Source organism: Biomphalaria glabrata, chromosome 14 (assembly GCF_947242115.1).
Source record: "Biomphalaria glabrata chromosome 14, xgBioGlab47.1, whole genome shotgun sequence".
Taxonomy (NCBI): Eukaryota; Metazoa; Mollusca; class Gastropoda; family Planorbidae; genus Biomphalaria; species Biomphalaria glabrata.
In genome coordinates this window covers 35,148,200-35,216,033 of record NC_074724.1, presented here as the reverse complement: position 1 = coordinate 35,216,033, position 67,834 = coordinate 35,148,200, and the positions used below count along the sequence as shown (strand labels likewise).

Below are 67,834 nucleotides of genomic sequence, written 5' to 3'. Positions count from 1 at the left end.
AGAAAAGCAAGGCAAACGACACAAGCTCCAGCTGAAATAACCTGCCCAGTGTACAGCCGAACATTCCGAGCTCACATAGGTCTCACCAGCCACATGAGGAGGCACAAAACCCCAGCCCCCCTGGATGACAAAGTGGTCATCATCGAATCGCGATGGACGAACTATATATATCTATGTACGTATGTATGTTCCACATAGAAATCAAAACAATTGACCAATCTTTTAAAAACTTGGCCTAAATGTTCCTTAATTCATGTTGGAAGCCTTAGTTTATGTTTAATCTTCCTCCCAAAACCGGAGATCCCTAAAAATAAAACAAATTCTAAATTTATCTCTATAAAAAAAGGAAACAATAACAAATCGGGTAAACTCATTTTAACACTACTTTTATTTTCGTGACAAAACAAGAAGGGTAATAAAAACAGTCTCCATGTTTAACGTAAATCTAAATTCAATCCAGTAGATCAGCCCGAAGGCTGCGGGTCATATCCGGTTAGTTTAATAATATATTTGATATTAATAAGTGGTCAGTATTGATCCACTGTGGTCTTATGTAAATATCCTTAGTCAGCCAAGTAAAGATACTGACAGTTGCATCAACGCTACCTTGAAGTTTTCTTCGCTACATATTGTGGAATAATTCCTGAACAGTAATAGTTCAAACCTGTCGAGAGGATTGTAGTCCGTTGTCTCCACACCCTCCCCCCCCCCATCCTCCACCACCATACACTCTATATAGTATTTGATGGTTTTCGTTATATAGGTGGAAGGGTGTTGTGGAGTCTGTGTGTGTGTGTTTTTCCATGGTGATGTGAGAAGAGGTTAGCGATTGGTTAGTGGCTATGCCATGTGACTAATGCAAGATGAGCGGGACTGTCGTAAGCTGTCTTGAGTAGGTCAGACGACTCCACGATGACAGAATGTAAAGACATGTTAAAATATAAAATTATTCAAATTCATTTTAGGTTAAATTATTCTGTAATAGAAGTTATATTTAAGATGTTAACTAAGAAGCTATTCAAGCTACTACAAGTTTTAGCAGTTAAATTATAATACTCGTACAGCGGTTTAACTTTATCTTATCTTATAAAATACAGACGTTACTTACACAAAAAAAAAGATGATTACGTCCTACGCGTGTTCCTAGGTCAATCTAGTTATGCATGAAGCAATCATTTCAATTTTACCAAGTCATTGGCTGTCGTGGTTCACTCAGGCAACCCATTCCATGCTCCAACAGCACTAGGGAAGAAGGAGCATTTGTACACATTTGTCCTAGCTATTAGAAAAAGGAATGTGTCTTTATAGGAATGTGTCTTTATAGGAATGGGTCTTTATAGGAGTGTGTCTTTATAGGAATAGGAATGTGTCTTTATAGGAATGTGTCTTTATAGGAATGTGTCTTTACAGGAATGTGTCTTTATAGGAATATGTCTTTATAGGAATGTGTCTTTATAGGAATGTGTCTTTATAGGAATATGTCTTTATAGGAATGTGTCTTTATAGGAATGTGTCTTTATAAGAATATGTCTTTATAGGAATATGTCTTTATAGGAATGTGTCTTTATAGGAATATGCCTTTATAGGAATATGTCTTTATAGGAATGTGTCTTTATAGGAATGTGTCTTTATAGTTGTCTACCAGCAGTTTGGTGCTACAAGTCAACGACCATCGACAACAAGGGGCCCACCTGTACTAAGCTGTCTTGCGCTTGACCATCGACAACAAGGGGCCCACCTGTACTAAGCTGTCTTGCGCTTGACCATCGACAACAAGGGGCCCACCTGTACTCGTTTTTTAGCACTTGGCGGGCGTGTTGAATGACCTAGTTGGCCTAAGTCATTAAAACACATATGATAGCACAAATCCGGGGTTTACCATTAGTTAGATGTAAGCATTATGTCCGGAGTACTTGACATTTACATGACACGTGCGCAATGTTGGTGTCTCGTTAAAAAGTAATAAGTATTTTGCCTATGTATAGTCTGGCCCAATTAAAATTGTACGTGTGTTTGTGTGTGTGCGTATGTGTGTTTTTTTGGTTAATGCTCATTCAAGTAACAACCAGTTTAAAACAGCGTGCCAACCACTTTCAACCATCTAAGTGACCAGCTATTTTAAAACGGACTTCGCAAGTGCATCCTTAAAAATGATTCATCGCAATGACTAATTTAAACAAAATACACTATAGATATTATTAGGCCTTCGTCCAGTGGCATGGCTAGAAATTTTGTCATCATTTGGGGGGCCGGTGAGGGCTTGACCTCTTTGGGGGCTCTGCATTTAAACATTTAACATCAAGACATGATATAATGACTGCCTGGTCGTGGGGTTTGCAAGCTGGACTGTCGTTCGGATTTATTGACGGTCGAGGGTTCAAACCCTGCCCGCTCCCATCCCCCGTCGTCCTGCGGGAGGTTTGGACTAGGAAGTAAACTATCTTCAACTCTGAAGGAACATCCGAAACATGTAAAACATTTTTAATTGCTCAATATTTAATGTAAAAAAAATTGGAACACTCATTTGGGGGCCCGGGGGGGATATTTAACTTCTCCCTCCTCTCTCTCCCCCACCCTAGCTACGCCACTGCCTTCATCTTTGGTCATCTCTCGTATAGCGATACAGGCTTGACCTTTACATAAACAGGATTTTAAAGTTTGCATTGAACGCACTGACTAGCTCAGGTTACGGAACGACATTAATCACGTCTTGACAACAAAGGGTTAATGACTTTGCATAGTTGTAGCGTAGGTGTCGACCCATATACTCGACCCAAAACATCCTGTCCACGAAATGTACTTAAAGTGATGGACACTTTCACTATGACCAGTAAGCATCGAAACATTAACCTTTTAGAATATTCAGAGCCACACTTACAGACACATTTCTTTGTCAAATTTAGACTTCATTACACTGACCACAATGAGTCAAAGGTTGTATTTCCTAGCGATCTTAATGACCGTGGCCAGCGCCGCCTATGTGAACGACTGGGACCAGCCGTTCAACTTCAGATGTCCGGACGGTCAAGTGGTCAGCTACGTGTCCAGTGTCCACGACAACAGAAGGGAGGACAGGCGATGGGAGTTTCTGTGTCGTACAGTTAGACAGACACACTCGTGTACAGACAGTGGTAAGACTACGATTGTGTCCACTCTTAAGTATCTTGGTAGCATCGGTCTCTATGTAAAACGAATTTAAATAGTTAAAACTTATTGATTAACTGATTCGTTACCTTTATCATCGTATTATCATTGTATTGTCGCCTGCGATGAAAAAGTGTGCAAACTTTTGATTTGATCCGAGAATGGAAAAAGGGAGTCAAAACATGTACACAATATGTAGCAGACGACGAGTGATTAATATAAGCTTTTTTAAAAGATATGTAATGTAATTTAGGGCGGGATGAAAAAGCTCTGCAACCTGAATCCAGGAGGCGCAAGTTTAAATCCAAGAGAACACTACTAATGTTTGTTTTTTTTTTAATTAAACTTGCTGTTTATGGAAACATACAAATTACGGGCCCAATTTAATGAATGCTTTCGAGGACCCTTTTCTAATTTGTATACAACTATTACTCAAAAAATAAAGTTCCCCTTTCAGACCTTGTGGTCTATGGGGCAGATGATGTAGAGGTTATCTGTTTCTGTGGCCTACGGTTAACGAGGGTGTCATGTGGCCAGCACAACGACCAACCGCCTTTACTTTTCCCTAACTGTCATGTACCCATTAGAGCTGGGTGGAATCAGAGGCGCCCGAAGATCCGGAAATTAAAAATCCCAGTCTTCACCAGGATTCGAACCCCGTTCCCCGGTTTGGAAGCCAAGCGCTTTACTGCTCAGCCACCGCGCTTCACAACTATTACTACTACTTTGATAATTGTATCTACATTTATTATACAACATTTTTATGAAGCTCAAACGCCATAAGCGCCAGAGGGAGGGGGGATTAAAGTTACAATAAACTAAATATGTTGACCCCTAAGTCCTACATCTTTAAAATCCTGCAACAAGAGCCGTGACTGATAGTGATATGCTAATTTAAATTGCGGGGCCCTTGTCAGAAATGGGACCCAAATTAGAGCAATCGGTCAAATCGGCCGTGTAGGGAAAGATAACTTGAAAAACTTCTTACAGATACCCCACCCCCACCTCCAAGTCCCGAAATATATATATAAAATTTGTATTTGTTTATAATACGGCATGAAATCATGTGATACCAAAAATATAACTGGTTTAAATAAAAATAAAACGAATGACATTTGGTAGCTAGATTGATATAAGGAGTTCCACATCTACATATACGATATCCAAGTAACTCCTGACTGACTATTTGATCCGTCACTGATTCTTCCACTTAGACTCTATAAACAGACTTTGGCGCTGTTATTCTAATGTTTTCTCTTTCCTGTTGTTGCAGGCTACGTCAATGATTTTGATGGCCCCTTAGTCTACACTTGCCCCGGAAACAAAGTCATGATTGGCGTCCATAGTTACCATAACAACCGTCGGGAAGATCGCAGGTTCGGCTTCTACTGCTGCGACGTCCAGGGCAGTACACCACGTGACTGCTACACCACCGACTACGTCAACGACTGGGATGGAAAGCTGACCTTGGCTGTACCGGAAGGAAGAGCTGTCAAGGCTGCATTCAGTCACCATAACAACCGACGCGAAGATCGAAGATGGCAGTTTCAGATTTGTGCTTTGTAATCAAAGATGGAAACATTATCGAAAAGCAATCCATGCATTATTATTACGAGTAAATGTACTTTAAATATATTTCTACCTCTTTGTTTTATTAATAATGAGTGTTAGTAAATATTTTATCAATCTCAGGTGTTATTTAGAAGCTCTGTTATAGTATTTGTTGACATTTATATTAATAAGCATATCATTCTTTTTAGGTGAAATATAACATGTATTATAGAGTTTACTATATATAGTGAATAAAACATGATGATTTTGGAATAGTGTACATTTTTAACAACACTATGTTTTTATCGAATTTTCCAATAAATATTTTATATTGATCTACTTCTTTGTCGAACTTCTCTTTATATTTTTTTAAAAATTTCAATTGATATGTTAAATTTTAAATAGAAGGCTGCCTTGTCGTGCGGTATGCACGCTAAAGTTTCAATCGTATTGTAGTTACCTGGATTATACCCAACCCTCTGCCATCCCCTGTCGCCCTGCGGGAGGTTCTTATATTATCTTATAAAATACAGATGTTGCTTCAAAAAAAAAAAGAAGATAATTACGCCCTACGCATGTCCTTAAGCCAATCTACTCATGCATGTTAACCAATGATTCAAATTCTGCCAAGTCCATTGATTTTCCTGGTTCACTCAGGCAACCCATTCCATGCTCTCACTAGGGAAGAAGGAGCAGTTATACAAATTTGTCTTAACATATGGAACGAGATATGCGCCTTTATAGGAATTTGCCTTTATAGGAATGTGCCTTTAAAGGAATGTGCCTTTATAGTTGTCTACCAGCAGTTTGGTGCTACAAGTCAACGACCGTCGACAACAACGGACCCACCTGTACTAAGTTGTCTTGCGCTTTGCCTGTTGAATGACCTTGTTGACCTAAGTCATTAGAACACATGTAGTCAAATCCGGGTTTGCCATTATTTGTATGTAAGCTTTATGTCCGGAGTACTTTACATTTACATGACACGTACGTAATGTTGGTATCTCGTTATAAAGAATATTGCCTATATATAATCTGACCTACATTAAAAGTGTATGTGTGTTTGCGTGCGCGTTTATATGTGTGTCTGTGTTTCATGCTCATTCAAGTCACTGGTTTTCCTGGCTAGCTCAGGCAACCCATTCCATGCTCTAATAGCACTAGGTAAGAAGGAGCACTTGTACAAATTTATCCTACCACCATAGTTACGCCACTGTATGTTTCCATATTCAATTACATTTCAACCTACCCCAAATTTCATAATCACCCATACCTAGTATTTAGTGAGGCCACTTATGTCGGGACATGAAAATCTTATTAGTCTATTCATTTATTATACAAGTACAAATTGTGACGAATCTAATGTTAGCTTCCACATGTTTGAGTGACACAAACTGAGTCTCCGGACATTGAAACAGCAAATGATGACTCAGTAAGGAGTGCGCCTGTAAGAGACATCTTGACTTTATGAGTGTGTTATAAGCTGTTTCAATTGCAGAGACCAGCATTCTCTCTGTGTCCTATCACAGAAGCACATGTATAAATAAGGGCAGTGTTTTGAAACAGGGTTCCGAGTAGATGGGGGTCAAAGAAGATTGGGGGTCAAAGAAGATTGGGGGTCGGAGAAGATTGGGGATCGAAGAAGATTGGGGGTCAAAGAAGATTGGGGGTCGGAGAAGATTGGGGGTCGGAGAAGATTGGGGGTCAAAGAAGATTTTGGGTCGGAGAAGATTGGGGGTCAAAGAAGATTGGGGGTCAAAGAAGATTGGGGGTCGGAGAAGATTGGGGGTCAAAGAAGATTGGGGGTTGGAGAAGATTGGGGGTCGGAGAAGATTGGGGGTCGGAGAAGATTGGGGGTCAGAGAAGATTGGGGTCGGAGAAGATTGGGGGTCGGAGAAGATTGGGGGTCAGAGAAGATTTTGGGTCGGAGAAGATTGGGGGTCGGAGAAGATTGGGGGTCGGAGAAGATTGGGGGTCAGAGAAGATTTTGGGTCGGAGAAGATTGGGGGTCGGAGAAGATTGGGGGTCGGAGAAGATTGGGGGGTCAGAGAAGATTGGGGGTTGGAGAAGATTGAGGGTCGGAGAAGACTGGGGGTAGAAGAAGATTGGGGGTCGGAGAAGATTGGGGGTCAAAGAAGATTGGGGGTCAAAGAAGATTGGGGGGTCAAAGAAGATTGGGGGTCAAAGAAGATTGGGGGTCAAAGAAGATTGGGGGTCAAAGAAGATTGGGGGTCGGAGAAGATTGGGGGTCGGAGAAGATTGGGGGTCGGAGAAGATTGGGGGTCGGAGAAGATTGGGGGGTCAGAGAAGATTGGGGGTTGGAGAAGATTGAGGGTCGGAGAAGACTGGGGGTAGAAGAAGATTGGGGGTCGGAGAAGATTAGGGGTCAAAGAAGATTGGGGGTCAAAGAAGATTGGGGGGTCAAAGAAGATTGGGGGTCAAAGAAGATTGGGGGTCAAAGAAGATTGGGGGTCGGAGAAGATTGGGGGTCGGAGAAGATTGGGGGTCAAAGAAGATTGGGGGTCGGAGAAGATTGGGGGTCCAAGAAGATTGGGGGTCGGAGAAGATTGTGGGTCAAAGAAGATTGGGGGTCGGAGTAGATTGGGCGTCAAAGAAGATTGGGGGTCAAAGAAGATTGGGGGTCAAAGAAGATTGGGGGTCAAAGAAGATTGGGCGTCAAAGAAGATTGGGGGTCAAAGAAGATTGGGGGTCAAAGAAGATTGGGGGTCAAAGAAGATTGGGGGTCAAAGAAGATTGGGGGTCGAAGAAGATTGGGGGGGGTCGAAGAAGATTGGGGGTCGGAAAAGATTGGGGGGTCGCAGAAGATTTGCGATCGAAGAAGATTGGGGGTCGGAGAAGATTGCTTCAAGAGCAGATAGAGCGTGAAAGAATGCAAAGCTAAATCTAAGACAAAGAACTGGGAAAAAAAAAACAAAGGAGACATCCAAAGCTTTGTTTTGTTTTTTTTCTAAGTATTGCAAACTTGAGTCTAACTTGTATCATGAGTGAAAGTGTGGGCTGTCGTTCGGAGGCCCAATGACCATGGGTTCAAACTCTTCCCCCGTAGTGTTTGGGTGGGTGTGGATTTGGGAAGTAGATTATCTTCATACCTCCTTAAAGGGAAACTCCGATGGTTTTTCAAATTTGAGTTATTGACATATTGGAATTCTGCATAAAAAGTTGTAATAGTAAACATTTTATTATTTTTTTATTTAAATGTTTAGAAACATTTATATTTAATAAATTTGACAGTAAATTCTTGACATCTCAAAAAAAAAAAAAACGGGGTGCTTTGAGATTTTGTTTATAGGTTAGGCATACGTCACTTCCATCAACAATACTGAAAAGGAAACTAGATTTAACCAATCGTATCGTTTCATTCTTACAGGCTCTTGAGCTTAGTGAGGGTCTAGTCCAGAGCTATGGTACAGTTATAAATACATGTATAGGTAGATCTAAAAGCATTAGGATAACCAACTCGAGAAAAAAAAGTAACATTTTCATCTAAGCCTCTCCTTTTCCCAAGAAGTAAATAGATCGTGTGTCTGACTGATTCGAACAAACTGGTCAGTGTAAGGCAGTGGCGGTTACAGAATAGGAATATGAGACAAGCTCCCCCCAGTTATCTCTGTTCTCGGCCACTTATAGCGAGTGGGGCCCAGGAACGGGGACGGAGCGCTGTGTACACGGCACGGCCCGGTCCGGCCCAGTCAACCGATATGACCGTCTACCGTTGGGAGCCCTCAGACAGGACAGGGGTGAAGAGCCCCATGTCCAGGCCTGGTAGTTGGATAAATGCCTTTCTAACCACCAAGGGGATAATGGCGCCTACTGGACTTCACTGAAGGTCAGTGTAAGGCTAGTCGAGACTACCTGTAGTCGGTCATGACAAGACAACCAAGCGATAGTGTTTGTTGTGTGTTGAGTGGTCAGGCGAGAAAATACACACTGCCGTGGTTAGTTAAGCATGTAAATCTACTTTTAATACACATTTTTTCTTTGCTTACAAGATGCTAGATCTAACTGCATAGACGAAAATATATTTCTTTTACGAGAATGTAAACTTTGCTGTATGGTCTCCCGTTATACAATAAGTCAATAGATTAAATTAGTAGGCTGGTGTGACGTCACATAGAAACCCGGTGAAAGTCTGACTGTTTTTGGATGCGCAGGAAAATTACGTTAGAAAAATATCAATTACTAAGTTATTATTGCAAATAAAAAAATAATAATATATTCATTATCTGTAAATCAAAACACATATTATATCAAAAATTGTCAAAACTATCGGAGTTTCCCTTCAAAGAGTCCCGTTGTGGACCTAAGAAGTAGACTACCTTGAAATCTGAAAGAGCATCCAAAGAATGTAAAACATCAGAAACATGTTAATAAAGCTTTAATTGTGTATTATTTTAACAAAGTGCTTACACAAGTTAGCTTACAAACATCTCTAAGGAACAAACTAGAACAGTACGATTCGGATGTTAGAGAGGACGCTGTTATTTAAAATATCTTTCTTGTCTAATCTCTAATACAGCGGTGTTGAGATATAGACTTGGCAGTTGTTTTATGACTGCTAAACCTAAAAACAAAGACAAATTTGTTCCTTCCTTAGAAAAGACAACGATCAGGGGCATTACTAAACATCGCAAACAAAGTCACTAGATTCCCTCATATTAACTGACCTAATAGCTGCAGGACAACATGTAGATAGTGCACACGTGAAAACATGTACTTTCTACGTCTATATAGTATTGTAATGTACGCAGTCAAAAGAAAGACACACTTGTGGCACATTAACTTGACATTTCTTAACACGAAATGACATAAACTGTGCCGATGTGCAGAAAATCGAATTCACATTTCTTAATAATACTGTTGTAAGCCTGTCCCCCCCCCCCCGACTAATCAGTTTTTCCACGTGCGAAATAGTGTTTTGTTTTTGTTTATGCTGGAGATTGTAAAAAGGACAACTGAAGTGTGATAGTCTGTTGCGGGACATTGGTTTTTGGGTATTCTGGATTGGGAGATTGAGGATTGTTTTCGTAATCTGTGTTTGTGGATCAGTTTATGTGAATTCAATTTGGATTATCGTAAATTTCTTTTACTGGGATTATCGACTCATTACAACTGGATTGTGCTTTGGGAAGAAGTCTGCAATCGAAGACGACCTGGGAATCGGTGAGTTTTTTTTTTTTGTCTTTCTACCCACGTCCTAACAATACTTACATTACATACACAGTGATTGTTAAACAAAGTCATATTAACATAATATATGTATAATATATATTGTTAGGATCCTGTCTAATCAGGCCTTCTGTAAACACTGCTCAACACAACAAATCTAACTTAAGAACTTGACAACAAGAGTTCCAAAATAATGTGGTACTTTAATAACAAATAAATAACAGCATATACTACACAATAGGCAACATGATTTACTGGCTGCAAATGCTTTACTGTACATCAGCGTACTTCCGTACCAAACTCTACTGTCTCTCTCATCCTGGACTTTTAATGCTTCACTCGACAACACCACTGTGGGCTTACAGTACCGGAGTAAACCGTTGTCTTATGTAAACTACCTGACCGAGGCTATTCACTATAGAAGGCCTTAACCCTAGCTAGCAACGTCGCAATCAGTGGGCATTTTAGAACAAATAGCATGTTGCCCCGTTGTACAGACCTATGACCTGGCAACGAGTCATTGGTCTCCACTGCCCACATGTTTCGACGTTGCAGGTCAGTGTTCAGGCTTTCTATGACGATTGGTCTCGACCTAACACACCGTGGCTCTGTTTCTCCACAGGCTTTTAAATCACGTGATCAATCTCGAATGATTTTGCAATATGATATGATAGTCTATATGGTAGTACTAGTACTGTCCCATGTCTATTGACACAATAGTCTCTCAAGGTCAAGGAGCAATTTAACATGTGTCCTATGTCTGACTCACGTAGTGCAGTAGGTCAAACACATTAACCGTATCCAGTCCGCCTCTAGATGTACTAGATGTAGATCAAGTAACAGTCTTAGGCGCACTATTGTTTCTTATTTACATAAATGACCTACCAAATTACATTAGTTCAGGAACGAAAGTCTTAATTGTTCAAATTACAGCTGATGGTTTATAAAATGTGAGGGCATAAGTTTATCGCTCGATGGTCCCGGGCTTGTATCCTGACCGCTACCCCTCCCCCTTGTCCTGCGAGAGGTTTGGACTAGGAAGTATATTATCTTCAACTCTGATGAAACATACGAAACATGTAAAATATTTTTAAAACATTTTCTTTTTGCATATATTATAGGAAATGGGTGTCAGGTAATATTGTATTTCATATATTAACACATATCAGAACAGTCAAACCTTGTACCTGCATCAAGTCTCAGATATCAGCTCTATCTAATGACAATTACTTTTAAATATTTTATTCAACTATTTTATATTGTATTAAGAATATTCATCGTCAAACATCGAATAACAGTAGAACGTAGATTTTCCTGAACGAACTTCTATATACAAACAGTAAATATTGTTCATTTCTTAAAGCCTGTTTATTCTTTAGCATCAGTGTCTGCTAAACTCCCCACACCTTCTTCAGTTGCCGCCACTGATGTAGCCAGATAGTCAAGACTGCTGTACTCCACAGCCTCATAAGATGGTTTGACTTCTTTCACGATCTCTTTCTGCTTTTTATCCTGTGTCTGCTTCTTGTCCACCTTGTCTTTAACTTTGGGTTTTTGCACCACAATTCTGGGGGTTTTGCTACTTGTGTTGATTTCTACACTGACGTAGACCAAACCTTCAGGACTAACTGTTCGAGAAACGTCTTTGGGTTTAGCTTCTTTTCCATCTAGCTCTAGGTTTGGGATTTCTTCTGCGCTTAAAGGACTGGCCTTATCTTCTTCATTATCTTTATGTTCTTGGGCGTCTTTTGATACATTGGTTCGTGTCTGAAATTAAAATTGATGCACATGGAAATTTTTGATACATATTATTATTACAAATTTAAATAAAATCAATAAATTATAGCTTTTATATAGCGTTACTTTCAGCGCTAGGGTCCTATCTCATTTATGGACCAGTGTAAGTGTGTCTGGGGAGGGGGTGTATCTGGTAGAAGATTTTAGGCGCTCAGTAAACACAGCTCTCATCGAGTTGGGTGTCGAACCTCAAGCCCCCCCCCCCCTTTTTCATAGATAGCCCAGCCAAACCAAGCTCAAGAGTACTTAGCCTCTCAACCAAGCTTTACACAAAATACTACAAACGAAAGGGAGATTCGTGTTATACATTGAGGTTATAAATTGAAGTATTTTATCATTTTTAAGTGACTCTTATAATTCAGTGTAATTGCAGGGGAAGGGAAGACACATTTGTTTTTGTCTTTTTTAGATGGGAGCGAACCAAAGGCACCATAAGTCATAAGTATTCAAGATACATAATAGTTGTAGTTTCCTAGCAACGCTAATATTTTACAAATAATCAATATTCCTTCAAAGATACTTTACAAGCTGTTTTTGGCACAAGTAAGAATGAGTTATTTGTTACGGAAAAGTTTTGACCTAGAGCCAATGATGTGACTAGTAAAATCAAGGATAGATTTTAGGCAGAACAAATTATCAGCCGATGTAACGACACTACATCCAGGACGTCTTAGAGCAGGGGTTCTCAACCTGTGGATCGCGACCCCCTTGGGTGTCGATTGACGATTTGCCAGCGGTCGCCTAAGACCATCGAAAATATGGATTGTTATTGTCTATTCTTCTATTGCTGTGTGGGGGGGGGGGGGTCGCGGCGGAATGGGGGATTGTAAAAGGGGTCGCGGAGCTTAAAAGGTTGAGAACCGCTGTCTTAGAGATAGGAAGCTTGTTATGAGCGTAGAGAGTTAACTGACATTTGACGCTTGCCTTCGTCACTATAAAACTTGTTATTGGACATTCAATATCAGCGTCGACTAATCTACCCTGATTGTTCGGCCTTTCGCTGGTGTTATTGGATTTCGTCGAGTGTTACCTCTGTTTTGTTTTTGCACAAATAATAAGGCTTGTCTTCGAGTTCGAAGATTAGTGAGGAGTACAGCATTTCCAGTGGCTGCGCAGCTCCAGCTGTGACCTACATATTTTGCCACAACCAGGCCAAGTATAACCATTGTCCGCAGGTGGTCGATTTAGATTTTCTTTTCGTCGTCTGCGTTTGTCCTCGGCAGCAGATTTTCTTTTGGTCTCAAAGGTGTATCCTGCGGCCTTCGTGAGTTTTTGCACTAGACACCGCGGAAACGCCTAACAAAGCTCACTTTGTCACTGCTTATATTTAGAGTAAATTAAAGTTTCCCTTTCAGATATTGATGTAAAATCATCTATTTCTGAAGCCCACGGTTAACAAGGGCGTCCTGTGGCCAGCACAACTATTAACTGCTTTTACTTTTCCCCAACTAATGTTCATTACTGTTGGGTGGGATCAGGAGCGCCCTATTAATCCCGAAATTCAAAATCCCAGTTTCCATGGGGATTCGAACCCAAGATTCCTCGGTTTGGAAGCCAAATAACTTTATTACTCGACCACAGAGTCTTTCTTAGTTAGAGAATTTACGTTTATAATGTATACTAGTCTCATTTTCTCCAATAACCATTGTATCTTATGTATCTCTCACGGTAGATTACGTTTGGTAAGTAAAACTAACACACACACACACACACACAGACACACACACACAGACACACATGCACACACTCACACAGACACACACACTCACACACACAGACAAACACACACACAGACACAGACAGACACACACACACAGACACACACACAGACAGACAGACACAGACACACACTCACACACACTCACACACACACACACACACAAAAGTACTGGCGTTCATAATGAAAGCTTAGAAGCGAGACGTCATCGAGGAGTGAACAAAACTATTTGAGAACCACTTCACTAAATCATTATCATCATGTTGGTGTATAAGCCAACTGCTTACATTCTCATAAACATTCACATCTTCCTTCTCGTCGTCCCACGTGACCAGCGTTTTCCCAAGAGGCAGTGTAGCGGCTTGATTTTCTCCAGTTGCCATGGAAACTCTGTTCTTTAATTTGACCGATGAACCAGACTTTCGTGCCGGTTTTAAAACTTTGGCGCTCTGTTGAGCCTTGTTTTCAAGAACATTGTTGTAAATATTTTCAGCAACCTCAGTTGAGCACACTGGGTCTTAGGGAGAAAAAAATATAAATTTCGCTTTAAAATACAACTACAGGTAAAAACATTGTTAACATTCTGATAAATAAAAAACTTTAAAACTTCTCTTTTCATTGTATGACTTAAAACTATTAAACATTTTTTAGAGCAAATGTTTACAATAAAGAAAAAGTGGAATAATGAGTACTAAAAAAGTAGGTGCTGCCCCACAGTTCAGTGCAAAGTTCCCAAAGTTCTCCAATTGATGTTTACTTTCACATTGGTTCACATACCGACACTAAACACTTCGGAATAGCCGATAAGGGCATTTTCATAGAGTGCGCAGACTAAGGAAAAAAAATGCCAGTACGCCACGTGGTTAAGCAGACCCAGTTGCGACCTACATATTTTGCAACAAATCATGCAGACAAAGTCGTTGTCAATGAGAACCCCCACTAATTTTGTATGAAAGCGATATTTTTTAAATCTGTGTACAACATAGTAGTCGAATTAGACTTCTGCACAATGTAGTTGAGCCCAAGGCTGAAAGTCGCTGTGTTTTGTGAAACTTTTTTCTTTATTTCCGCCTCTGATTTTATTTTATAATTTTGTTTTTGAAGAAAAACTTTTTAAAGGTTACTCTCATTGCTGTTTACATATCATTATTTAAACATTTTAATTACATTAACGAGTTATGCTTAAAGCCCTTACTCACCAAATGCTTTATTACTGCTGTTGTCATTTCGTTGACTGGACTGCTGGGCGGAGATAGTCTCTGATCCACAATTGTATTTAAAGTCTTTCTGGTCTTGTTATTTAATCAGAAAACAAACATGTAAACATTGTAGCGTATACTTTTTTTAAAACCAACAATTCATACTTAAATGTAAAGTTTATTAACAATTTTTTATTTTGATCTGAAATCATAAATAGTCTGTGACATTAAACCTCAGAAAAATAATGGACTTTTGGGTAGAGAATTATCTAGTTTGATTTTCATATACCTGTACAATGCTCATGTAGTTTTTCAGAAATAGGGTGTTGGGGGTCAGGGATATCTGATATTGTGTTGATTGTTCTGGAGTAGAGTATACTTGTATCATTTTTCTGTCATTGGTTAGGTAGTATGTCTTTGATATTAAATAATATTTCTATTACTATTATTATATTTTTAGGTTAATCACTTTTCAATTGTTTATGATTTAATACTTGTGAATTATGATAACTTACAAATAAAAACAAAAAAAAAAAAAAAAAAAAAGCCCACAAAAGAGGCAAGATGGCCCATTAAAGAGGCACATAAGCCAAAAAAAGAGGCAAAGAAAAGAGGCCTAAGGCCCAAGGATTCCTATGATGATAAAGCTAAAACTGAATAGCGCAAATTCTGAGGTTTCCTTAAAAAAAAAAAAAAAAAACAACCCTCAGGCAGTTTGCAGCACACACAGTTCTACACTCTTGCGGACTATTTAATTGGGCAATATCGCAAATGCCCAGTGGGCCGGTGTCTAAATAGGCCTGTGGGGCTACTGAACGGGCCCTATAAAAATGCCTGTAAGTTTCGTTAACGTGACTGGTCTCTTCTTACTTTTTATTAAAGATCTTTACACACTTAACTGTGTAATACTAGCCACATATGAAAATAAAATTAAATTAAAGCTTTTAAATAGCGCTACTTTCCTGCTTATAGCATGCTCAGAGCGCTAAGGTCCAATCTCGTTTGTGAATAATGTGTGTGAGTGTGTGTGTGTGTGTGTGGGGGGGGGGTATCTGGGAGAAGGCTTTTCCGTGCTGCCTTTTAACGCTCAGGAAACACAACTCTGCTCGAGTCGATTGTCGGATCTCGAACTCCCTTCATAGGTAGCCAAGTCAAATTCAAGCGTTCTTAGCCTCTCGACCACGCTTCCCACAATATTCCCAACTAATGCGTTAGCTTATACCCGTTCAGTAAGTTTCAATTCTCTTTACACACAAAGAGATTAACAAAGAACATAATATCGATATTTTTTTTTTATAATCCTACATAGTGAAAACATACTCGTGTGAATCTTAAGAGAGACCCTCGCGAGCCCATCAAGACGACTCTTCTGAACGCATAACACGCACCCATCAAGTGTTATTCTTTACTCTATTAGCTATACTAAAATAATGTAATACATAATTGAGATTGCGATTGCATTAAGTGTAGGCTTAATGAATATATAGGAGGTGCGGTGGCTGAGTGGTAAAGCACTTGGCTTCCGAACCGGGTGTCCCTGGTTCGAATCCTTGTGAAAACTGGGATTTTTACTTTCGGGATCTTCAGGGCGCCTCTGAATCCATCCAGCTTTAATGGGTACCTGACATAAGTTTGGGTAAAAGTAAAGGCGGTTGGTCGTGGTGCTGGCGTTGTGACACCCTCGCCAACCGTGGGCCATAGAAACAAATGACCTTTTCAACATTTGCCCTATAGATCAATAGGTCTGGAAGGGATCTTTACTTAATAAATATATTTAAAACAAAAACAAATTGTTATTGAAAAAAAAATATGCTTGATACAAATTCATTTAAACAATTTTAAACTTTAAAAGAGAAAAATTAATTATTTTAGTGCCCAATGGTTTGTAAAATTTTATTAATTTAAACGATAAAAACAAGACTAGGACTTGAATGTTCCTGGTCCATTGGTGAATTCAATGCGGGCCGACTCTGAGTTTGTGCGATAACACGAACTCTTTTTGCAATCTTGTGTTGTTTTTTTTCCGACTCTCAGTTTGTGTTTGCACACAGACTATCTTTGCTCTGGATTTCGTCACAGCTTCTCGTGACAAGGAAAAAAAAAAAGCTCGCTCCAAAACTGCTATGCCAAAGTGTCACGTTCAGGCTCAAGTTTTCACTCCATCCTACGAGATTCTCCATAATGGTATTGCGTCAGCAAGCGACTAGCTACTTAATTATGTAGGAACAATATAAACATGTATTATGCATAATTTCAATGTGATTTTCACGTTTTTAGAGTGTTTCTTTTTTAATCTACATTCTACTAAGTGAACATTTGAGAGACAAGCCTAATTTGTATATTAAACACACACAAACTAAAATCTGTATATATTACCAGTAAATGTCGTCTTATTATTCGCATTTTGTTTTCTTTTTCTGACCAATACAATGATGACCACACAGATGACCAGCAAAACCACAACAGCTACTATGGGTACGATGTAGAACACGATGCTATTTTCAGAAAATTGACCATCTTGGGAGTCTGCAGACAATCCTGCAGTGGACAACAACAAATGAGATTATTGTTTTGTCAAAAGATAAATGATGAGATTTGAATTAGATCTATAGCAACAGATGCTGTATAAAACATAGAAAAGAAGCTGATGAATATATGTTATTTTTATTGTTAAATGTTTGTTTTCCATGTTTCGGATGTTCCTTTAGAGTTGAAGATAGTTAACTTCCAAGACCACAGCTCCCTCAGGACGACGGGGGATGGGAGCGGGCAGGGTTTGAACCCGAGACCATCGGTAAGTCCGAAAGACAGTCCAGAGCGCAAGCCGCACGACCAGGCAGCCATAAGTATAAGTACATAGTTTAAGCTTTTAAATACAAGTTCGAGCAGGGGAAGGTAGGTGAACATATTTCTGGTTAGAACTACGGAACAGTTCAGGGAGGCGAGTAGACTGTATATGGTTAAGTTTTTTATTTTTATTTTTATTCCGAGTCTTTATTTAAGACTCATATATAAGAAAGACGAAGACTAACATTTTTTTCTGATATAATGTTATAAATTTTAATTTAAGATATTCAATATGATGGCATTAATATAGTCTGACGGTTAAGAGATTGTGGAAGTGTCGGATTACCGAAAACGTCGGATCACCAAACGTCAGCTGTACTTCAAAGAATTAAGCTTATATGTCAAGAAAATTCTAGATTATTTTTTTTTTTAGTCTTTCAATTCTTCTTCGTTCTCATTTTCAATGTTATTAAAAAAGGATAGTTGACTAAGAAAAAAAATGTTTGATATAAAACTACAAAGCATATGATTTCAACTTTCACATACTAAACGACAATCTAAGCCTACAGACATTCTAAAAGTAATACACTATACAAAGAGTTTTATTTACGTTGGTTAAAGAAAAACTATTAATCTTTGGTTTCTTCCAATTCAAAACAATATGTCATGATTTTATTTTGGAGGCAAACACTCTGACTCTAGCAACCCATTCCAAGCTCTAATAGCACTAGGGAAGAAGGAGTATTTGTACAAATTTATCCTAGCATATGGAATTATGAATGTGCCTTTATCTTTGTGTCTTTCTGAGTATTTTATTAAATTTTATTTTTGTATTTGAAGATTAAGGTTCAGTGTTTTATGTATAATTGCTACTTTACTATTGAGTCTTGAAGGGTTTTTAAATTTAGTGATTTTATAACATAAATAAATCTAAATAAATGTCATATAAAAGAATATTTTTTCTTTACCTTTTATTAATATACTAGTGGTCAAGTGACTACACTGTGTCACGATCTGGTCACTCTCCACGTGTAAATAAAAACTGTAGTTTATGTTGGCTGATAGTCCAGTGACATTGTAAGATATCGACTCTGCATTCTGATTAGAGACTGTGGCTACCACGACGTCTTCTGTCGGGATAGCTCTAAAAATGTCAAATTTTTGTTTAGATAATTTGTCCGTTAGTGGCGACCAGGTAAGTCTGACTGTGTCCTGGCTCAGCACTTCTGATATTAGACTTTTAGGACACTGTGGTGGACCTAAAAAAAAACAAAGAAATACAAAATAACCGGCTGATTTAATTCAATTTCTTTGTGTACTTGAAACAAAAGAAAATATGTTTGTTAATATATTCAGTATCTGGAGAATGTACAGAAACAACCAGCTAGGGTACATTTTAATCCCATATTGGATAGAAAACTCCTTAGCTGCCATCTGTTGATGGTCTATTTTGTTGATGATTCTATATGTTAATGGTGCATGCGAGTTCATAGCAGACACAACAACAGAATGAATAAATAATATACTTAATAACGCAGGCTGATAACTTCAAACACTTTAATAAACAATAAAAAGGGCACAGTCCTCTGTCGTCGCTAGCCTAGCGTCGTCCTCTAAGGCGTCTTGTCCGTTATTCTTCTAGTTCGTAATCCTGCTCTGTTCTTACTCGTCACATCACTTAGGAAAAACCCGATTCACATCAACTTCTACGCGTTGTGCGTCATTACAAATTCTTTTATCATAATTATATGTTGTTTTTTTAACCATCCATTAAATCCTAAGTTCTCCTTTTCACTGTGTTACCATAACATGGATACTTAACTCTTTCTCTCCGTAATTATTTACCACATTCTGGTGGAATCAACGTTGGTATCGTCAGTTAGGAGAGAAAGAGTTAAAATGCGCTTACCAGTTTGTCATAGAGCATGATTGATACCATGTCTTATCGCCTAGTCCAACCAGGTCTAATCGCATTAATTGCTATAGTACGGTATATGAAGTCGACGCATATTATTCACGGGCCTGCGTACGAAACTCGCTCTGGGCCCTGCGTATGCAACTCGCCTCGGGCCCGGCGTATGCAACTCGCCTCGGGCCCGGCGTATGCAACTCGCCTCGGGCCCGGCGTATGCAACTCGCCTAGGCCCAGCGTATGAAACTTGCTTCAGGACCCGTGCATGAAACTTGCCTTTGGTCCCACGTATAAAACTCGCCCTGGGCCCTGCGTATGAAACTCGCCCTGGGACCCGCATACCGCTAAGTCCGCCTCCACTAATACCTATAAGCAGCACAATGTATAACACTTAAACACAAGTCTCTATGAACTCATGTGAAAACAAACCTGTGATGTTGAAATACAGTTGTGCCGAACCTTGTGAATTCCGTACATAAATAAAATATCTTCCATTATCAGATGACGTCACGTTGTAGAAGCGTACGTAGATTTCTCCACGCGCTGACATCTCGTCCGTGTACGAGAAGTTGATGTTGTATTTCGACTCGTCGATCTTCTCTGATACCCATTCTCTTTCTGCTGCTCAAAACAGAAGATACACGTTTATTTCAAACTAAATTTTATAGCCACACAATTAAACGAAATACATTATTTTGATTATCCATAAAACAAAAAATAAATGAAAAAACAACAGGCCTTTGAATGACTTATTATTTACTCTATTGTTTACTTTTTTAAAGTATTGATATTTGTACAAAATTCCCTTTCAGTCATTGCGATCTATAGGGCAGATGATGTTAAGGTCATCAGTTTCTTTGGACAAAAGTTAACAAGCAGGGTATTATGTAGCTAGCACAACGATAAACCGCCTTTACTTTCCCAACGAAAGTCAGTCACCCATTAGAGCTGGGTAGACTCCCTAAAAATCCAGAAATTCAAAATCCAAGTCTTCACCAAGACTCGAACCGATGACGCCACGTTCGAAAGCCAAGCGCTTAACCCCTCAGCCACTGCACCCCATTGATATTTACTGATATTAAACAGAAACTTCATTAATAATGCCTTTTTTTATCCATTACAATTTTCAAATATTTGTCTTTATTTGTCGAGCCTGCTAACAAATACATACTTTTATGTGAAGGTTTCTTGGACTCTTTCATGTTTTTGGTCGATTGAATAAGAGAAGTCCAAGAACTCATAGTTATTTCAAATTAATCTATTTGGGCTAGAGCTACAGATGTCTCTTTTTTTTTCTAAATAAAGTTTTAAAAACGTTCTTACTTTAAAAATATCAAGACGGAAAAATGACTTTGTGATTATTTTTCAGTACCTAAAGATACAATTGCTAGTCATTTTAGTAGACAACTGAATGTTGTAGTCATTTTGTGAACATATAACTTCATATTCTGTTCATTCTGGTGGATAAAGAGTTTTAGATTTTGGTCATTTTTTGTGTACACTTATAAAACAAGCGTAATATTCTTTGATGTACACACACACACACACACACTCACACACACACACTCACACACACACTCACTCACTCACACACACACACTCACACTTACTCACTCACACTCACACACACACACACTCGCACACACTCACACACACACTCACACACACACTCACTCACTCACACACACACTCTCTCACACACACACTCACACACACTCTCACACACACACACTCACACACACATTCACTCACACTCACACATACTCACACACACACACACTCACTCACACAAACACTCTCACACACACACACTCACTCACACTCACACACACACACTCACACACACATACTCACACACACACTCACTCACTCACACACACACTCACACTCACACACACACACACACTCACACACACACATTCACTCACACTAACACACACTCACACACACACACACGCTCACACACACTCGCACACACTCTCACTCACACACACTCTCACACACTCACACACACTCAAACACACTCACACACACTCAAACACACTCTCACACACACTCACACACACCCACACACACACTCACTCACACACACACACACACACACACACACAAATATATTCTTTTTTACGTTAATTACTAGTAGCTACTAAAGATTCATCTAAGTATTAAATTAATCACTGCTACTTCGCGACTAAGGTAAACAGATTATTTTTTATGAACACCATAAATTAGACATCCCAGAATTTTCTTTCATTATAAATCCACCGTAGACAGACTAAAGAAATATTTGCAAATGATTGCCAATTAACCGGCACGATGCTGGAAGACGGGGTGTGGCCTAGAGATATTCTGTTCTATATACTTGATTTATCATTAGCATAATTATTTTCACGTTAAATCGAAAAAAAAAATATTGAGAATGCGTGTAAGCGTTCAGACTATATCGTCAATTAAAAAAATAAAGGTTTGTAATAAAGCCTGGTAAAAAAAATGAGTCTCTCTCTTTTTTATTGGCTGCCAACTAGTCACGTGCTTTACTAGTAAAATAACTGTGAACGATTTTAGTTATGCATTATTAAAAATAATAATAAATTGTTAGTATACACAGGCGCATTCCGTGCCATAGAGTTAAGTTCACAAATACAAGAATTATAAAGAACAAGGATATTTTTTTTTCATTTTTTTTTATCTAAATGTGCAAAGTTTTAACTTGATCCGAGAATGTGTGTGAGGAAAATAACGTATACATATGTTTTACCAGACAGACTGACAAACAGAGTGAGTTGATATAAGCTTTGTATAAAGATAAAAAAAAAAAAAAAGAATACCTCCTTTACACAGTGCTTAGTTTTAATCACTAACGAATCACTGTAAGATTAGGAAAAAAAAATATTCTGCAGCATTCTTCGTCCACGAGAAAGAACCCTGGTTAAGCGAATGTATAGATCTAATAGACTTTATACAATTCCAATAATAGGACTTACATCTAGACTCAGGAGACTATGCGCAAAATTTCCTGAACATTAAATTATTGTACTCTTGAATGCATAATGCCTACACGCAGAAATACCCTTGGAGGTTGAGTCCTTTCAAGAAACTTAGTTTTTCATTCTCTAGCCAAATTTAAATTTATCTTCTTTCACTACTTTGAATAATTAGAACGTTCAAACGAGAGTTTTCTAAGTCTGGCCAACGGTCTAGTAATTTTTGTGCCAACGTTATACAACTACTTTCAAATTTTTGGGAAAATCGTTGGAGCCGTTTTCGAGAACCGCCTCCACCCACCCAAAAGATTCCAGGTTTGTGTTTCCACGAAGTTACGACTTGAATAAAGATATTATAAAAAAGACTTTACATCTTTTATACAAATTTTACAGCATTTATTTGTTCTTAATTACTAATGATTATTTGATAAAAAAAAAATATTTTCCAAACAATATACACCAACTGTCGAATTTGTAGGAATATCCTAAAAGCCGTTTTTGAGATCTGTTTCAAGGTTTCATCCACCCCGAAGGTTCCATGAAAGAGCGACTTGAATAGAGGTATAATAAAAATCATCAACATAGGTTATTTTATATATTTTTTTTCTTCTGAGTTACGAAAAAGCTAAATTGCTAGTTTTAAAGATGTACTTGTTAGATATAGTTTAAACTACTAACCTTTGTATACCAATAGTAACGTAGGCGTGCCATATACAAAAACACAGAATTTCCCTTCAGTTTTCCCAGTGTTCACAGAATAACGAAGGTTTGTGTTTGAAACATCTTCCTTGCAGTATGTCGCTTTGCCTGTTAAAGTGAAAGGAATGTTAAGAAAAAAAAATGCCCCAAGGCTGAGTTCTTTGTAAAGAAAAAAAAATGCCCCAAAGCTGAGTTCTTTGTAAAAAAAAATGTTTGTACACGTTATTTCCCCCACACCCAATCTCGGATCAATTTGAAATTGTGCACACTTATTTCTTCTACCTGACAACACAAGAATCCATAAAAAAAAATAACCAATTGGCCAATTAACTATTTGTTTTGTTTGGTATGAAACAAGGGAACAAACTTGGTAGAAGTGGAATTAGTTCCCTTGAGGAGGCTTGAGCCCCAAACATTTCTTTCGACCATCATTTTGAAGACTAGGGGAAAGACCCCCGATTGAATACCACATTCCCTTTCCCATTTATGTTTGTATTTTGCCCTCTAAATACAAAGAAATACAAATTTGATTTCATTAATTGTAGTTATATATTTGGCCGCTAATCCGTTTTGATTGTAGGGAAACGACAATGTTATAAAATAGCATATCTTGCTCTCTCTCTCTCTCTTTCTCTCTCTTTCTCTCTCTTTCTCTCTCTTTCTCTCTCTCTCTCTCTCTCTCTCTCTTTCTCTCTCTCTTTTTCTCTCTCTCTCTTTCTCTCTCTCTCTCTTTCTCTTTATCTCTTTCTCTCTCTCTTTCTCTCTCTCTCTCTCTTTCTCTCTCTCTTTCTCTCTTTCTCTCTCTCTCTTTCTCTCTTTCTCTCTCTTTCTCTTTCTCTCTCTCTCTTTCTCTCTCTCTCTCTCTTTCTCTTTATCTCTTTCTCTCTCTCTTTCTCTCTTTCTCTCTCTTTCTTTCTCTCTCTCTTTTTCTCTCTCTCTCTCTTTCTCTCTCTCTCTTTCTCTCTCTCTCTCTCTCTCTCTCTTTCTCTCTCTCTCTTTCTCTATCTCTTTCAAAACGAAAATAGAATCTATATCTATATCTATCGTTTTGGTGTTATTAGGGTTAGTTTTTTTTTTATTCATTTAGTCCCCAATGAAAATGTAATCACTGAGGTGAACTATAGTCGTTCTAAGACTGAAAGAAGCTAGCGAAGAAATATCCTTGCGACTAGATATTGATCTGTTACTGTTGAAATTGAAGACAGTTAAGAAAACTATACGAGGTTTTTAAATCCCCTTCCACCTTTTTTCTCTAAAGATTTCATTGTTCAACCACAACTTCCAAAGTCTACAAAAAAAACTTTCTCAAAATATATTACCCTCGGTTTCATTAAATCACAAAAGAATTTAAACACGTATATCTTCGACTTACACTGTACTTTGAGAATGCCTTCTAGGGAAATAGCGTTTACACTGCGTTCGCCTGTAATCCGGCAGACGTAGACACCGGAACTGTTACAGTTTGGATACATCACGTGACTCAGTTCTTTACCAAAAACCTATTTTTTTTTTAATAAAAATTTTAAATAAATTGATAAAAATGAAATTGTATGGCGAGGAGAATTTCTCTCCAGTAGACCTAAAAGTAACATAATAACGTATAATAATAATATATAATACATTATAATAATATATATATATATATATATATATATAATATTTGTTTTAGAATTGAACTAATTTTTTATATTTTGTAATCCGTCGGTTGGGAGGAGCGGTCCAACTTTTGTGCGAAAATAACAGTTAGTGAAAAAAAAATAGTTCAATGTTCCGGATGTATAATATATGCTACTTTATTCTTTGTGTATTTAATACTTCATCTAAATCAAGTACTGGCAGACCTGCCAGCGCTACAGGTGGCAAAATATGTTGGTATGCCTAGCCACGGGAAATACTGCATTCTTTTTTTTTTTAAAAGGGAGGAGTATTTTAGTAGAGAAATTAGGTCATTTTTTATTTTAAAAATTTGTCACTAAAAATCTTATAAATGTTTTATATTACAATCTTATATCAATTGTGATAGGTCTTCCCCTTGTATATGTTGATGGCTGTCTGACTTCGGCAGATTATTATTATTATTATAGCTTTTATATAGCGCTACTTTCATGCTTATAGCATGCTCAGAGCGCTTTTGGTCCAATCTCATCTTGGACCAGTGGGGGGGGGGGGGGCCTTTGGGCGCTCAGTAAACTCAACTCTGCCCGTGTCGGGTGTCGAACCTCGAGCCCCCTTCTAGGTAGCCAAGCCAAGCCAAGTTCAAGCGCACTTGGCCTCTCGACCACGCTCTGGAGCTGTCCGGATTTCTTGTACGGGTGTATTCGATGCCCCTAACAAGTAATAAGACCAACACGTAACAAATAGAAGAATTAAGTCCAAACCATTACACAGGCTTTGCTGAAGTTTAACACTGAAAAGGCCACAGTCGAGTCTCTGTCCGTAATTAGAAGTTATCCCTAACACCCTCTGACTCTATAATTAATCTAGAACCCCAAAGCAGGACGTTTTTGCGCATCCGTTTTTGGCGCGAAGATCGTTTTTGGCGCAGCCGCATGGGCATAGAACCGATCTAAACCATGACGCCACTAAAAGTCGTGTTTAAAGTCCGTCAACTATGATACGTCTCTGTACTGCTTAATGACTAACAATCTTAACACAAGTCGCCTCCCCGTTTTTACCGTCAAAGGATGCCATTGAGAGTGAATATAAAATGGAGAGTGAATTAGCACCTGATTAACTGTTTTTACTCTATCGCCAATTCCTTATCTCCACCGAAAACATGGTGTGAGAACAAGAAACTTAAATACGGCGAAATTTTTATTTCCGTTCATCGGCAGACTGTAAAATTATTCTATGAGATACATTTGTCATACTTATTTATAGAATGACTTTGTTTTGGAACATTTAGAATTCTCAATTTAAGGGAATAAAAAAAAAATTACATTAAATGAGATTGGGTTTAGAAACTCAATGACTTCACTGTCGCTTTTTCCCCAGCTTTTTCTCATTCTGAGAGTTTACCGATGTAGAAATAATTTTGGGCCTGGAACTTACTTTCAAACTGTGCCATAATTTGCTTGAAATACACAAAAATATTCCAAAATTGGACTGTTTGTCTCAGAGTTTTGCAAGTCTAATAATAGTTTTGTTGCAACCTAAAGCTTCATACAGACATATCGGAAAAAAAAACTTTTCTTAAATAGGAACGTATTTAAAAAAAAAATACTTTTTTTTTTCGTGGCAACCATTAACCCCCTCCCCCCCAACCCTTTAATGTAAATAAGCTTCTCTCAACCTGTGGGCGATTGGTCTTTCTGTGAGGGAAAGGGTTTTGAAGATACATTTTATTTTAATTTATCTAGACAGTCACGTATGCCACATATGCGGCCGGCTTTTTAAAGCGAGGATTGGACTTTACAGTCATCTTTGAGTCCATATGAAATGGGAAATGTGCTCATCTTTGACAACTAAGGAGGAGCTGTATGTATATACTGGTTTTCTTGCGATTTTCAGATTTATATTTATCTTTAAGATTCAAGTGAGAATAATGATCGAAGTTAAAAAAGGACATGATAAATTTCACTACTTACATAATGTACTGTTGATAGTGTCTCGTCAGAATTTCGATATAATAATTCTAAATAATGGTTTTCCATGCCAACTTTTCCACACTTCCAAATATTCTTTACTAGAGCCGTGGTTTCTGATGTGCTACTATCAAAGTCTGAACGATTTAGAAAGAAAAACTCATCCCTTTCTGAAAGAAAAAAAAAACAAACTTTATTTTTAAAAATTACCTCATAATGAGATAATTACGTCTTAAGCTCATTCATGTGTACGTGTGGAAGCGTGGTCGTTAGGCTAAATACGCTTGAACTTGCCTTGGCGTGGCTACCTATGAAAGGGGGCTAAAGGTTCGACAACTTACTCGAGCAGAGTTGTGTTTACTGAGGTCCTAAAGGCAGCACAGAAAACCTTCTCCCAGATAACCCCCTTAACCCACTGGTCCAATATAAGATTGGACCATAGCGCTCTAAGCATTATGCATTATTAAGCATAAAAGTTATATGCTATATAAAAGCTATAACTTAAGTTTAACTTTTTGATCTAGTCGTGCTTATTAATTAATAGAGTTAAACTCTTCTCTACGTTCTTACACATCATAGTGCCAATATATCTTAACGGTTTGTTATGTTTGTGCAGGATTGAATGGTTACGATTATAAATTAATATTGATCTAAGTTTAATCACAATTATTTCTTTTTATGATCAACACTGAATTAAATCGCTCAGATATAAGATTGTTCAGACTATACATATTATATATTATATTGTATTTATTTCATAACTATCAAATGAAATACACCTCAGTAAGATAATGAAACTCATAATCATATAATCCAAATGCCGAAAATGTGAAAATGTGGGCAAAATTAATTCCGCACTTCATAGCAGGATGTTTAGCCCTATCAAGAATCTGCCTACCTAGGTCTCCATAACCATGTTGCAAAAATTAATACACCAACACCTGGCTTTAACACATAGTTTGATTAATAGGGATACACCTCCTTATTACAAATACTCTCCACAGTAGGTTCTCGAATTAACCGATCACATATTATACTGGTATAGGCATATTTGCACTAACAAAACGGTGGATGCGACATGATCTGCTATTAATTTACACACACAAAAAAAAGCCGCTACAATCATTATAATCGCAGAAACACTATCGCATAATAAAAGGAAAACCAAAATGGAAAAACAAAGAAAAAATGGTAAACTAATTTTGGAGATTAAGCGGTCATGGATGTTGTCTAAAATAACAATATCAACTGAGGGGATAATGACAACTGACGTCGCAGATACCATTCAAGGTTCTTATTATCCCTAAGAAGATTCTCGTTGCCTGTTAGATGGCATTACTGTTGCAAACCTGCCACATCACCAGAGAAAAAAATAAATAAATTTATAATCATTTTATTGGGAAGTTTCTGCAGAACAAGCTAGTCCTAAAAAAATAGTAATTATTGTGAAACATTTTGACAACAATCTTCACAGGTTAAAAAAAAAAACAACTTATGTAGGTTTATAAGCTTCTGCGTTCTCACTATGAGAACACAAGATCTTGTCTTAATTTAAAGAGAGCTCTAATTTTAATGTAGAAGTAATCGAGGAAATGGAGAGATAACACGTCTCCGTCCTACCTGCAACAGTTTGGCAAATTGATTTTAAATCTCTATTATAATCCTCCAGCCATACATTTTTATTCATAAACACATAACTTTTTAGATATGCTGGTCTTTGGGTCTCATGAAAGTTGGTATAGTTAGCAATCTGAAAACATCGAAAAAAAAAGGTTAAGGCCAACATTTAGCACTTCCCCCCTTTCTCTCCCTCACGTTCGTTAATCCAGTACCGCGGCCCCCCCCCCCCAAAACGTCAATTTCATACATTTTCTCTTTTTTTTAATCAGTTTCAAAATAACCTTAATCAAATAATAGTATATTGATTGTTCTGTTTAAAATATTGACAAAATAAGAGTTCTTATCTGTAAACATTAACACTACAGCTGACTTGTTTAACTTAGCTGTAGGGATTTTATTGGCGTAAGTATATATGTATACTATTTCATGAAATGACTACCTGCCCATTTTTCCATTTATATTGACCGTTTTTGTCTGCGTCCGTCAATCCAATGTGATACCAATCTGTATCAGGCAACAAAGAATCTGAACATTCAAAATAATAAAAATTAAAAAAAAAAAAAGTTTATATAAAATAAAAAGGTTACAAAGACAGTTTGTGTGGAAACACAAACTCAAAATCGGCTCCCGAAATGGTCCACCCAGGCTGGTAAAAAGGCAGATTTCAATATTTGTAGAAAGAATATTAGAATGAAATTCTATCACAGGTAAATGACAGAGAAGAATGGAGAAAGAATGCTGACCGATCTTGTGTGGTGCCCCAACGGTCCAGCAGACAATTGGATAGGTGAAAGTGAAGGTTAAGTTAGATGGGAGCCTGGCCTAACTGATGTCTTAAAATGAGTATCTAATTGATCTAATTGTTTTGTAAAGAGTCAATCTCTTATTAGAAGCACTGAAAAAAAAATCCGCTAAGTTCCTCTAGTTAAGTGCGCTAGTGTAACAAAAAGTTTGCGCGATAATCTGAAAAAAACTACTTATTAATTGTTGTTTTAAATTATTTTCCACTTATATGCAAATTAAATAGATTTTTTCTACTAAAAATAAAGAGTAATATTTTTTTTTGTAAATGTGGTAGTTATGACAGAACTGACTTATCTTAGCAATACGTTCGTGAGCGCGCCGAAGTTCACGCAATAATATGAAAAACTACTTATTAATTGTTGCTTTAAATTATGCTCCGCTTATATATTTTACTCTTTAAAATATAAGTAAACATTTTTTGTTTGGAAATATAGTAGTTAATATGTCAGAACTGACAAAAATCTAAAACCGTTTGCATAAATGTGTTAAAAATATGGTACACTGTTGCATTCTTTACTAAATAGCCTTCTATGTTTGTTACTATTAATAGAGAATAGTTATAAAAATGGTTTAATTTTTTATGAATAAACTGCTTGCATGTTTCGTTTTCACAGAATAGAAAAAAGTAGCCGCTGCATCAGAACTTTCGTGTGCTTAAAATATTATGATGTCGAATTTTCTATATCTTTTCTAGTTTACGGGATCTAAACTGGTCGGACACGGATGTCTTTTTTTTTCTTTTATTAATTCAAGTACTGTTTTATTATAATAACATGTACCAATATTGTATCAGACACAAATTTAATATAAGCTTTGTAAAAACAGACAATCACGTACCATAACCATAATACAGATAAGTGAATATATTACTTGTACAATACTGTACATTCTTGTATTTTTATGTTTGAAGAGAGTTTTGCCAAGAAACTGACACTCAATAAGATAGTACCTTCCAAACTCAAGAGTCAGCCGGCTGTTGCCTGTTGGGCAAATCTTATGCTGTGTTCCACTAAACTACGGAGAAGGAGAAATTATTTTTAAAATGTCATGCGCCTACAAATTAATTTTTCTATACGTAAGTGCTAAGAGGAGGCGCGGTGGCTGAGCTTTAAAGCGCTTGGCTTCCGAAACGGGGTCCGGGGTTCGAATCTTGGTGAGAACTGGGATTTTTTATTTCGTTTTTTTCGGGCGCCTCTGAGTGCACCCAGCTTAAATGGGTACCTGACAATAGTTGGGGAAAAGTAAAGGCGGTTGGTCGTTGTGCTGGCCACATGACACCCTCGTCAACTTTAAAGTTCATTTAAGATTTTACTTTTATGTCTAACATTAGGTTATTCTTATAATGTTAGTGAAGCCGTAAGCGAAAAAAAAAATATATGCTTTAACTCTTATTTTTTAAGGTGCACCTACTTGCAATAAAGTTATTTGTCTTAAAGTCCAATATATAAACTAAGTGTCCTCCTGAATAGACGTCAGCACAATATTTGTCAGCTTGTTCATGCGTTTTATGCAAGTTGATAACAGCCATACAAGTGTGAGTGTCTCTGTGGTACGTCATTCCAGGCTTACAGATTTGACAGGCTGTTTGAGAAAATAAATATTAAATATTAAAAACTATTTTTTCTTGTTAGAATATATCACTTGTTATTGTTAGCGGTCCCCTTTAGGGAAAAATCTTCTATAAATTGTGTTTAGTCTGTCTCTCCTTTTGAAAGGTTAAATCTAAAAATAAAAAAAAAAGAAAAAAAAAGGGAGACAATCTGATTTTAAAGTATTTTGTGGCTTGCAATGTTAAGATGAATTCCCAAAGCGAAACAATTCTTTTTTATAAGTTAATTATTTAAGCCGTAGAAATAAAAATACACCGCTTTTAAATCATTTCATAAAAACAATGGAGATTATTGTCACGGATGAATGTGTGTATAATCTATTTTTATATGAGAGTTGAAATGTATGCGCATATAACCGGAAGTCTGTAATTAGACAAAGACAGAGGCCAGTGTGTGATGTATGCTCTCAAGAGTACTAAAGTTCTGTGTTCGGCTTGACCGACTTATTTAGTGTTTTGTAATTACAGCTGAACTCAGGGACACCTAGACTTAGTGAGAAACTAATGTAGTTTCTATAGCGCTACTTATAATAGAAAGATTTGACAATTATATTCAGAAAGAGCGATAGTTTTTGTAAAGTTTTGTAGAATTTATGACTATAACTTTGTTTGTTAATCGTAAAAAAAAATGTATAGATAATATATATTTAGTTCGTCCATCGTGGTTCGATGATGACCACTTTTGTCATCCAGGGGTCTGAGGGCTTTGCACTGGGGGTTTTGTGCCTCCTCATGTGCCTGGTGAGACCAATGTGAGCCTGGAATGTTCGGCTGCACACTGGGCAGGTTATTCCAGCTGGAGCTAGTGTCATTGGCCTTGCTTTTCTTCTCTGGTGTTTTTCTTCTGCCAGCGATGTTCTCTTTTCCTCAGCAACCTGTGCGCCAGTTTTCACAGAGCGACGCCATGATGCTCTGTCATGTGCCTCTGTCTCCCAGGTGGCTGGGTCAATGCTGAACGCCTTCAGAGAAGCTTTGAGGGTGTCCCTGAAGCGTTTTCTTTGACCACCTTGTGAGCGCTTTCCTTCCCTTAATTGGCCATACAGGAGTCGTTTAGGGATGCGGTGGTCTTCCATTCTGCAGACGTGTCCTGCCCATCGCAGCTGGGACTGCATCAGGATTGTGTGGATGCTTTGCAGACCCGTTCTTCGAAGGACTTCGGTATCTGGTATTTTTTTATTGCAATTGACATTCAGTATTTTTCTTCTTTGCATGTTTTTTGTACACTGTCCGTTTTTGAGGCATAGAGCAATGTAGGGAGGATGACAGCTTGATAGATCCCTAGCTTTGTATTTGTGGTGTTATCTCGTCTGTTCCAGACATTTTTAGACAGTTTGCCATAGAATGCATTGGCCTAGGCGATACGCAGGTCGATTTCATTATCGATACATTGAATCTGTCCACTGCAATTATATCATGTCCAATTATCTTGATGCTTGGATCCGAGTAGGCTTTCCCTGGAGCAGGCAAATATAAGACATTTAGTCTTATTGTTGTAGTTGTAGCAGAAAAAAATATAATAGCTATCTGGAAGATTCTTAGCGACGTGACAATACTTATAACACAGCATGTTTAATCAGTATAATGTAATTTATAAGAACAGTTGTTGCAGAGACTTTAATGAGAGAAGTCATGTTTCTTAGTTTTTATTGGATTTAGTGGAATACTCTGACGTTGGATTAAATTATTAATTTGTTTATTAACTCTGTCTTTATCACTCGGTTTCTTTTGGTTTAAGATTAGTTTCGTAATAATCAATAATATTTGTTTCGGTGTTGTTTCTTAACTGTGTTAGTTAAGGGAAAACGACTACTGATTTTGTGCTGTCTCTCTGTCCAACTGACGTGGCAGCGAGCTATTGGTTTAACCTCCCCACAGGTTGCGAGTGGACTACATCTCCAATTTGCAGATGTAAATTATAAAAATAAAAAAAAATGGGGCAGTCCTAAACTTCGTGTCTGGTGATGAGGAATTCTTATTGGAGGATGCTTTAAATATTAGATGTTGTCATTTTAGCCTCTGCCTGTTCCCCAGTGTACTAATAAAAAAAAAGATTCAGGTTAAACTAAACATTAATGAGCTATCATTATTCGAGTATTACGGAATCTAACAGAGAACGCCTATTCTTATATTAATCTAACCAATAACCAATGTTAAATAGCATTTTAGTTGTATCTTCTTGTTTGGATTCTGCATAGCATTTAAATTTCTTCCTTGTAAATTTAATGGAAGACTCTTGGAACTCAAGGACCATGGAGGCTCCACTCAATCGGCCTGACTGAACTACTGATAAGCCTGGGGGAGTGGGAGGGGGGGGGGAATCCAAGCAGATTTTAACATCCCAATAGACAACACTGCAAATTATAAATACTTAAAAGGCACTTGCCCCTCTCTATCTCTACAACATGGTTCACTACGTCATTGTTTAAACAAATAGATTTACAATTCCTTTTTTTAAAATTAATTCTTCCTCTCTTTGTATTTCTAGATTACTTCTCGTTTGCCAAAAGCGACTAGTTGTTTTTTTTAGTATTATCGCAATATTACTGTAAATGGTTAACAAAATTATACGACTGACCTAAGTCCATTTCAGCAGACAAACATGAAGTTTATTTTACTACAATAATAATAATAATACACTGCACTCCTTGTTAGTGCTACAAGTCAAGAAATAATAAACAATTCTATTCGCATAACAGCGGGTAGTTACTAATCACGTCCGCATCTCAACGGGTAACAATAAGAACAATTACTACTAGTGACACTGGAGCTTCAACTAGATATCCATTGAAATACGAATAATACTTTAATATTCAATAAGCACATAATGAAATCAACTCTCAAATATAACTAATCAACAATCACCAGTCCATCGACTTTCATGTTATATACATATATACACCAGTCCAGGAAGCAATGTCCAACCCTTCTGGACTGGGAGCAAGACCTTACTGACTTGACTTGACTGAACTCAAAGACAACTTTATTCATTCTACTTCCTGTTTTCTACATCAGGAATTCCACGTGTCTTTTAAACTCTTAACATGACGTGAACTTTAGATCATCCAATGACTGTGACAATTACACAACTGGTTTTGAGGTGTGGAACCTTTTTCATAGTTTTGTATGTTTTTTATATTCTATATACACCGCAGCGGTGTTTCAAGGATTGGCCTCTTAAGTCACACGAGAAGTTGCAATTGGAAGAGTCAGATGTCAACTGCCGTAACATGACATATATAGTCTATTTTATATATTAATTTTTTACGATAAGAATATTGCTTGGCACAAATATGAATAAAATATACATCGCCCTATATATTAAACTACATTTTCTTAGATTTTTATTATTGTCATTTATCCTTAGATTTAAATTGTTACTAAACGTAATTAGAAAATGACAGGTGACATTTTCGTATCTTGTAACTACTTACCAACAAATTCGGTTACCAATGTCAAGAACATTGGTAGAAGAGATAACAAATTTGCTAGACATGTATAAAACATTGTTGCTTTATAGTGACAGCATTTAATGGTAAACGCAGATTTAGTTTTGATCCATGAAGAAATTACCATTATCCTGTACTATTAATCGCCTGTATATTCCCTGTTAAAATTTTTTCTATTTCTTAAAAACTACACAACATGATTAAAAATGGTGTAGATCAAAGTGAATAAAAAAACAACAAAAACTAAACCAAAAGTGCCGCTTCAATTTGGAAGAAAGAAAAGAATAACTGAGTAGCTCTAGGTGGTAAGTTTTCACATCCGACAGTCGCTCAGACCACTTAAAGAGTCACGTGACTATCACTGTACTCATTCGGTGTTCAGGTTAGCTCTAGAATAAAAACTGTTTAAATTACATTCTTAATGACGTAATGTTTTCGCTTGCACAAGAGACGTAACCGCCTTGCACAACTGTACACTGTGTGTATTACAAGCAGGCGGCTGTTCAAGTGGCCTTGAAAATCTACTACTCATGGTATTCAATTTCTAATTCAGAGTTATCTCAACAAATAACCATACATACTATTTCCACATAGGAAATGTTTTCCATTTTATTATTAATTAATTGTAAACATATAAAGTATAAAAAAAATATTTTTTAACACCAAAAATATCCATTGAAAAACATTTTTAAAAAGACAATACCTCCTTTATACAGCTTCTAGAGCGATTCTATTCACTTAATAACTAACGAATGTTACACAAAAATACAATGGGACATTTTTACTCTGCTCATGCACCCCGCCCCTAGAGTTTTCAAAGAGTAGTCATTCATTTACCAACAATATACAGGAACTGTCGAATTTCTAGGAATATCGTAAGAGACGTTTTTGATATCCTTTTCAATGTTTAAAACACCTACCCAACTACTAACCTTACCACCTACTTACCTATCCACCTACCTACCTACCCACCTACTTACCTATCCACCCACCTACCTACCCACCTACTTACCTATCCACCTACCTACCTTCCTACTTACCTACCCACCTACTTACCTACCTTCCTACTTACCTACCTACCTACTTACCTACCCACCTACGTACCTACCCACCTACATACCTACCCACCTACCTACCTACCCACCTACTTACCTATCCACCTACCTACCTATCCACCTACCTACCTATCCACCTACCGACCTACCTACCTACCCACCAGCCACATGAAATGCTGCACTCCTCATTAATTTTCGTACTCGCACACAAGCCTTGATATTATTCTATTGTATACCCAATTTATATTAAATGCCAGTCTGAGAGGAGGTTATCACTTAAAATATTACCTCCGTTACACGAAACATACAGACACAAAAACGTTTCTGTTATAATCGGCTGGCCATTAAACCTAAATCAAAAATTCACATTTTTTATTTACTTATAATTACGACTAGAGCTTTAGTAAAAAAAAATGCTAAGGTAATATGTTTCTTCAAAGTAACTAAGACAATTGTTGTCAGTCATCTCAAAATACATTGTACACGCAATAACAAAATATTTGAGTGTCTAGAAACTATTATAATGTTAATAAGAGAAACAAGAGAGCGTAATGTAACATTTGTTGTAAATAATTACAATTTGTAAAAAAAAATTATAATATACTTCTAAGCTAATCCCAAGCCTGAATTCAATAATACTAGATCTTGTATATTCATCAACTTGGCGGATGGGATTTAAAAATTTTTTGATATGCAAAGTGTAAGTTTGTGAGTGTGTATAAATAAACAGAAAATATGATGGAAAGTAAATGTAAGCTATTGACGTATTTTTATTAAATAAGTTACGGCATAGTAGCCCACGTATAGCTATCTAAATCTATGATTTAAGAGTCACTTACAAATCATCTCTTTCAATTACATTCACTGTTAAATATATTATTCAGCTATATCATTGTATTCAAAATATTCATTAAAAATCTTTAGACAATAAACTTTCGCTGACAGACAAACACTAAATATATATATTTCAAAAGGTCTATACATTCTTCAACTCCTCTGTATCTAGGCCTCCCACACCATCTTCAGTTGCCGCCACAGATGTAGCCAGATAGTCAAGACTGCTGTACTCCACAGGGTCATAAGATGGTTTGACTTCTTTCACGATCTCTTTCTGCTTTTTATCCTGTGTCTGCTTCTTGTCCACTTTGTCTTCAACTTTGGGTTTTTCCACCACAATCTGGGGGCCGCTTCTGTTGATTTCCACGCTGACGTAGACCAGACCTTCAGGACTAATTGTCCGAGAGTCTTCTTTGCGTTTAGATGCTTCTCCGTCCGGCTCTTGGAGTGGCAGTTTTTCTTCATTTGAAGGCGTGGGATTATACTCTTTATCTTCAAACTCTTGGACTTGATTTGTCGTGTCCTCTCGAGCCTATAATTAAAATTGTTGTTGTGGGAAAATGTTTATATAATGAATAAAAGAAATTCAATAAACTAATTTTAAAAAAAATTGGGTAGTTTATAATAGAAATATTGTTGCACTACATCAGTAGTTCTCTAAATTAATGATACAGCTACAGCTACAGCTGTAGTTCTCTAAATTAATGATACAGCTACAGCTACATCAGTAGTTCTCTAAATTAATGATACAGCTACAGCTACAGCTACAGCAGTAGTTCTCTAAATTAATGATACAGCTACAGCTACATCAGTAGTTCTCTAAATTATTGATACAGCTACAGCTACATCAGTAGTTCTCTAAATTAATGATACAGCTACAGCTACAGCAGTAGTTCTCTAAATTAATGATACAGCTACAGCTACATCAGTAGTTCTCTAAATTATTGATACAGCTACAGCTACATCAGTAGTTCTCTAAATTAATGATACAGCTACAGCTACATCAGTAGTTCTCTAAATTAATGATACAGCTACAGCTACAGCTACAGCAGTAGTTCTCTAAATTAATGATACAGCTACAGCTACATCAGTAGTTCTCTAAATTAATGATACAGCTACAGCTACATCAGTAGTTCTCTAAATTAATGATACAGCTACAGCTACAGCAGTAGTTCTCTAAATTAATGATACAGCTACAGCTACATCAGTAGTTCTCTAAATTAATGATACAGCTACAGCTACAGCAGTAGTTCTCTAAATTAATGATACAGCTACAGCTACATCAGTAGTTCTCTAAATTAATGATACAGCTACAGCTACAGCAGTAGTTCTCTAAATTAATGATACAGCTACAGCTACAGCAGTAGTTCTCTAAATTAATGATACAGCTACAGCTACATCAGTAGTTCTCTAAATTAATGATACAGCTACAGCTACATCAGTAGTTCTCTAAATTAATGATACAGCTACAGCTACAGCTACAGCAGTAGTTCTCTAAATAAATGATACAGCTACAGCCACATCAAAAGTTCTCTAAATTAATGATACAGCTACAGCTACAGCCACATCAGTAGTTCTCTAAATTAATGATACAGCTACAGCTACAGCTACATCAGTAGTTCTCTAAATTAATGATACAGCTACAGCCACATCAGTAGTTCTCTAAATTAATGATACAGCTACAGCTACAGCTACAGCAGTAGTTCTCTAAATTAATGATACAGCTACAGCTACATCAATAGTTCTCTAAATTAATGATACAGCTACAGCTACAGCTACAGCAGTAGTTCTCTAAATTAATGATACAGCTACAGCTACAGCAGTAGTTCTCTAAATTAATGATACAGCTACAGCAGTAGTTCTCTAAATTAATGATACAGCTACAGCTACAGCAGTAGTTCTCTAAATTAATGATACAGCTACAGCTACAGCAGTAGTTCTCTAAATTAATGATACAGCTACATCAGTAGTTCTCTAAATTAATGATACAGCTACAGCTACATCAGTAGTTCTCTAAATTAATGATACAGCTACAGCTACAGCTACATCAGTAGTTCTCTAAATTAATGATACAGCTACAGCTACATCAGTAGTTCTCTAAATTAATGATACAGCTACAGCTACAGCAGCAGTTCTCTAAATTAATGATACAGCTACAGCTACAGCTACATCAGTAGTTCTCTAAATAAATGATACAGCTACAGCTACAGCAGCAGTTCTCTAAATTAATGATACAGCTACAGCTACAGCTTAATCAGTAGTTCTCTAAATTAATGATACAGCTACAGCTACAGCAGCAGTTCTCTAAATTAATGATACAGCTACAGCTACAGCTACATCAGTAGTTCTCTAAATTAATGATACAGCTACAGCTACAGCTACATCAGTAGTTCTCTAAATTAATGATACAGCTACAGCTACATCAGTAGTTCTCTAAATTAATGATACAGCTACAGCTACATCAGTAGTTCTCTAAATTAATGATACAGCTACAGCTACAGCTACATCAGTAGTTCTCTAAATTAATGATACAGCTACAGCTACAGCAGTAGTTCTCTAAATTAATGATACAGCTACAGCAGTAGTTCTCTAAATTAATGATACAGCTACAGCTACAGCAGTAGTTCTCTAAATTAATGATACAGCTACAGCTACAGCAGTAGTTCTCTAAATTAATGATACAGCTACAGCTACAGCAGTAGTTCTCTAAATTAATGATACAGCTACTCAATGGTACTGTGTAAGTTAATTAGGGGAGAGGGGATAGAAATGTAATTCAATAAAAGAAGGAGGGGTTCTTCTTCTTCTAGCCAACTTTTTGCTGCTGAGCTGTCAGCTCTTTTGCAGACTGTGCCAAGGAAAAATAGTGTGCTGTTTTCTTCAGTTGTTCAGCACTGCCGATCAGGGTGGGGTTAAAAGCTTTAACAAAGAGTAAAAATGTGTGTCATTTCCTTTACATTATTATATGACACGCTTGCCCTAGATGTGGCAAAATATGTAGGTCAAAGCTGGGGCTGGGAATCCACGGGAAATACCGCATTCCTCACTAATCTTCGGACTCGAAGACAAGCCTTATTATTGTTATTATTGTTATATGACACATTATTTTTCTTATTTGGTTACAGAAACAAAATACAAGTCCTGATCTTCTAATTTTCCTTTTTTTATCTTTCCAAACAACGCAACCGATTTTCTTAATGTCTATTATGATGATTTAGTAACAAAGTTTGTCAAGTCCCGTATATAAGGTTACATAATAGTTTTATTGTCTCCTATATACATGGCACCGACAATATAGTCCACAAAGATAGTGTTTGGTAAGTGAAACACTAAATACTCCTTCTTCCCTAGTGCTATTAGAGCATGGAATGGGTTGCCTGAGCCAGCCAGGAAAACCAGTGACCTGGCAGAATTTAAGTCATTGGTTAATATGCATGACTAAATGCATGGCGCGTAGGATGTAATCATCTTCTTTTTTGAAGTAACGTCTGTATTATATAAGATAAGATAAAGATACTGAAGTAAAGTGTAGATACGAGGAGTCACCGAGGAATATACTCAATTCATAAATGCATAATTGATGATTTAATTCAACGATTAACTCTATATACCGAGTCCTTACATTTTCATAGACATTGACATCTTCCTTCTCGTCGTCCCACGTGACCAGCGTTTTGCCAAGAGGCAGTGTGGCGGCTTGCTTTTTCCCAGCTGCCATAGAAACCTTGTCCTTCAACTTGACCGATGAGCCAGACTTTCGTGCCGGTTTTAAAACTTTGGCGCCCTGTTGAGCATTGTGCTCCAGGACATTGTTGTAAATGTTTTCAGCAACCTCCGTTGAACACACGGGGTCTTAGGGAAATAAAATAATTTTAAAAACTTCTCAGACAATATTGGGCTTAAAGTCTCACACTGGTGTTATAGTTTTCTCAAAATGTCATACATAATTGTTGAAAAAAATATTTGTAAGAAAATTAAAATTAAAGAAATAACAACTTATGAAGTTTGCGAATCTTAAAACACTATTAAAGCACTACAGTGCGGAGCTCAATTCCAAATATTTTGGTCACGGTATCTACTTTAATATTTTTAGCATCCTAGCACTAAACATTTCGTAAAGGCTCATTAGTTTGACTTTTTTTTTCTAATAAAAAAAATAAAAATTTTCTGGCTGTGATTCTATGAATAAAACAGTTTTTGAACTAAAAATTTCTAAAAAATAATTCTATGCGGATTGTATTTAATTATAATCATCTTTAATGTAGATTAAATCACAATTTATAAGCTGATAATGTTATTTTAAAAAAAAGCTCTCACCTAATGTGTTAGCAGAAAAGTTGTCATTATTTTGACTTGAATGTTGGGTGGAGATGGTCTCTGATCCACAATTGTATTGAAAGCCTTTCTGGTCTAGTGGTGTAAGGAGGATAACAAATATATAAACACTGTAATATGACAAATATCTCCTAAAGGGCTATATTGCTCAAAGTAAAAAATATGTGTTAGTAGCATTAACCCAATTTATTTTTGCGAAAAAAGTTACATAAGGTAATTTTAAAATATTAGTTACCTTATAGATTAATAAAACCAATATATATATATAAATATTGCTCCTTTATATAAATGCTTAGAATAAAAGTCAAAATATTTTGACTAATCTTGACACCAATTGATATAAACTCTCTTAGATCAGGGATTCCCAAATTATGGTCCGCAAAACAACTTTATGGGATCAAAATAAAAATGAAAATTATCTACACTTAAAATAACTTCTTCGCTAATAGCCAGTTTATCTGATTAGATAGTTGTAATAATAATCAACCCGCCCCTCACTGCTGTTTAATAAGCCTATTATGTGATATTCTATAACGACCAGCACCAAAAAATATTGAATACATTCTTTACGTGGTCGAGAGGCTAAGTACGCTCGAACCTGGCTTGGCTTGGCTAACTATGAAGGGGGGGGGGGGGGCTAGAGATTCGACACGCTACTGAGCAGAGTTGTGTTTACTGAGCGCCTAAAGGCAGCACGGAAAATCTTCTTTCAGATAGGCTTATTAAAAAAGGTACCCGGGTAAAACCGTTTGAGAACCTCTGCATTACATAACAATTGATATCGCAGTGAATGTTAATTGTCCCTCCAACAACCATTGGCATTAACAATAAATTAAGAAATGCTCAACTCTATGAATGAAAGAGTTTCACCCTGCCAGATTTAGGTCAAACTAGCCTTCTTGCTAGATATTTATCATTACTTTGGTCGCACAGTGATAAAATTAAAATTAGCTTACAAGGTCACGAACAAAAATGCAGGCCTTTAACTGAACATGTTAATCCGTAATAAGTAATTCATTAAATACAATTGTATTTTTACAAAGCTTTCATCAACTCTGTTTGTCTGTCTGTCTGTCTGTCTGTGTATGTCTGAAATGTCGAAATAAACATTAGACATTTGTAGAGGCACCTGTGTTGTGGAGTCACCTGAGCAGTAGCCCCACCCTTAAATCCGGCCCTGCGTGTGTGTGGGGGTGGTTAAAAAGCAATTAAGAATATATTTATTTATTTTTTCGCTAGAGAGAGCAGGAAATCATAATTTGTAGCCCTGCCGTTTCTCTACATTCATAAAGGTTACATAAACGATTACAATTTAAACTAATGGAAATTGAAACCAAATATATATATATGTATTTAGTTAAAAGCTTGCATTTTTTCGAAAATTACAATGTTAAAATGTTAAGTTTGTCAAATTGTCTCTGTAACCTCCTTCGCAGTATTAAGAACTTAAGTAAGAGATTCCATGCAAATCCTTTTGCTAGCTTAAGAAGTCTCCTGATACGAAGATTGGTCAGTCATTAAATCAGTGATAATCTACAAATATAATTTAGATTCGCTTTAATGTTTTATTGTTTATATAAGAACTTAAAAATAAAATCTACTTTTATTTTGTTTACCTGTAAATGCGTTTTTACTATTTTTCTTTTTTCTTTTCTTGACCAAGACAATGATGACCACGGTGACTACCAGTATAACCACAAGAGCCACTATTGGTATTATATAGAACACAGTGTTATCATCAAGTGGTTGACCATCTTGTGCTTCTTCGGCTTTTTCTGTACAAAACAACAATGAATTATATTATTAATTAATTACAAATTACAGTCTTAGGCAGGGGCGGACTGAGTGTCAAAATTGGCCCGGGCATTTCTATGCAATTCGGCCCACAAATTCTATATAATATGATAGGCATCCATTTCTAGGTCTACCTGTCCTCAAAGTCATTTTGTCAAGATTGATAATGTATCGGTATGCATGCATACAGTGAACTCTAAATCGTTATAGAAATATAGGCCTTATGTTGCTTTTTAATCGCTAAGTATGAATAGGCCCTAAAAGGATGAAGCCTACTAGTAGCACTGACTACGTATGAAGGCTATTACATTATTTCGGAAAATGTGTTAAATTAAAATGGTATTGTGATTATGTGAAAGATTTGTGTTTAAACACGACTCTCAGGGGCCTTTTTATAAGAGAATATTATAAAACCTTTAACATTTTCATACGTGCCATAGTGGCATCGATGCGGCCATTTCTGCTGCTCTACCGGCCCATTTGAGTACCGGCCCACCGGGCATTAGCCCAAATGCCCATATAGCCAGTCCGCCCCTGGTCTTAGGTCCACTACTATTTTTAATTTACATAAATGATTTTCCTAATTGCATTAGTTCAGGAACAAAAGTCAGATTATTTGCAGACGATTGCATAATATATAGAACAATAAAAACAACACAAGATACAGAAATTTTACAAAGAGAATTAGATGAATTACAAAAATGGGAATCAAATTGGAGCATGTCTTTCCAACCAGAAAAATGTCAGTTGTTAAGAGTAACAAAAAAACTAAAACAAATTAATTCCACTTATCTTATTCATGGCAAACCAGTAACATAGACTAAAAACGGAAAATACCTAGGTGTTATAATAAATGAAAAACTGTCATGGAATCCACATATTGATGAAACTAACAAAAAAAACCAACAAAGCATTGAACATAAGTATATATCATTCAGATAGAATCTCAAATAAAAAAAAGCTGTCGTGCGTTTTAAATTGTAGGGTTGCTTGTTTGTGCTGTTTACACTCCAAACTGTTATTCCATACCGGCCCTACTTTAGAACGATTGAACTAGAACGCAATCATCTTCACTTCTGAAGGAGCCTCTGAAACTTACCAAAAATTAAACAGGGCTCCTAAACTACGAAATCTTATACATTATCAAAAAGAATTACCTTGTATTAAAACAACAGTTGTCAGGTTTCTACACTCGATCTTGGACTGACCACTCTTCACTTTTAAAAAGAAACTATAGTTTATGTTGACTGATAGTCCAGTCACGTTGTAAGACATTAATATTTCGTTCTGTTTTAAGACCGTGCCAATGTTGACGTCACCGCCTTTATCAGTTCTAAATATGATAAATTTTTGTTTATGTATTTTATCACTAATTGGTGACCAGGTCAGTTTGACCAAGTTATGATCCAGTACTTCTGATGTAAGATTTTTCGGACACTGTAGTGGACCTACAACAAGATTACAGAGATACAAAAATGGGTTAAATGCCTCAACCCAGATTGCTTGGCTATATTGATTTTATGTTAAGAGATAAGGACTCAAGTTCGATATACCTATTACTTAAACGAGCAGTGTATAATGTTATTCGGCTGGACTTTTCACTAAGGGACACATTCCGCCTAAAGCGCCTTGTGTTGTTTCAAAAATAGGACTTTCTTATACTTCGCACGGTGGCTGAGCGGTAAAGCGCTTGGCTTCCGAACCGGGGACCGGGATTCGAATCCTAGTGAAGACTGGGATTTTTAATTTCGGAATCTTCGGGCGCCTCTGAGTCCACCCAGCTCTATTGGGTACCTGACATTAGTTAGGGAAAAGTAAAGGCGGTTGGTTGTTGTGCTGGCCACATGACACCCTTGTCAACCGTAGGCCACAGAAACAGATGACCTTTACATCATCTGCCCTATAGACCACAAGGTCTGAAAGGGGAAATTTCGTACTCTGGCGCTATTTTGTTGGGTAACCATCACTTAGTTAGTCTTAGTTGTTTTAGTTCAGGGTAAGTATTTGGTTATAGCCATCATTGCGTAGAGTACAATACAGTAAGACTTTTGTTCTTTGTCTACATGTATGGCTCTAGCCAAGTGTTGATCGGGGAGTTGTGTTTTCTTGTTATCTGATATCATTTGACTGTTATTTACAGCCATTTAATGTATCATCTCATCTCATCATCTGTTCATTGAATTTCGTGGTTAGAGGTGCTGTGACAGTTCGCGTATCAAATACCTCCACTTTTCCAGGTCAGCAGCTGTTCTTAGCATGATATCAAGACAGAGGCCGGTCCATTCTTGTATGTTATCCAGCCACCAGTTGTTGTTTTTTTGGACGACATTGTCTCAGTGCTCCCTTCACTGTACGTTGGAGGATAACTTTGGTTAGTGAGTCATGTCTTACAATAGGACCAAACCAGCTCAGCTTTCGTCTCTTCACAGTACTGAGGGGTTTTATCTTCTTGCCAGCCAGAGTGTTGACTTGTAAAAGTACAAACTCTGTTACGTGCGCAGCATAGTGTGAATGTGGAATGGTGCGAATGCGTGTTGAAAGGGGAAGATAGAGAGAGACTTTAGTAATGGAGGAATGTAAACGAAGATCTAATTCAAATATTACTATTTGTTGTATCAAGATTAAAGTCCTCATTATATGCTAAATATACGAGTCTGTTTGGTGTATGATTAAGAGTCTCATCTGCTCGTAACAAACTCAGTAGTTTTTTTTCCTCGTATCTGATTACCAGCATTTTTCAATAGCATTTACTCTCAAAGGCTTAAATTCTTGTTTCAACCTGAAAGTTCGGTGTCCAACTTTCACATCCATATAATTGTGAGTAAACTCCTAGTGAAGAATAGAGTTTTAATTTTACTGGGACGCTGATTTATACTCTTCCAGATTTCCCAGTTTGGTCATGCCAAGCTTAAACAAGCTTTTATCTCTTTTATTGATCATCCGTCTCTTTTATGCATGACCCTAGGTATTTAAATGGTCCAAGTTCTTATAATGTTTGGCCAGTCAGCTGTAGGCAACATCTCGAACTATCTCCACCACAAACAAGAATTTTTCTCTTGTCAACACTGATTTCCATAATAATGTATAATCAATACTAATAATGTTGGTAGAATCCTATCAACTGTATATAGATTGAATTTAAATTTTAAAAAATGTATTATTGTTATTTAACGTGATACCTGATTTGCTTATCCATTGTATTTACTCATTTTCAGTGGCGTAGCTAGGGTGAGGAGAGGAGTGGGGAGAATATGAAAATCCCCAGTACCCCACTTGAAGGGTGCCCACAATTAGTGTTTTTTACATTAAAAATTAAATATTACGCAAAATGGAGGGGTCCTCAAAGAGGTCTAGCCACCCCGGGCCCCTGACGATGGAAAATTCCTAGCTTCGCCCCTACTCATTTTGTTATTAAAAATAGTTAATGTAACCTTATCATATTGTTTAATTTTACAACGTATTCATGTGACTAAATGAGAAGATTTATAAGTAATTTTTGTAATATCTATTTATATTTACATACATATAAACACTATAGATGTTCACATAACAAAGACAAGAGTTTTTGTGGCGCACATACATGATGGCAGCCGAACTAGATTTCCCCAGGAAGCGCTGTAAAGATCAACTCAGGCTTCAGTTTTTCCTCATCGGCATAGAGGAAAGTAGCGAAAGAGACAGCTGGAGAAGTTTTCCAAGATCAAAGGATATACCATTGAGACTAAAAATTAAGTGCGTAGCAAGGAATTTCTACAGAGTCTAGGCGGACAGCGGCTTCGATATTTCATGGCTAAACTGAACCATATGATAGACTTAAATTTCGCTGACGACGTTGCACTACTCTGGTCTACAAATAAATACATAAAAGAAAAGAGAACCACTCTAAATTGGCCTCCGCATATACGTGGATAAAACTAAAATTGTGCGAGTAGAATATAAGGCAAAGGGTGCCCCTGTCAGACTTTGGTTATCAGAGCTTGAACAGCTGGATAAGTTCGCGTACCTGGGCTGCATCATAGCAAGCAACGAAGATGCATAGCATGTTGAATGAAAAGGCTTGGATTATTTCCCAAAGGCTACGGCCTGTTAGGAAAAGATTGGGCTTGAGATAAAATCCACCTACATAACACATCCCAACAGTGATATGGAAGTCAACCGCTGAATTTAAAAAAAAAGGCTAAATGTGGCTCAACAAAAATAGCTAAGATAGATGTTAGCAGTCAGTTACAGAGACTGCGTCACAAAGAAATCCTTTGCCGAGCTGGTAATCGACCACTTAGTGAGATTGTGACGGTGCGTCCATGAAGTTTGCGGGGCATGTCATCAAACAGAATAAATCACACATAACAAGAGTTTATAAGACATGGAGGCTAATACAAGGAAAGCGCAAACAGAGACGTCCCATTACTTGCCACCAGACCTTCATGAGGAACTCATATCGACACCGACTGGGAATAGGCTGCATACATAGCCTACATACATTGCCGGACAAAGGTTGAAACAGCCCTGGGAGAAGGGGAATCATAGTCTAATTCTAAGTAAGGATTAGCGGCTTTCTGTATGTTGCATAAGGGGCTGCATTTTCCAGTAAAATATTACAAGGCAAAAACTTATTACTGAAAATATTACTAAATACACATACTTATCTAATAAATTCCTACCTGTGATATTAAAATAAAGTGTAGACAAACTATTTGCATTATTCCAAAGACTAATAACATATCCTCCATAATCAGATGACGTCACATTACGGAATTTAATGACTAATTCTCCTTTTGAATATATCTCGTTAGTGTAAGTAAAGTCAATGCTGTATTTGTCCTTTTGGACTTTAACTTTTGTTGTTTCTACTGAAAAAATCATAGTTTTAATATACAATTGAATGTAGTTGATAACATATATTATACAAACAAGCTTATATTCTGAAAAAGCAAATTTGTATTTCACTAAAAAAAATATAATATGTTTCTGTTATGTAATATATAATAAATAAAGAAGACTACGCTGGGTCAGACATGTCACCCGCATGTCTTTCGGTGGAATCCCGAAAGATATCGTATATGCTGAGCTTACCCAGAATCGCAATGTGGCTTTAGAGCCGGTAGATCCATAACAGAAAAAGAAATGTAGCAATGTACAAATATTATAACAAGACAACTATTGAGTTAGAGCAAATTGAAAGTTACGAAATGTCAGTGCTAAATATTAAGAATAGATACCTTACCTTTATGCACACTCTCATGTGTGTAGTTCGGATACATGAAAAGACAAAACTTCCCTTCCGTATAGCCAGACTGTTCGGTAACCAGTAGTTTTATTTCGGAATTTTTATCGCTGCAGTTAGTAGCGTCACCTACACAATTACAAGGAAAAAGGAAAGATATTATATAGATGTATATATATATATATATATATATATATATATATATATATATATATATATATATATATATATTGTGTTAGGCACTTAGTTTATATTTTAGTTAGGTAGAGACGCACCATAGTAGGCGTGCATTGAACGCTTTGACTTGGGTTGGGGGCTTCTTAGAGGCAGAAAATCATTTAGCGATAGGATTCTATAGGGTAAAGACGTGTTTTATTGACAGAGACTTAGACTTTGGCCTATTTATGGATTAAATGGTATTTTAATTGTTCATCAGTGTTTCGGACTCATCTCTCTACGTGTCAAATTGATGTTCTCCGTCTGTGTTGTTGGTTAACTACACTGGAATACACCCGAACAATAAACTCATACATTTGCTGAGTAATTTATCCTAATCTGACAAGCATTAACAGTTAACTGCAAGACAGACAGGCATTCATCTTAATAGATAAACAGGGAATATAGGCGTAATCGAGTTCGTTTGATAGGCTGAAGCAGATGTCAAATGCCAGCTTAATTCAAGTGGTCAGCTGTGATGGTTGACGACGGACAAGGCTTTATGAACCTATTTTGATATGAATACTAGTGCTGATTTGGTCACCCAAAATGGCTCGCGATATTTGATCATTTCCTATAAGGCATTTGGGGACCCTAAATAAGGAGCAAAAGTGTCTACGTCAAGACGCTTCACGATTGAGGAAGTCCACGATTCTAGATCCAGTTAAAGCTAGACCATTATGGAGTTGGTCCGGAACAATGGTATCCAGTGCGAGTCTATAACGATAGGTAAAGGCAAGTAGCTATGGTAGAGCAGAACAGAGTTTATGCGGTAGTATGGTTATCTAGAATAAAATCTCCTTCTCTCTCTCTCTCTCTCTCTCTCTCTATATATATATATATATATATATATATATATATAACGGCAGTGCCGATATAGGTTGTGACAGGGTGTAGCATTCGGTGCTGCAAACTGCCTTAGGGTCGCCAGCTCCTGATTTTTCTTCAGGGTTGACTCCCGAAGCCTTTCCTATGATTGGGTGTAGATGCAAGGCAGCAGAGGTTTGAATTCAGAGTTTTCCTTCTCTTAGGTGGGTAGACAGCCATGGTTAAGGAGCCCCTCCATCCCGAAGCTTACTGGTTAATGCGCCAGTTACTATCCTATGCCCCTTCTCCTGTTAGTGAGAACAGTTCCGCCGGACTCAATATCTGAGCTACATGTGAAGGCCAGGAGTTAGACTGGTTGTCAGAGGCTATTTGAGACGCATATTATTAGGAAGCATTTCATAGGTAGTGGTGTGCTTACATCCCTTACCACTTTCGACATTGACAACCTATATATATATTGATAAGTGTGCATCTGTCTGTCTGTGTGAGTGTGTGTATGTAAGGGTGCAATTAAGCCTTTAACCAATATTCTGATAAAAAATTGTTTCTAAATTGACTATTTTTGGTAATTTAAGTTTTAAGAAAAAAATTTAACTTACATTGGACTTTGAGAATCCCTTCTAAATTAACAACTTTCCTATTGAGTGTGTTTGTAATCTGGCAGATGAATACGCCAGAACTATTACAGTCTGGGGTCATCTCGTGTTTCAGATCTGCACCATGTACCTTTGTTTAAATTAAAATAGTCAATAGTTTTAAAGCTATAAAGTGAGACAGTAAGTAGCATTTCGTTTTATGAATACTAAAAAAATATATATATATGCCTATAAATTGGCTTTATATCACGTTTTATAATTTTGTGTCACACAGGTTTAGCTGGAAGGGGGAATCAGAAAATGTGTTAGGCTCTCTGGCCTGTGTCTTGGTGGTCCTGGGTTAAAACCGCGCCCACCGTCACACCCTTCCCCTCACGTCTTGTTAGAGGTTTGAGCTAGGACGAAATAATCTCTAAAACTAAAGGAACTTATTAATTATTGAAGACAAACAAAGATAGTTAATTAAGCCAATGACTACTTCAAATATTTAGTAATTGTAATTTATTTTTTTTTTAGTAATGTTGCATAGTAAAACTTACCCCCATAAGGCAGATGATATTTCTTTGGTCAACGATTATTATTATTATAGCTTTTATATAGCGCTACTTTCATTCTTATAGGTATGCTCAGATCGCTTTTGGTCCAATCTCATCTGTGGACCGGTGGGGGGGGGGGGGGGAGGGGGTATCTAGGAGTTGGTTTTCCGTGCTGCCTTTAGGCGCTCAGTAAACACAACTCTGCCCGAGTCGGGTGTCGAACCTCGAGCCCCCTTCTAGGTAGCCAAGCCAAGCCAAGTTCAAGCGCACTTGGCCTCTCGACCAGCCATGTGGCCTGCACAACGACCTTTGGTTAGTTGGATGGTCTCAGGGGCGCCTTAAAAATGCAAAGTTCAAAATCCCAGTATTCGCCGAGATTCATCTCTAGCACCCCAGGTTGGAAACCAAACGCCTAGCCAATCAGCTACCGCGCCCCCAGTGTTTCATCGTGCTTAAATACTTATCTAGCAGAAACCTTTGCAGAACTGCTGGAGATAGTGTTTTGGCGATTTTGAAATCAACACCAGTGTAGTAACATTCCAATACACGATCATTGAAGCATGTCGTTGTTGTTTTTTAAGGGACAGAAAATTAATTGAATTTGCATTAATTTAAAATGCAAATTAAATTTCTTTCACAAAATGTCACTTGCACTCCTTATTGTTTTATTTTTTCCTGTTCTCTTATTACTAGTTGCAATAGTGAGGGATAGACTCCAGGAGTATGAAGCTCCAAAACTCGGAATTTAGGAAAATGCTGGTCAAGGGAAAAAAAGTGTACTATTAGCAATGCATGATTTTTTTTGTGTTTTGTTTGAAGCATAAGAATAATCCTGTATTGTAAATATTTATCTTAGAAAAGCGAATATGGTTCTACTTAAAAATGGAAACACAAGATTTATTTATAAATACATACGTTGTACAAGTGTAAATTGGTTCCATCAATTTTTCGGTACAATAATTTCAGCTGATGGTTTTCTCTGTCAAGTACTCCACATTCCCATAAAACTTTATATCGTGCTTTTGCTATGAGTGTCTTATTAATAAAATTGGAACCACTTAAAAAGAAGAACTCCTTTTCTGAAAAGAAAAATTAACTAGTATTACTCACCGGCTACTCTCGTTGCTTTTACCAGGTTTTAGTTTGTTAATTATGGCCGGAACATTCTATACTTTTTTTTTTTTTTTTTTGAAATTCCAATAAACGGGCCATATTTTAACTATCGCAGTAATATATTTTTTTTGCCAAAATTTGTTGCAATTAGTTAAAACTGTCCGCTCTCATTCTCTTTCCTTCTCTCTTTCTCTCTCCTTTTCTCTCACTTTCTCTCTTACTCTCTCTCTCTTACTCTGTCTCTCACTTTCTCTCTTTGTCTCTCTTTCTTTATCTCCATTGGACAATCTAAACATATTTACAACTCACTCTAGAAACTACATGTCATTCTGTCATTCTTCCTTTGTGTGTTTTGATATTGACCGAAAACAAGTGACAGGGGGAGGTACGGCGAGAGTGAATATGTTACTTTGATATTTTGGTGTGATAGTTATATCCCTTTATGTACTCCCAGGCCCAGGTTATGAATGTGAATAGTCTTGCAAGTGTTATAAACTGAAATGTTTAGTTTTTCTTGAATATGAGAGAGTGTGTTAGTCAGTAAGGTCTTGTTCCCTGTTCTGGAAGGTTGGACGGTTACTTCCTGGACTGGTGTTTAAGTATTAATATTTATTGAGAGTTGATGTAATTATTTGTGTTCTATCTGATATTAAAGTATTATTTGTATTTCCATGGATATCTGGGGTGAAGCTGAATTTAATTTGTTAGTTTTTACATTCAGATTTTTGTTTCTTCGAATCTCCCATTTTATTAAGGTACAAAGATTAAATGGTACGGCACCATTCGCGTTGATACCAAAATAACACAACCCAAATAATGCAGGAAAGATGCTCACACAAGATCTAGCTAAAAACTGTGCATTTTCTTCTTACAAGAATATTGCTAAATCTTGATACAGTTCTGTTAAGGTAAAGACAAATCGTTCAGTTCGGTTATCAGATCAGTTTCAATTTCGGGTTTGATTTGTTTTTCAAAGATTCATTTGAAGATCCCTTCAAATTTTCTTTCTTAACTTTAATCGTACCAATGGCTTCCCTGTCAATTGTTGATTTGTCTATTTTAGTAGCCTAAGTCAGGCTGCAAAATCTTTCAAATTTTTTAAGCCTGATAAATGTTAACAGTATTCTCGTTATTTTGTATGCACCCAGCAGGACCCAGCACAGATGAAGGTACGGCTCAGAGACCTGAGGGCCTTATAAAAGACCAGTCACATGGGTCGACAACCTATACAACTAGGTCAAGCCGAGTGGTCAAATCCACTAGAACTAGTGACCATGTATATGACTAACCCCAAACACCGGAGGCTGTTACATTTATATGTGTATTTATGTGTATGTATGGTGTGTGTGTATTTGTTTGTTTACTTGTACTCTCCCTTGTTCTACAGTGTTCACATTCATTCATTCATTTTTTAATTAATTAATTAAGTAATAATTTTTTTTTTCAAAAGTTCATTTAACCACTTAGGTGCCACCCCCCTAGTGGTTGTCACTCGGTTGTGGCCGCACAGGCAGATGAGTAGACCAGGTCGAAAGGACGCGTGGTCCTAGCCCAGTTCCGAGTCGGACACTGTCCAATAGGCGCGTACTTTGGACGGTGGAAGGGGAACTACGACACACGGTGCCGCCACTGCGTCGAGGACGACGAGACAATAGAGCACATTCTCTATGAATGCCGAGCTCTGCATGAGGGACGATCGGGACAAGGAATGGAGAGAGCTAGTACAGGTCCATGTGCGGCAAAAGGTTCGTCCTTGTACGGGGACAAGGCGACCTTACAACTCATTGCCCGCTTCCTCTTCCGTGCTCTAAGGGAAGTAATTCTCAGCATGGTTGTTACTAATGGGGTTTCTGATTCGGTTTACTGAAAGGGCTTTAAGGCAGACTATTTCATAGGTTCAAATCTTAGGCAAGTCTATAACGCTCTGTGTATTTTGTTGTATTTAATTATCTAGGCCAGCGGTGGGCAACCTTTTTGCTTCGAGGGCCGCATTAAAAAACTAATTGGGAATGGCGGGCCGCATAAATATATATATATATATATATATATATATATATATATATATATATATATATATATATATATATATATATAACTTAAAAAGATACTCTATCTAACTGTTAAGAATGTCTTTTAGTTGATATTTACACTGTATTATAGTCACGTTTCTTTCTTTTTTTTTTCCACACTCCACGTTGAAAAATTACAAGAGTTATCAATTTTTGAAATCAATTTTAGGATTTTTTATTTAAATTACTGTTGTCTTTTTATATCACAATATCACCACAAATATACAGTTGTTCTTAATGTGCAGTATTTTACGTACTGCAGTTGTACATAATGTCTGGAACTGTGCACCTATATTTCTAGTTTTTACCCCTGTGACTGCTGTCAAATTAACAGTCAGTCAACATTTACCAGTGATTATACTTGTTTGGTTTCCACAAAAAAATAAAAAAAAAAAAAATGCTCGATCACTGAATGAGATAATATATGTTCCGCAAGCTAAATGTCGGGACGAGCGAGGCCTGCCCTTCTGGAGCATCACCAGAGAATGCTTACCATGTCCTTCAATAAATCAAGAGACCCGAACAAGACTCTGGCCCCAAAACCCTCCAAAGACTATTCGGAGAACTGCCTGATCTGGAACCTCCAACAGAGAAGAAGAAGAACAGATGTATGTGTACCCAAATTGTGTAAACAGCAGCAATGTTTTGAAGTGTAGAAATACAGCTTGTTACACTTGCCATCTTGTTCCAAGCCTACCCAACACTCAGAGATTATATATTGAATTGAGTGTATTGATGTATAGCCAATAAGCATAATCTTCGTTTACTTGAAACTTTTTATAATGAGACAGTTTCAATAGCTTATATTAATATTATTTTTAATATTTACATTTTTATATGTATATACTGTTGGAACACCTTATTTCTGTAGGTGTCGGCGGGCCGCATAAAACACTTCGGCGGGCCGCATGCCCACCCCTGATCTAGGCTAATAAAAGAAGGCGAAATAATTCTTCTTCCTACCTGCGTTGGTTTGGCAGATAAACTTATATTCATAATTATAACTCTCAATCCAGTAATGTTTGTACATAACTACATACTCAAAAGCTATGCTTGAAACATGTTGCTTCCCAAAGTCCGTATAGTTAGTTTTCTGAAGACAAAATTAAAAAAAAACAAGGTTACAATAACAGTTTGTGTGGAAACACAAATTCAAAATCGGCCCCTGAAGTGGTCCACCCAGGCAGGTAAATAGGTTTCAATATTTTCAGAAAGAATATCAGATTGAAATTCTATCAAAAGCAAATGACAGAGAAGAATGGAGAAAGAAAGTTGACAGATCTTGTGTGGTGCCCCAACGGTCCAGCAGATCAAGGGATAGGTGAAAGTGAATGTGAAATTAGATGTGAACCTGGCCTAACTGATATAAGTAATAATTATCCAATTCATCTAATTGTTTTTTAAAGGGTTAATCTCTTTTTCAAAGCCTCAAGAAAAAAAAAATGTCATTAAAAAAAATTACTTTCATTAGGTACTTTATAGCTATGGTAGTGCACAGCAGTTCACGCGATAATATGAAAAAGTCCCTTATTTATAATTTTATAATTTCTGAAACATTGATAGTAACCTTTTTTCAATTGATTAATACAATACAATTAAATGTTTAATTTATTCTTTGTCTGTTAAAACTAAATTGATTGTCGTCATCGCATCCCTTTTACTCTAGCTGTCGAAAACTGGATCCAAAATTGAGAAACGCTGAAACTGATTAATATTTTCCTGTGCCTAACACTGTAATAGTTTTTACTTTCTGTATGAGTTATTTTAGGTTGGGAATTTTTAGTTAAGATTTTTAAAAAATTACCTCTCCGTTTTCCCATCTGTAAACGCTATTTTGTTTTTTGTCGTTTAGACCAATGTGATACTGATCATAGCCAGGCAACAAAGATTCTGGTGAACATACAAGAAAAAAATAAGTGGAAAAAATGTGAAAAAAAAAATACTAATGGACTAAGACTTATATTAATTGTTTAATCTTGCTAATGTTTTTTTTTTTATATTCCAAACAGTTTCATACATAAACATGCATTATACCAGTGATGCTCAACCTAATTCGACCTGCGGGCCATTTTAACTTTCGACACGCGTGTCGCGGGCCACATCAACAAAAGGTAAAAAAAAAAAAAATGAAATAAAAATTCACCTGAAACGATTTAAAACTATGGGATCTAGTACTTACATTAATTTAATGGGATATTTAAAGTATATCATTTTTTACGTATCTAAAAATGGCTTCATTTCTCTACTTAAAATGTGAGCAACATTTTAGTTAACTTTATCACCAACTTATTTTCTTATCTCCTTTTGGTAAATATTCCCATCGACCCTCCAATCTCTAGTCGTAGTTTGACCAATCTTTTATACTCGGCTCAAACCAAGAAGGTCTTTATATTTGTTTTATAATGCCGCTCTATATGTTGTTGTTTCTGAAACAGTCAGACTTTCTTTATAAAACAATTATGTTGACTTGTGTTCCTCAAAAAGATCCATTCACTTTTTCTGGTAGACTCTACATTCAGAGTTCCATTCCATAAACTCATAAACGCACACTCGTTAAACGCCATGATACTAATCCATCAGAGTAAAGTGAGGGCCCTAACGAAGGTAAAGATACATTTTCAACTTTTTTGAAGGGGGGGGGATTTTCTACTTTTTGTGACGACGTTTCGGCGGGCCGGATGGAACCACGTCGCGGGCCGGTTCTGGCCCGCGGGCCGTACTTTGGGCATCACTGCATTATACTATATGATATCTATATGATTAAGTGATATGAACGATACAATATTCCATAATTAGGAATCTAAAAGGAATAGCCTTTGCTTTTCTTTTTCAAATCCTACTATTAATCTTCTTCACCTTCACCTATCCCTTAGTCTTTTGAACCGTCTTTTTTTTTTTATTTCCTCGCTGTCTTTTGCTTGGACTGACTCCCTTTCAACGACTGACCCATCAATTCTTTTAATGTTGTCTTCTTACCGCTTTTTCTCTGTCTGCCATTTCTATTTTTTTTTTCCTTACGGGTGTGGTAGGGGACGGTGGGCATTATGTGGGACGTAGAGATGATAGAAGAAACTCAAGATGCATACAAATAAAATATTTCTAACGCTGAAAAACTAATTATAGTCCAATTATAGTTAGCTTGCTTCTATTTTAAGAATACAAACAACGTTAGAAATGTAGTTTGGAAATCCCATTTTCTATGCTTTAATTCTTACTCTGTTGGTGTAATCGCCTAATCGGACGGTATCTATTGTCTTTAGACGTTATAAACGTTTATGATTTGATAAACAAGCTAGGCAATACGCTTTCTAGATTATAGTTTACTAGTCGACCGGCGGCGTACCATACGCCGCTATTTTGCAGGGCCAACCTTAGGCCACTGCAAGCTTTGCCCAGCACTTTTATAGGACCCGCGCTAATTTTAGGTGTATAAATTATTCAATTAAACCATTTTACAACTTATAACACATTTCCCGCGATTTAACAGGAGGTCCTGGAAATCTCCTGAAATTGCAAAATATACAAAAACGTCATGGAAATATCCGGAAGTTATGAAAATCTTTTGAAAACTCATACCAATCTCCTGAAATATACAGACGAAAATTATCTTTTTTTTTTAACTCTTAAATGACCTAGGATAACTTCCTCCGTCTGAGTTGCAAAAATAAAAGAGTGATCTTTCCATTGTGTCTAGACTCTTGAGCGTGCTCTGTCTCCTCGATAGTTACTACAGAGTAGATTACTCCCCCCCCCCTTTTTATTTAACGTGAGGTAGAAATAAAAAACAAAAAGAGTGATATTGCAAAGGTCCTGCCCCCTCCCTGCTGTTTTGTGACTACGTGTTCTCCCCCCCCCCTCTTGTTTTTTCGTGGACTATCCGCAGAGTGATCTTTCCTCTACTCCTTACTACTCGACAAATCTCTTGAGGGAAGAAGAGAATTGTATATGTAGATTGTATCTACATATGTTAATATTTGAATTTGAATTTAAAATAAAACCTAAAGCTAACTAAGCGTATGACTAAGACTAAGACTAAAACTGCTTCATTGATCATTATAGAAATTTGTTGTGATTACAAGGACTCATTTCTCATATAAAGACAACACAACAGAAAAAAATTACATAGAACAGACACAACATATAGAGTTCATTCAGCGACTACACACAGGCATCTTGGTCCTTTTCATGTTTCCTGATCAACGAGTGGCGTTGATATAGTCTAACCGAGTAAGGTACGAACGAGTTTTTGTACCGCTCAGTTCTTGCCTTGATTGAAAGAAGTCGCCCACTTCGCGACGACTCGACGTAGTTATGAATGAATGAATGAATGAATGAAAACGCGTGTTTGAATATCAATAGAAAAAAAAATGGTGTGGTAGGCCGAAAAAGGTTTATACCAAGAGCTGCAATGACATGGTCATATATATAGATGGCCTTCTTTAGTTATAGAACTACTATGTTTCATCTTGTAGAACACTTTTTGATGTGACTGTGGAGACCTATTTTGGAGAGACACTACCGCCCACATATTATTATTATTGTAGCTATTATATAGCGCTACTCAGAGCGCTTTTGGTCCAATCTCTTTTGTGGACCATTTTGAGGGGGGGGGGGTATCTAGGAGTTGGTTTTCCGTGCTGCCTTTAGGCGCTCAGTAAACACAACTCTGCCCGGGTCGGGTATCGAACCTCGAGCCCCCTTCTAGGTAGCCAAGCCAAGTTCAAGCGCATTTAGTCTCTCGACACCACGATATCCAAATATTCCCACATTTGTCGTAGGTTAAGGTGGATTTCGATTGGTTGGTAGAGGAGCCAGCCATGTTTTGTATGGCACGCTTTTCTTCCAGAGCTGAGGCCCATGGTTTTTTTTTTCAATGTCCAGAGCTTTCTTGTAAATAGTAGTTATATACTATTGTTAAAATTTCATGATAATTCTCTGTTTTTCGATGTCTTTTTTTTCTGTCTTGCTCTTTTTTCTTTAGTATCATTCTCTTCCTTCTCTCTCTTTCTCCTCTATTTCATTCTCTCGCACTTTCCATCACTTTCGTTTTATTTATCTGTCTCCTCTTCTAAGTCTTTTAATTAAATTGAATATACTTACTTGTAAATGTATTAGTTTCCTCATCAAGTATATAAACCAGATGGCCAGAGAAATTTTGTTTACAGTATGCATTAGCTTCATCATGTTTTCTCGTCTCATTGACAACAATCATGCATGAGTGGGTGTGATTGTGATACTTCATTCTACGTTTACAAAACTGAGTATCTGTTATAAAAGAGAAAAACAAGCGAAATATATACAAAAAAAATATTAAAAAAAAAATTATTAAAAAAAAAATTATTTAAAAAAAAATATTTAAAAAAAAATATTTAAAAAAAAAATATTTAAAAAAAAAAACAAATATTTAAAAAAAAATTATTTAAAAAAAAATATTTAAAAAAATTATAAAAAAAAAAAATATTTAAAAAAAAATATTTAAAAAAAAATTAAGAAAAAAATATTTTAAAAAAATATTAAAAAAAAATATTTAAAAAAAATATAAAAAAAAAAATTATTTAAAAAAATATTTTGAAAAAAAAATATTAAAAAAAAAATTATTAAAAAAAATTATTTAAAAAAAATATATTTAAAATAGAAAATATAAAAAAAAACAAAAAAAACAACAAGTATTTCTATTAAGTGCAACAATTACTTTGGATCAGTCATGTAATTAAATGTATAATATATCTATGGAGGTCTACAAGGCATGCGTCCTTAGCACGCTACTATACGGCAGCCAGACGTGGACTACCTACACAAAACAAGAGAAACAACTAAACTCATTCCACTTGCGCTGCCTTCGAAGGATCTTAAAAATATCATGGAAAGAAAGTGTGTGTAATACTTAGATCCTCGCGAGAACGGGCCTTCCCAGCATCTTTACAGTCCCCAGGCAACGCCGTCTGCGCTGGCTCGGACATGTTTGACGGATGGGGGACAATCGCATCCCGAAAATCATTCTGCGTCTGGCGCAAGAAAAACTGGTCGCCCCCACCTCCGTTATTTGATGTGATAAAGCGGGATTTACAATCAGTAAATATTGATACTGACCATTGGAAAGACATATCCTTAGACCGCACTAGTTGGAGAGAGACGGTGACCAAGAAAGCTATGGACAGCGAGAAAACATGGGCCTCGATTCTTGAAGAAAAGCGTGTCATAAGAAAATGTCCAGCTCCTCTACCACCAAAGCGAAAGCCACCTTGACCTGTAATATATGTGGACAGGAGTGTCTCTCCAAAATAGGGCTCCACAGCCTATGAAAAAAGTATTCAAGATGAACCACAGCTGTTCTACGACTGAAGGCGGCCAATAGATCTAGATAAACAATAATAAATCTGTGCTATTAGAATTGTTTTAAACTATTGTTTTTATTTAGTGCAATTTCATGCTTTTAGCTTTCTCTATTCGTTATGATCTTACCACTTGTCTGGACCAGTTGAAAGGGGTGGGGGGAGAAAGAACGGGGTATATGGGTGATCGCTTTTTAAATGTATTTTTTTAAAGAAGGGGAAAGACATGAATTGGAACTTTTGGGCTGAAGCCTTCTCATGATTCTTAAGACAACGCGTTAACCACTCGGCTTACAAAGAGTCTAAGAACCTGGAAGATTGTATAGTTATTTATTGTTTTTTTTATTTTATGTTTGTGTTCACTAAGCCTCAGATGACAACATAATATAAAAGGGACTAATTCAGCTTATACCCGTTAAATCTAAATAGTGATTTTATTTTTTTTAAAACTGTAATAGGGACAGTCATTCAATTAGACAAGTAGTTTAATGCCTTCTTTGTCACACAGTGTATAGTGATTAATGAACTGCTAGTAAATGCATTGGAATCGGCATGTCAAGAGTTCAGTCTTACAATAAGCCTCACAAAGAATGAAAATCTGAAATGCGTCGTCACAGAAATACCTTTGATAAGTACCTGAAATCACACCCTATCGTTGGTGCAGAAATTTACACACCTGGGATCAACTACTGCCTCGAAACTAAATTTAGACACTGAGCTGACAAAGAAATAAGAAAGACTTCTGCAGCAATAGCAAAACTCTATGGATGCGTCTGGAAAATACCAAACTGACCACGGCAACTAAAATGTCAGTGTACAACGCCTGCATAGTCTTAAAATCAATCAATACACACAGAACATCTCCTCTTTTTACACAGGAAAGACTACGTTGGCTCAGACATGTAACCCGCTGACCAGATGGAAGAATTGATAAAGAATTTCCATTTAGTCGGGATTGCGGAGCAAGTCCGATCAAAGGGACGCCAATGGCTTGCCTACAGAGATGTCTGCAAGCTAGATCTGTTGACTACACGTATCAATGATAATTTGTGTGAGGAAATCGCAAAGTATCGCATAGCATGGAGAGAAAGTGTGCGTGCTGGTTCGAGCGAAAGGAATGAAGCGGCATTACACAACAGAATAGGAAAGAAAACCGCCCTATCAGATAGACCAAGAAAAATCAGTTGCATTCACAATCACGAACTTTGATATTAAGCATAAAAAGTATCAATTAGTTTGTATCAGCCATGTAATCAAAGTTGTAATAAATCTAAATAAATCTGCGCGATCAGAAATATTTTTACCAATCGTTTTTGTTTAACTTTTAGCTTTCTAAAGGTGCTATGATCCTATCACGTGTCTGGACCAGTTGGAAAAAAAGGTGGGGAAAGAAGGGATATCTTTGTAAATGTTACCGTGATCGCTTTTGAAATGCATTTTATAAAAAAATGTTGTGTGACGAGTTTAAATTTGAGGGCTAAAGCCTTCTCATCTTACTTATGAAACTATTGTTTGTTTCAAACGAACTAATTATTTACACAAAGTATAAAGTGGACTCATTTGACTTATACCACTACATCAGTCATGTAAGTTTCTTTCCCTTGTTTGATACTAACAAAATAATTAATTACCTATAGCTTATTTACTAAATGCTTTTTTTTTTTTAAATTGATTCTTGTTTTGTCAAGTAAAAGAAATAATTTTGCGAAATTTCAACTTGATCCGAGATTGGGTGTGGGAGAAATAACGTGTGCAAACCTTTTACCAGACAGACAGAGTGAGTTGATATAAGCTTTGTAAAAAACAAAACCAGTGATTCTTCTATGTGCATCCAGTGTCCTTTGATATATTTATATATATATATAGGTCTATCAGAATCTTAAAATCGTTTATCTTCATCTTTCCCTTAGACTCATACAACGTTGGGGCATCACACATGATCTGTCCACTCTCTCTCTCCTTTCCTCTTCTTTCCTCCATCAAAGATAAGCCCTTCCATTTCTTTATGGTTTTGTCACATCGCCTCCTTTGTCTGCCTCTCCGTTTTTTTTTTGTTTCTCTTGCATTGTTAGCAGCAGAAATTAACCTTCAAAATTACATTATATGGCTGGCTAGTCGATTTGTTTGCACTCCGGATCTTGATGGCTCCAGACCTTCAACTGATCCCGGCCTTCTACCAGCGTCCTGTGAGAGGTTTGGACTAGGATGAAATTCTGATTATTCTGAAGCAATATTAGAAACAGGTGAAGAAAAAAAGGTCTTAACATGACTTAATGAAAGTGGTCAGAAGGTCATTAATATTGATTGTTTTCATGGTTCGAAATTCCATGTTTGTTAGGCGGTCTTTGTATGTGATGCCTAGAATCCATCTGCATCCATGGCTAATCTTTTATTCCTTAATTCTGCACTTAGAGTCCAAGATTCAAAAGCAAACAATAATTTATCCACGATGTTTGAGGACATCAGTCTGCTTTTTCATGCTGATGGCTGTACCCTTATCTTTCCAGATTAACTTTGCAAGGAATATAATATATCGTGTACTTCAGTCATGTAATTCAGCTCTGGTTTCTTAGACTAAGACCTTAGCACTGAGATAGTTCATACTTGTCTACAAAGGTTATGTAAATATTGATTTTCATGTGTGAAATTTATACTTTAGCATCATATTTTTTTTGTCGATTATAACAATACACTAAGTTTAATTTGTGACTAAAATGTAGTATATACCTCAGTATAGATCTGTGGTCTGAGCTCTGGACTGTCGTTTGATGGACCTTTGAAGTATGTTCGCGGCTTTTCCCCGCCCTGTTAGGGTTGCTTTGGACTAGGATGTAATTATCTACCAATATAAAGTAACGTTCGAAATTTTTAGACCAAAAAAAAAATCCCACCTCAGCAGGTATAATTATTCGAGTCAGACAGACAGAATGTGTTGATAGAAGCTTTGTAAATATAATAATTTGAAGCCGGTCTTGTTTATGTGTGAAAAATGAAAAAGGGGAGCTACTCTAGTTTTAACTAAAGGTGAATTCTGGGAATCATTTTATTTTTGTCCATGGCACCTGATAAGCACTTAACACTTCCTACATAAGAAATAGGCCCAAAATAGTCACTGGAACTCGGGACTACAGTGAACTTTAAAAACAAACAAACTTGTATGTATATGTGTTTGCGTGTATGAGAATGTGAGAGTACTGGGCAAATTAACTTTTATTGCTACTAATACAAAGTAGTTATTATATTTTCCCTTCACTTCATTCTTATCTTATCTTATAAAATAATGGAGGTTTCTTCAATTGTTTGTTGCTATTGTTTGTTGCTATTGTTTGTTACTATTGCTTGTTACTATTGTTTGTTGCTATTGTTTGTTACTATTGTTTGTTACTATTGTTTGTTACTATTGTTTGTTACTATTGTTTGTTTCTATTGTTTGTTGCTATTGTTTGTTGCTATTGTTTGTTGCTATTGTTTGTTACTATTGTTTGTTACTATTGTTTGTTACTATTGTTTGTTACAATTGTTTGTTGCTATTGTTTGTTGCTATTGTTTGTTACTATTGTTTGTTACTATTGTTTGTTACTATTGTTTGTTACTATTGTTTGTTGCTATTGTTTGTTACTATTGTTTGTTACAATTGTTTGTTGCTATTGTTTGTTACTATTGTTTGTTACTATTGTTTGTTACTATTGTTTGTTACTATTGTTTGTTACTATTGTTTGTTGCTGTGGTTTGTTCAGTAGAACGTTAATACATTCTAGCCCAAAATTTCAACAGAAGAGAAAGGGATGGAGAAGGGGTCACCCTTAACCCGAGGCCCATCGAGCTGACAGTCCAGAGCGAATATCACACAACCTGGCAACCATCCATGCGGCTCTAGGATTTTTGGATGAAGCTAAACAAATAAATCACTTCTAGGTCTACTGTTGTGGGTTGTTTAGTAAACCATCTACACCTAAATCTACTCTATATACTAAACAACCCACAACACTACCTTAAATTTTAACGAATTAACAATTGAATAATCGTGGTCGAGGGGCTAAGTGCGCTTGAACTTGGCTTGGCTTGGCTACCTATGAAGAGGAATCGAGGTACCCCATCCAGATACCCCCTCCACCCACTGGTCAACAAACGAGACAGGACCAAAGCGCTCTAAGCATGGTATAATCATGAAAGTAGCGCTGTATAAAAGGTATAATGAACTAATTTTATTATTTATAAAATTTAATGTCTATTACTTATGACAGTCTACCGAAATTTCGATCTAAATACTTACCAACACATTTAATAACCAATGTCAAGTAAATCAAAAGAAATAAAGTGTTTGTTAATCGAACATGAACCATGACCAGAAGACGGTAATAACATACACAGTTGTTGTTGTTGTTTCTTTTTTAATGAACGGAGATAATACACACATGCAATCTTCACTCTAAGCAAAACTAATTCCAACCCAAATGATGATATGTAAATACAACGGAGTGTTGTAAATGCAATCATCATATTTCAACATAAGCGTAAAACAAAGTGTAGAAGCTGTGTTCACTTTAAACTTCCTTATGTCATTCAAACTATTTGAAAGCAAGAGCGGATCTAAAATTTCTAAGAGGAGGGATTTTTTAAGGCTAGGGTTAGTGTATATATAAATATTTCTATATTTGCCATTAGATTTTGTTTTTTCTTGTGAAAATATATTATCAGACCATCTACTAGAGAAATGAAGAATGTTGTTGTAGCTGATTCGTACCTCTGTGATGTGCACCAACATCTCGTTCTGCGAAAGGTGCACTTCTAAGAGCTTAACTAGAGATGAATGTTGACATTAATAAAGATAACGGAGGTTCGCCCACGTCTAGGACTTCCAAAGAGGCTGTGCTAAAGGCAGACATTATTTTGTATCTGTAATGTCCTCATCTGAATAATACACATGCGGATATTTTTTACCTTCTTGCTTTCAAAAAAGTATCTTGAAATGTTAGTTATAAAAAAGAGAGATTGTTATTTAGGATTATTTCAAAAGGGGATGTGTGTTGTCCAGGGATCATCTCCAAAATATGTTTTTAAATTTTATGTCCCTTTGATATGTCATTTCATACATTTAAGGAATTTTAAGGCAGGAATTGAATCTGTTCAGGGAATCAGTTTGAAAACATAAAACAATTTCGTCATAGAACAATTTGGATTAGAGAAAAAAGGATTTATAAAATACAGGTTGCAGAGTATAAAGCAGAAAGTGTCTTAATAAATAAAATCCGTTCTACAACATAATTAACAGGTAAATATGTCTTTCCTAACATAAAGAAATGATCCCAGCTCTTGAGGCTATTAGAAAATAAAATGTAAAAAAAAGTAAAGTTCCTCTTTCAGACCTTCCGATCTATATGGCAGATGATGTAAAGGTCATCTGTTTCTGTGGCCTACGGTTAACGAGGGTGTCATGTGTTCAGCATAAAAAACAACCGCTTTTACTTTTCCCCAACTAATGTAAGGTACCTATGAGAGCTGGGTGGAATCAGAGGCGCCTTAAAGATCCGGAAAAACTGAATCCCAGTCTTCACCGAGATTCCAACCCAGGACCACCGGTTTGGAAGACATGCGCTTTACCTTTCTGCCATTGCGTCTCCCTATTCTAAGATAATCTCAGTGCAATATGTTAGGATTTTCCTATTTTGCATAATGAAATAAGCCTTTGTGAAAATCCAATTTGTGGCCTATTTCTCGGGTCACGATGAAGTTCCCTGACAGATCTTTAACATGGACTGATTGGAACAAAGCCAGACAACTCTGCTTGACGACGCTAGAACGATAGACAGTTGATTTCTACGCCGAGTTGCATTCAGTAATGTTTATCCATCTCCGGAAACAGGATTACATCTCCGAGTTAAGGATGTTTACAAGGAATTATTTGTAGGAACAGAAGTTTTCAGTCATAAAACGAGAGAAACCAATTTTACAACAAAAAAAAAACCCGGATATTAAAAAGATGTATTCGAAGAAACGTTAAGCTACTCAATAGCTATCATGTAGAATTCAGTAAGTGCTACATTCTAATAAAAAGTTTTTTTTTTACTATTTCATTTTTTTTGGTGATATGTCACGCGTCATGATTAGATGAAATTAAAAGTGCCCGCAGACCGAACAGTACTGCTTTAAAAAAAAAAAGACGAATTTTGCTATGGTGAAACGCGACAGCTTATTTGCAAATCTAGTTTAAAGTGCTTTGTAGACACGACATTATAACCACTTGTTTCAATTGTTTCACTGGAAGGAAAGACACACTCTTGAACATTACACATCACTTTTAATATGTGCTTAGCGCAAAGTAAGCGTGCATTGAAAGTGTTAGATTGGACTATTGGAGAGTCTTAGCGTCTCAAAAAAAAAATAAAAAAAAATTATACATATTTTTTTATACGCGCGATGTGTGCGTTTGATATATTTCTTAAACACGTCTATTCATGTTCTATTCTATTCTAAATGCTCGAAAAAAATTGCTCTACATTGAAATACGTAGAGTTAAATTGTATTAAGACAAGCAATTAGGGTTGCTTAGTATTGTACCTCCGGCTCTGGCCGAATATCCAGCCATTTTCAATATCCAGCCATTTTCAATATCCGGCCATTTTCAATATCCAGCCATTTTCAGTATCCAGGCATTTTCAATATCCGGCCATATTCGGCATTTCAGGATAGTTGGCAGAATTGTAAAGCCATATTCGTCATTTCAGGATAGTTGGCCGAATTGTAAAAAGAACACCGAAGTACTATTTCTATTAATATGTATAAAATGAACGTGTTTCTATCTATGCCTGTGATTAGATGCATTAAGGTTTATTATTGGCCTCCGTTAAGGGAAAAGCCGCTATTAGGTCTGTGCAAAATGTCAGTGTGTCGTCAAAAGTCAGATTTCAAAAAACTATAACAAATAGGAAAAATATTATTTTATCATGTGATGCGGCCAGGAAAAAAAAAAGAAGAGGCAGATAGAGAAAGCGATGGGAAGAATTGACGGGCCAGCCTTTAAAAAAAGGTTCTAACTAAGGCAAAAGACAGAGAGGAAAGCGTGGTGCCCCAACAGTCCAACAGACTAACGTCCCTAATGCCGTGACTCTTCCGTCTTGACGTACATTTAATAGCCCTTCATGATATCGCGCTTCTTACATTAGACACTACTTAAATGTCACGCATGCGCATAACATTATTACATTCACTCATTCGCTTCATTTATAACATAATTATATTAATTGCTTACAATACACTATATAAGAGACTATATCAGTGATACGCAAATTAAGTACCGCTGGCCGCGGGCCATTTATGGCTAGTATATGTATATTCTTTCTGCTATGTTTATAAATGTCCTAAATAGTCTTTCTCTACTTGTCGCAGTGTTTGGAGTACTTGGCCTTCATTCTATCCAAAGCCAAAGACAGAAAGCAATGTAGAAAGAGGGTAGACAGAATGTATATGATGTCCCAACAGTCCAATAGGTGAAGGTGGTGAATTAAGTGGATCTAATTAATCTATAAGATAACGTAAAACAAATTAGATCCATTAATGATGCAGCCTACAGATTATAGCAAATAATAATATGTTATATAATTATTTATCTACTAAATTGATGCAGACTTTATTGATTTATAAACAGTAACTGGTAATAAAGATAAGTGTATGGCGTGTATGCTGTTTCATTCACATAATGTTCAACAGTGTCTAAGTACCCACCTACAATCATACATGTGACAGCTCAACACACTCAGGACTACTTTAGATTCTAGAGGCTGCTTCTAGAGACAGAGCTGTACGCCTGTCATACGTCTAACTGTTTCAATTGGTTCACTCATACTTAATAAACACACTGCAAGCACCATATTTAAATGTGCTTAGCCCAAGTGAACTTTACATAATGAATATATTTGACTGCGTTCTTGAAAGCTCTGCTGCCTGGTCCAGAGGTTAGCGCTTAGGAGTGTTCAAAACCCCGCTCGATATAATCATCGTTTCCTAAGGTATATCTGAAACTTAAACAAGAAAAATAGGAGGCGCGGTGGCTGAGCGGTAAAGCGCTTCCAGAGTCCCGGGTTCGAATTCTGGTGAAGACTGGGATTTTTCATATCGGGATCTTTGGGGGCCTCTGAGCCCACCCAGATCTAATGGGCACCTGACATTAGTTGGGGAAAGTAAAGGCGGTTGGTCGTTTTTTTTTGTGCTGACCATAGGCCAAGAAACAGATGACCTTTACATTATCTGCCCTATAGAGTATAGACCACAGCTTTACTGTACTAAACAAGAAAAATAGAAAAAGATACTTTTTAAAAAACAAAACTAATAATAAGTGTATCAATTAATTCAGATAAGTCTTGTAATTAAATTTGTACTAAATCTATACTAACAATAATAAATATGTGTGATAATAAATATCAAGTACCAATTTTTTTTTGTTTAGCGAGATCTCATGATTATAGCGTTCTCAATACGCTATGATTCTATCACTTGTTGTTACCAGTAGGGTATGGGGACAAAGAATGGCTGCCCGGTCGTGCGGTTTGCGCGCTGGACTGTCGTTCAGATTTATCGATGGTCCAGGGTTCAAACCCTGCCCGCTCCCATCCCCCGTCGTCCTGCGGAAGGTTTGGACTAGGAAGTAAATTATTTTCAACTCTGAAGGAACATTTGAAACATGTAAAACAAACAGGAATAGGTTATCTGGGTTATCGCTTTTTAAACGTATTTTTGTAAAAAAAAGGGAATGACCTGAATTCGAACTTGTGGGCTAAAGCCTTCTCAGACTTCTTAGGCTAACGCGATACCCACTCTTCTATCGAAGAGTCTATGAACATGGAAGATTATATAGTTATTTAC

The 67,834-nt window shown here is 36.7% G+C and overlaps 3 protein-coding genes across 6 annotated transcripts; 1 reads left to right on the top strand and 2 right to left on the bottom strand.

Annotated features, from left to right (window-relative positions):
- Window positions 1-2,837: 2,837 nt before the first annotated feature.
- On the top strand, window positions 2,838-5,030 carry LOC106051883 (dermatopontin-like). Its single transcript, XM_013207098.2, has 2 exons — window positions 2,838-3,131; window positions 4,418-5,030. The coding sequence occupies exons 1-2, from the start codon at window positions 2,924-2,926 to the stop codon at window positions 4,708-4,710; spliced, it is 501 nt and encodes a 166-aa protein (XP_013062552.2). The 5' UTR covers window positions 2,838-2,923; the 3' UTR covers window positions 4,711-5,030.
- Window positions 5,031-10,069: 5,039 nt separating this feature from the next.
- On the bottom strand, window positions 10,070-34,475 carry LOC106064311 (uncharacterized). Of its 4 annotated transcripts, none has more exons than XM_056010423.1 (13): window positions 34,026-34,475; window positions 30,396-30,566; window positions 28,621-28,706; window positions 28,182-28,311; window positions 26,565-26,731; window positions 24,350-24,476; window positions 22,957-23,085; window positions 19,724-19,918; window positions 18,351-18,641; window positions 16,972-17,133; window positions 14,596-14,688; window positions 13,684-13,913; window positions 10,070-11,649 (listed from the first exon to the last, which is right to left on the bottom strand). In XM_056010423.1, the coding sequence occupies exons 1-13, from the start codon at window positions 34,165-34,167 to the stop codon at window positions 11,251-11,253; spliced, it is 2,322 nt and encodes a 773-aa protein (XP_055866398.1). In that variant the 5' UTR covers window positions 34,168-34,475; the 3' UTR covers window positions 10,070-11,250. The 4 variants fall into 4 exon arrangements, with proteins under 4 accessions (XP_055866398.1, XP_055866399.1, XP_055866400.1 ...); XM_056010424.1 differs by having other exon boundaries at window positions 19,724-19,915; XM_056010425.1 differs by lacking the exon at window positions 34,026-34,475 and adding an exon at window positions 33,170-34,007.
- Window positions 34,476-34,623: 148 nt separating this feature from the next.
- Window positions 34,624-63,509, bottom strand: LOC106060286 (uncharacterized). The gene is made up of 13 exons (XM_056010427.1): window positions 63,249-63,509; window positions 57,744-57,908; window positions 54,448-54,533; window positions 53,607-53,736; window positions 50,377-50,540; window positions 48,929-49,055; window positions 47,286-47,414; window positions 46,723-46,911; window positions 43,219-43,509; window positions 41,884-42,042; window positions 40,250-40,342; window positions 39,555-39,784; window positions 34,624-36,464 (listed from the first exon to the last, which is right to left on the bottom strand). The coding sequence occupies exons 1-13, from the start codon at window positions 63,316-63,318 to the stop codon at window positions 36,072-36,074; spliced, it is 2,226 nt and encodes a 741-aa protein (XP_055866402.1). The 5' UTR covers window positions 63,319-63,509; the 3' UTR covers window positions 34,624-36,071.
- Between the last annotated feature and the right edge of the window lie 4,325 nt (window positions 63,510-67,834).

Excerpts from the sequence above, each read along its gene's own strand:
- LOC106051883 (XM_013207098.2), top strand. The coding sequence starts at position 2,924 with ATGAGTCAAAGGTTGTATTTCCTAGCGATCTTAATGACCGTGGCCAGC. Across the intron at positions 3,132-4,417 it reads ACACTCGTGTACAGACAGTG|GCTACGTCAATGATTTTGAT; the intron begins GTAAGACTACGA and ends CTGTTGTTGCAG.
- LOC106064311 (XM_056010423.1), bottom strand. The coding sequence starts at position 34,167 with ATGGTAATTTCTTCATGGATCAAAACTAAATCTGCGTTTACCATTAAA. Across the intron at positions 26,732-28,181 it reads AATTTGCCAAACTGTTGCAG|AAAGGGATGAGTTTTTCTTT; the intron begins GTAGGACGGAGA and ends TTTTTCTTTCAG. Across the intron at positions 11,650-13,683 it reads ATGTGAATGTTTATGAGAAT|ACACGAACCAATGTATCAAA; the intron begins GTAAGCAGTTGG and ends TTTTAATTTCAG.
- LOC106060286 (XM_056010427.1), bottom strand. The coding sequence starts at position 63,318 with ATGGTTCATGTTCGATTAACAAACACTTTATTTCTTTTGATTTACTTG. Across the intron at positions 54,534-57,743 it reads GGAAACTAATACATTTACAA|AATCTTTGTTGCCTGGCTAT; the intron begins GTAAGTATATTC and ends TATGTTCACCAG. Across the intron at positions 42,043-43,218 it reads AACTGTTGTTTTAATACAAG|AAAAAGCCGAAGAAGCACAA; the intron begins GTAATTCTTTTT and ends TGTTTTGTACAG.